Source organism: Onychomys torridus, chromosome 21, assembly GCF_903995425.1.
Source record: "Onychomys torridus chromosome 21, mOncTor1.1, whole genome shotgun sequence".
In the NCBI taxonomy this organism is placed as follows: domain Eukaryota; kingdom Metazoa; phylum Chordata; class Mammalia; order Rodentia; family Cricetidae; genus Onychomys; species Onychomys torridus.
In genome coordinates this window covers 8277293-8348226 of record NC_050463.1, presented here as the reverse complement: position 1 = coordinate 8348226, position 70934 = coordinate 8277293, and the positions used below count along the sequence as shown (strand labels likewise).

The following is a 70934-nucleotide window of genomic DNA, read 5'->3' as shown; positions in this document are numbered from 1 at the left end:
TCTAATTCTGTCATGGACTTTTTGGGTTTGGTGGTAGATAAGCACATAAAATATGTTCCATACTGAAAGTGTAAAATTTAATGTAAAGTTCTATACAGCTTCCATCCAAATGCCAATCCTAACGTTCATTGAGTTGTATGACTTTGGGTATGGATAATTTTAGTGTGTAATGTTTTTATTTATTTGCAAGGGTTTTGTTTTGTTTTAAAGATTTATTTATTATGAATACAGTGTTCTACCTGCATGTATGCCTGCAAGCCAGAAGAGGGCACCAGATTTCATTACAGATGGTTGTGAGCCATCATGTAGTTGCTGGAATTGACCTCAGGACCTCTGAAAGAGTAGCCAGTGCTCTTAACCACCGAGCCATCCCTCCAGCTCACAAGGTTATTTTTATAATAAAGTTTTATTTTCTAAAAAATTTTAATTCATGCATAGTGGCGCATGCCTTTACTCCCAGACACTGGAAAGAAAATACAGGTAGATCTCCGTAAGTTTGAGGCTAGCCTGGTCCACATAGTGAGTTCCAGAACAATCAGAACTACATATACTGTCTGGTGGGAGCTGAGGGTGGGGAAGAAGATTAAGAGGCAAATCCCTGAGGGCAATAAAGAAAGAACAATCAGTAATCCAAACAAACAGAAAAGCAATCAATTAAAAAAAAAAAAAAAAATCACAGGAATTACTAAACAAATGACCTTAATGTAAATGGGTTCAATTCTCCCAATAAATACATGCACACTTGGATTAAAAAAAAAAAAATTACAGACGCAAGGCTTGGAGAGTTGACTCACCAGTTAAAAGCACTTGCTTGCAAAAGATCAGGCTCCAGCTCCCAGTACCCATATGGCAACTAACAACCATCTGTATGTCCAGTTTCTGAAGATCCAATGCCATCTTCTGGCTTCTGAGGGCACTGGACACACAAGTGATATGCATACATACATACAGGCAAAACACTCATGCACATTAAAAATAAAGTTTTTAAAATTAGGAACTGAAGAGATGGCTTAACACTTAAGCGTGTGTACTGCTACTACAGAAGACCTAGTTAGTTCCCAGCACCCATGCCAGGTACTCATAACCAACTGTTCCTCCAGCTCCAGGAGTTCTGACTCCTTAGGCACCTGCCCACACATGAAGATACATACACACAAACACGTAATAAAAATAAATACTTTTTAAAAACAATAGTAAAAAGATCTGGGCTGGAGAGATAACTCAGTGGTTACAAGCACTTGCTGCTCTTCCAGAGGACCCAGGTTCAAATCCAAGAACACATATGGAAGGGTTAATGACCTAAAAGCCTAAGGTGGACCAAGAAGCTCCAGACAGGAAAGTTGACTTCACTTGTCAGAATCCAAGAAGCTTCACTCCATTGGTTATCTGCCATTTTGAGACTACGAGGAACTGACCTGCAGATGGAATCTTCCATCTCAAACTTTTTCCTCCTGATAACACCTCCAAGCACCCTGTGCCACATGAACACAGTCTCCACTCCTGCACAGAGATAGAGGCCTTTCAATTGTTTTGATTAAAAGAACAATTCTGGCCAGGCAGTGGTGGTGCATGCCTTTAATCCCAGCACTTGTGAGGCAGAGGCAGGTGGATCTCTGTGAGTTTGAGGTCAGCCTAGTCTACAGAGCAAGTTCCAGGACAGCCAAGGCTACACAGAGAAACTCTGTCTTGGTGGGGAGGGAGCAATTCTGCTCCTGGAGATGACTTTCTTTCTTTTAAAGATGTATTTATTATTATTTATTATGTATAAAGTGTTCTGCCTGCATGTACACCTGCATACCAGAAGAGGGCACCAGATCTCATTGTAGATGGTTGTGAGCCACCATGTGATTTTGGGGAATTGAACTCATTAGGATCTCTAGAAGAACAGCCAGTGCTTTTAACCTCTGAGCCATCTCTCTAACCCCCTTTCTTTTATTTTCATGTTGTACCTATCAATCTCAATCTAATACACACGGTGGCTCACAACTGTCTCTAACTCCAGTTCCAGGGGATTCTATGCCCTCTTCTGGGTCCATGGGCACCAGGCATACATGTGGTACACAGACATACATTCAGGCAAAACACCCACACACATATTTTTTGTTGTTGTTGTTTTGTTTTGTTTTGTTTTTCATGACAGGGTTTCACTGTGTTGTGTAGATCTTACTCTATAGACCAGGCTTGCCTTGAACTCATAGAGAACAGCCTGCCTCTGCCTCCTGAGTGCTGGGTGGGATTAAAGGTGTATGCCACCCCTCATTCTCCTCACCCTACTCCCTACACCCCCTATCCCCCCGGCAACATAGGTTTTTGGTTTTTTTTTGTTTTTTTTAAGAAGGTAGAGGGAGAGGTATGGGAGAAATGATTCAGTAGTTAAGAGCATTTGCTGCTCTTCTAGAGGACCTGGGTTCCATTCCCAGCATCTACATGGTGGTTAACAACACCCCCATTAACTGCAGTTCCAGGATATCTGAACCCTACTCTGACCTCTGTGGGTGCCAGGCAAGCATGTAGAGCACATACATATATGCAGACAAAATATTCATGCACATAAAATAAATCTTTTTAAAAAAAACTTAATAAAAAAAAATGTAGACCCAACTGTCTAACGTCTCTAGGAAACTACTTCATTGATAAAGACACCCAATGTCAGGGAGTAAAAAGATGGAAGTCAATCTATCCAGTGTATGAAAATGTAAATCAAGATGGCATATTTTGATAAAGTAGACATCAAAAACAAAATCAAAAGATATAAAAACTTCACTATACATTAGTAAAGGATATATTAAAACATAAAAATGTAAACATACATATACCAATTACTGAAGCTCCCAATTTTAAAAACAAATACTAATGGATATAGGTCAGCTATGTCTTAGTATAGTGAAATTCAGTAGCCCACTCTCATCCTTAGACCATTCAAACTAAAAATTTACAAATGTCCATAGCAGTAAAACTATACCACATATTAAATGGATGTAACTGATCTAAGAGATACAGAATGTATTCTTTTCAGCAGCCCATGGAACCTACTCTAAAGTAGACGATATTCAGGGATACAAAAAAATTGAAATAATGTATTATATCTTATCAAATAAATAAAACTAAAAATTAATATCACTGTAAACTTTAGAAAAATCATTAAGTATAAAATGAACAATACACTCTTGAGTATCCAGTAAGTCACTAAGAAAATCAGAATTAGAATAAAATGAATATAAAAAAGCAAAACTTGCCATGAACTTTGAGATATACCCATTGCAATATAAAAGCAAAGGTTATAGTTATGAGTGCTTATATTTTAAAAATAGCTGGGCAGTGGTGATGCATGCCTTTAATTCTAGCACTTGGGAGGCAGAGGCAGGCAGATCTCTGTGAGTTCAAGGACAGCCTGATCTACAGAGCAAGTTCTAAGACAGCAAAGGCTATACAGAGAGACCCTGTCTTGGAAAACAGACAGAGAGAGAGAGAGAGAGAGAGAGAGAGAGAGAGAGAGAGAGAGAGAAAGGGAGAGAGAGAGATTTTAAATAGCCTAATAATGCAAACATATGGCCTTGGAAAAAGAGAATAAGCCAAATCCAAAGGTACACAATAGAAATAGTAAAGATCAGGTAAGAAAGTATAAAATGGACACCAAAAGAATATAACAAATCAAACAGCTGGTTTATAGAAAAAAGATTTGCAAGCACCACCTAGCAAAATCAACAAAAAGAGAGGAAGAGAACAAATTAATAAAAAGAGATGAAATGAGAAGCTTATAAAAATTCCAGGAAAATGTAGAGGAACATCAGCTAACACTCTGATATATATATATCCCAGGAAAATACAGAAGAAATGAACAATTTCTTAGGCACAGATGACATACTAAATAGAATCAAGAAAATAACAATCTAAACACATCCACAAGTGCTGTGGGATGTTCTGTATGTTAAATGCGTTGCTCTGATTGCTTAATAAATAAAACACTGATTGGCCAGTAGCCAGGCAGGAAGTATAGGCGGGACAAGGAGAGAGGAGATTTCTGGGAAGTGGAAGGCTGAGGCAGAGAGAAGCTGCCAGCCACCACCATGACAAGTGAGATGTAAGGTATTGGTAAGCCACGAGCCACATGGCAACACACAGACTAATAAAAATGGGTTAATTTAAGATATAAGAACAGTTAGCAAGAAGCCTGCCATGGCCATACAGTTTGTAAGCAATATGTGTGTTTACTTGGTTGGGTCTGAGCAGCTGTGGGACTGGCGGGTGACAGAGATTTGTCCTGGGCCAGGCAGGACCAGGAAAATTCTAGCTATACACAAGCAACAATACTGGACAGTTATAACAATATGTCTGAGACAAAGAAAAGTCCAGTAACGTACAGAGAATCAAACTTATTCTATAAAGCCAGCATTACCTTGACTACCACTATATAGCCAGGAGTAAAAAGCAGCAACCACGACAGCCTGAATACTGCTATCGTGTCTTCAAATTTCTTCTACCACACAAACTGGTTAATACTTTTAAATTCAGCCCCCAGTCAATTTATCAGAACACAAGAACATAGCTACATTTTTTTAAAAACCATAGCCACATGAATCACCTCTGGCCCACTTTCTATTAGTAATAGAGTCCTTGTTCCTTCTGAGCTGGGTCTCTCAATGTCCTCATTTTTCTTGGCACTCTAGCATTCTAAACTCACACCAGATGGCCCATTAAATTCTTCTTGCAGCATTTTAGGGCTCCTCTGGCTAGCAGCAAATTCTTCAACATTTTTTGTGCAGCTATTTCCTATTTTTAAAAGTCCTTCCTGCAGAGAAAAAGGAAGTTTATAAGTTTCAAGAAGCTCCTAAAACTTACAAGACCCATACATAATACTCCTCCCCAAGGTCACCCCGTATGCAGAAACAATTACTGGGGAGCTGAGACACTCAACGAGCAAATCTCTGGATGTTCTTCAGGAATACAGCTTTCATGAGGCTAGGGTGGGCCTTTTGGTGTTTCTGCTGCTGTTGAGTTACCCATGCTCTTGTTGGTCAGCCCTTAGCCCTTACCCATACAAGTAACCCTTGTAAACTAACTAGTTCACCAAATTGTTCCACTTGGAATCATTTCCTTGGCCAGTACTCCATCTGCAGAAACTAGGCATTTGTTTACACAGTGCTGGAGGTGGAGGGTGGAGGGAACAACCAACAAAACATTCCTCCCAGGCTGGAGAGATGGCTCAGAGGTTAAGAGCACTGGCTGTTCTTCCAGAGGTCCTGAGTTAAATTCCCAGCAACCACATGGTGGCTTACAATCATCAATAATGAGATCTGGTGACCTCTTCTGGCCTGCAGGCATACTGTATACATAATAAATAAATCTTTAAAAAAACAAAAAAACATTCCCCCCGTAAACCAGCTCCAAAGCCTAAGAACCACATGGCCAAGTTTACTGTGGTATCTGAACACTTTCTAGTACCAGTCTTATTATTTTTCTCATCACTGTGACAAAATGGCTGGCAAAAGCAACTTAAAGAAGGTGCTGACAAGATGGCTCAGTGGGTAAAGACATTTTCTAACAAGGCTAATAACCTGAATATGATCCCCGAGTCCCATGTGGTAGAGGCACAGAACTGACTGATGCCTGCAAGTTGTTTGATCATCACAAGGGCACTATGGCACATAGTACATAATCTTTTTTAAATTTTTTAAAAGAAGGGTTTCTTTGGGCTTACAGTTAAAGAAGAGACTGGGTTTCATCGAGGGAAAAGCATGATAGCAGCAGCATGTGATGGGCCTCAGTACATCTACAGTCAGGAAACAGAGAGGGTCAGGAACCCAGGCCATGCTATAAACTGTCAAGGCCTGGCCATTGGACCCTAGTTTTCCCTCTCCACTCTGCTTCCTAAAGGGTCCAGAGCCTATAAACAGCATCACCTCCTGAAAACTAAGTGACCAAACACATGAGGCCATGGGGGAATATTATACCAATCAAACTAACAGATCAACTCAAGCAGAGGGGGCAGTTAATGACAGTTAGTGAGTGGCTTGGCCTTCAGTAATCCTGTGATTACTCACACACCTGCCTCCTGTCTGCGCACCTTTTAGGATTTCCCTGTCAGAATCTAAGAAAAAGGCCAACTTTTAAAACTGTACAGCAAGGCTGCAGATATGGCTCAGCTGGTAGAGTGCTTGCCTAGTATGTACAAAGCCCTGGGTTCCAGGTGTTGCCTAACGCCTGGCTTGTTGGTACACTCCCAGCACTTGGGAGGTGAAGGCAAGAAGATCAGAAGTTCCAGGATAGTATCCTACATACATCAGAACTTAACTGGAAAAACAAAAATACTCTAAACATTAAAATCAACTTTCAAAATAGTTTGTGTAGCAAATAGAAAATAAGCATGTCTTTCTTTCTGATTGGCCAACCCAGATTTTCTCAATGGTCAGAAATCACACTGCCCAGAGTTGGAGAGATTGCTTAGCAGTTATGAGTCCATATTGTCTTTCCAGGAGGCTCAAGTTCAGTTCCCAGCATGCACAAGAGCTACTGGCAACTGCCTGTAACTCCAGTTCCAGGAGATCCATACTCTCTTCTGGCCTCAGCAGGTCCCCCACACAGGCAGCAAACATTTATACAGCATACACTCACACATACATATTTATACACATACATTAAAAAATTTTATTTAAATTAATTTTTAAAATAACAACAAGAAAAATTACACTATCTACAAAGACTAACTACCAGAAGACAATAGGAAGGAACTGATGGTATTAATATTTTCCCCAAGAACTATAAATCTTGGTGGAGTTTTGCTTGGTTTTTGTTTGTTTAGGTTATATGAAACAGGGTCTCACTGTGTAGCCTTGGCTAGCCATGAACACTGAGATAGGCCTGTCTCCACCTCCACTGGGATTAAAGAAATACCTCCCACTCACTACATTTGGAGAAACAGCCTAGAGCTAGCTAAACAGCTAAACAACAAAAGTAAAATTATACACAGTAGGGGGAGAAATCCCAGCACTGGGGAGGATCTTAGTTTCAGGCTTGCTTGGTTTACAAAGCTAGTTCCAGACCAGCCAGAAACTCTGCATAAAAAAGAAGAAAAAGAATTACATAACCCCTCCCCTCCCTGGGCTTCTTTCAGCGCTATCAAAGTTGGAAAGGCTTTCCAAAACCTCACATTCTGCCTCAGAAATGATCAGCTTAACTGATCAGTACAAATAAATTAAATCTTGAAAGTAAATTTAAATTTCTCTCCTTTCTCCAACTTAGGGAATTTTGCCTGCACAGAGCCAAACACAGCTACACAAATCCAGCTGCATTTGCATAAAACAAACCCAGGACGAGGTACTTAAAAAGAAGAAGTTTAAAGAAAAAACAACTCTCCGGGGTGACCATAGTGTAAAACTAGTGCAAAACAGCGCACACCACCCACATGCCTTCACAGCAGTGTCTGTGCCTTCACAGCAGCGTCACCAACTCGCCAGAGCTGCAGAGTCTGCAGCGGCGCGGGTTCGCGGCGCAGACTCATCACAGGACTAGGGACTGGGAACGAAGCCGCTTCACAGGAAAGGGACAGGACTGGACTGGGCGTCAAACTCCCGACTGCCGGCTGCCTGCTTTGCCCACAATTCAAGTGTACTTGGAGATGAGGGCGCCAGTGTCAGACTCCACCTCAGACTCCGCTGCACTGCGCCAGGGGAACGTCAGGGAGCCGGCGCCACACTGCAACAAAGCCGCAGCAGTGTCACAAACCCGCCACCCACCACTCCAAGAGCCCGGGGCACACTCACCATTTCCTGCTTCTGATGCATCCAGGTGTCCCCCACAGGGAGCCGGCAGTCAGGAAGCCCTGCCACAACTCTCCTCCCTTCAGCTACCCGGAACTCAAATATGGCGGCAAGGGTGCCACCCTCCACTATCCGTGCTCCTCATTGGATAGCTCAAGGGAGTAACAGTGTCCCTGATTGGTGAATAACACCAAACCTAACTCCTTAGAACTGAGTTTACAAGTCCAGCAGCATTTACCCTCCAAATGGATCTGTAAATACAGATTGCAACAAACAGTCCCGTCTTGGCTTAGTCTTTTTCTCTGGAATAATCCTCGTTCATACTGGAGGGTTTATCACATTTAGCAACACATCCGAGGCCGGGCATGGTGATGCACACTTTTAATGCCAGCATTTGATAAGGGAAGGAATTCTGAAAATTCCACGCTAACTTTGTCTACATAGTGAGTTCCAAGCCAGCCAGAGCTATGTAGTGAGACTGTTCCCCCTCCCTACACGCACGTCCAGGACTTATGAAAGATTTGTTAATTTTTTTTTAACTTATGTTTCTGAGTGGATGGATCCGTATGTGTGCGTGAGTGTTCATGGAGGCCAGAAGAGGGCGTCAGATGTCCGTCCTCTCGCTTTTCCTTTGAGGCAGGGTTTTCTCACTCATCACTTTACCGCCCGCTCCTGTTTCCTTAGCTAAGTTGGAAGCCAGCTAGCCACAGTGATCCTCCTGTATTGTATTGGAACTCTAGCCCTTTCCTAAGGACCCAAGCATTAACTTTAATCTCTCTGCCTCTCAGTCACTGTGAGCTGAGCAGCTTGGCTCTTTCTTTGGGCTTCCCACTGTGATCCTCTGTGTTACCACAAACCTAAACCAATGAGCCCTGAGCCAAAATAAGCTCCTCCACCTTATAAACTATTTGTCCTGGGTATGTTAAAGCAACTGATTTCTGGCTAAAATGCATTCAATCTATTAATCTGGAGATATGTATCACATTTATCTTGACATATAACTCAAGTTCACTTTAAACTTATACTCATAATGCCTCAGCCCTCTATATGGGGTATTAACACACGTGTGCTGTGCCTGGCTTCTTTCTATCTTAGCAGGTTTATTTTAAGGACTTGGTCCATGTGGTTATTTGACAGACAAGTCCAAAATCTGTAGAGCCTCTGGCTCCAGGCACAAACTCAGACAAATGCTGAGTCTACAGGCACAGAACAGAATTTTGTCCTTACTGAGAAAGTCAGTTTTTGCTCTCTGGCCTTTCAACTAAAGAGTGAGACCCATTCACATTAACCAAGGCTATCATCACTTTTTGTAGTACCAGGGAAAGAATCCAGGGCCTCTTGGAAGCCAAGCATGAGCTCTACAACAAAGTACTTGAAAGCCACATATAGATGCATCTGATTAAATCATTGGGTGCTTTAGTCCATCTAAAATAATCTGCCACTATCACAACTTCTCAATGGGAGAGGTAACAGGTTGACACTATCAGGAAATGGGGGACAAATGGCCATGTCTTATAGACATTGTAGTCCCACATCTTAAGGGACTTCCATTCTCTCTATGGCCTGGAATGGTTGGTGGTATTCCAACTAGGTTTTGTCACCTGAGGGGTAGTAGCTCCCTACTTAGAAAAGATGTTCGGTCTTTTCCATCTGGAAGTGTGGAGAGGCAAGATCAGCTGATCATTCCTCTGTCACTCTTGGGATCTATCAGGTTTTTACCCCAATATCTGAATCCTGAGTTTTATTTAATAACAGAACAATATAAGTAATTGCTTGTGGAGGGGGGAGTTAAGAGAAGAGAGAGAGAAAAGACGAGGAAAGGAAGGGGAAACGGAAGGATAAAAGAACCAGTGAGGGGCTGGAGAGACGGCTCAGCAGTTAAGAGCACTGACTGCTCTTCCAGAGGACCAGGGTTCAATTCCCAGCACCCACATGGTGGCTCACAACCATCTGTAATGAGATCTGGCACCCTCTTCCGTATACATAATAAATAAATAAATAAATCTTTTTAAAAAAAAGAATAAATTACATATTTAAAAAAAATCAGTGAGTCACATGCATTCTTGGTCCCCAATGTTATTCATCTTCTCATTAAAAAAGAAAAATTCTCTTGTTCTTCTCCTTCCAGAACAGTTCACTAGGTCCTTTGCAACCCAAATTAGGGACATAGCACATGCCTAAGCTGGTGTTGCTCTCAACATGCTCTCAAGTGGATTTTTCTTGGTTGGTTGGTTGGTTGGTTGGTTGGTTGGTTGGTTGGTTTGGGTTTGTTTTGAGAGAAGGTCTCATTTTATGTAGCACTGTGTGTCCAGGAACTCACTATATAGACCAGGCTGGTCTCAAACGCATAGAGATCCACCTTCCTCTGCTTCCTGAGTGCTGAGATTAACGGATTGTGCCACTACACTGGGCTTATTTTGTTTTTGTTGTTGTTTAATGAAGTTTTGCTTTGTATGTAGTCCAGGCTGTTCTTGAAACTATGATTTTTCTTGTTGTTCAAATCTTAGATGGTTTTATAATAAAAAACCCAGAGCCAGATATTGGGGTGAAAGCTGAAAGATCAGAGAAGCAGAGCAAACCACAGCTACCACGTATTACCTCACCAACTCCATGAATCCTGACTGAAATCCTCTGAGTCTTTATCCAAAAGGGTCTCAACTGCCTTAGTTCCTGTTTCCTCATATAGTTCCTTATATACCTTGCTCTGCCCTGCCGTCACTTCCTGGAATTAAAGGGGTGTGTGCTTCCCAGTACTGGGATTAAAGGTGTGTGCCACCTCTGCCTGGCTCTGTTTTCAATGTGGCCTTGAACTCACAGAGATGGGATGGATCTTTGCCCCTCCCAGTGATAGGATTAAGGGTGTGTGCCACCACTGTCTGGCCTCTATGTCTAATCTAGTGGCTAGCTCTGTCCTCTGATCCTCAGGCAAGTTTATTAGGGTACACAATATATCACCACACTTCCTCATGGCTACAAAAGTCTTTTTCACTTCTAAATATTTAAAGGGCATCTAAAATATGTTACTTTCACCTGTGTCTTCATGTTTAATTACTTCTCTGTGTGGCTTAAGCAAGTGACTGCACCTCTCTGTTTCCTCTTCCTTCCTGATGACTTTCACCATCTGCTGGCTCTCCCCTGACAGATGGATCTGCCCCAGTGAGCAAAGAGGAGGATCTAGGGATCATGTATTCCCAAGATGCTGAGGCCTTCAAGACCTTCAAGATATAGCTAGACTGGGAGACAAGAAGAGGGAAAGAAGGTACCTCCTCAGTTTCCCATGGTCAGGCTCCCAAGTGAGGATGAGCATCATGAGGAGGGCACTAGAGTGAGAGAACTGAGACAGAGATTCTCCCTGCAATGGATAGAACGTTGGGGAAGCCAGGTGTCATGGTGCAGGCCTGGAATCTTCAGCACTCATGAGTCTCAAGAGAGAGAATCATGAGCTTGAGAACAACTATGGTTACATAGTGAGACCCTGTCTAAAAATCAAGAGGTTGGGGATGTAGGCATCTCCTCAACAATTCTTTCTATTTGCTGTGTGTGTGTGTGTGTGTGTGTGTGTGTGTGTGTGTGTGTGTGTGTGTACAGGTTGTGGAAGCTTGGATTTGATGTCAAGTGTCTTCATCCTCCATTGCCCTCCACCTTGTATGGTGAAGTAGGATTTCAAGTGAGCCCAGAGTCACAGATTCAGCTAGACTTGTTAGCTATCTTGCTGTGGAAATCCTGTTTCTGTCTTACATGCGATTATCGAAGAAGGAGGAAGCAGAGGAGGAGGAGACTACCTGCTGTGGGATGTTCTGTATGTCAAATGTGTTGCTCTGATTGGTTAAAATGAATAAAGTGCTGATTGGCCAGTAGCCAGGCAGGAAGAATAGGGTAGGCAGGACAAGGAGGAGGAGAACTGTAGGAAGTGGAAGACTGGATGGAGAAGCTGCCAACTGCCAGCTGCCAGCCACCATGACAAGGAAAATGTAAGGCACCAGTAAGCCACGAGCCACGTGGCAATTTATAGATTAATAGAAATGGGTTAACTTAAGATAGAAGAAGTAGATAACAAGAAGCCTGCCATGGACATACAGTTTCTAAGCAATATAAGTTTCTGTGTGTTTACTTGGTTGGATCTGAGCATCTATGGGCCTGTCGGGTGAGAGAGATTTGTCCTGACTGTGGGCCAGGGAGGAAAACTCTAACTACAACTACCATTCTAGCTTAGCATTCATGTAAGTGTTGGGAATCCAGACTTCATTCCTAAATTTGTACAGCAAGAGCTTTATGCACCAAGCCAATCCCCAGCCCTGTGTAGAAAAGGGATGTGGCTTCAGACAGATGAATTCTTCAGACGTGGGTCTGATGGGTGTCTTTGGGGTTGAGAGTTTCCTTCTGATGCTTCAGTTTGCCAATAATATACCATGGACCAAGTGAGAATTCAGATCAAAGACTGAGAATGTCCACAATCAACACACACATCTGAAATATATAAATAATTTCTGAAAATCAATAATAAAAGACATTTGTCCCAAGAGAAAAGAAGATAATCTAGGACAGCATTTCTCACCTTTCACAGGGTTGCCTGAGACAATCAGAAAACACATATATTTACATTACAATTCATAGCAGTAGCAAAATTACAGTTATAAAGTAGCAGTGAAAATAATTTTAATTTTTATGTTTGTGAGGTCATGACAACTTGAGGAACTGTATTAAAGGGTGGCAGCATCAGGAAGGTTGAAAACCACTGATCTAGGAAGTCACAAGATTCAAGCACAAGAGTTTTGTGCTTTGTTTTGTTTTGTTTTGTTTTGTTTTGTTTTAGACAAGGTCTTATTTACATGCTATGTAGACCAGGTTGACCTCAGACTCACAGATCACCTGCAACTGTCTCCTGACGGCTGAGACTAAAGGCATGTACCACCACACCCCACAAGCACAAGAGATTTAAGAAGGATTGTCAAAATGAGATTGTAATCCCAGGAGGCAGAGACAGAAGGGTAGTGAGTTCCAGGCTGGACTGGGCCACAGGGCTACTAGACTTTGTACAAAAAAAGACTCTGGAGGCACCATTAAAGTAGTGGGTAGCCAAACCAAGTAACCTGAATTTAATTTCCTACAAGTTATCCTCTGGCCTCTGCACATGTGATGTGGTACACAGAAACACAATCAATCAACAAAAAAAGGCATGGCGACCAGAGAATAGTTTCACTGGTAGAATGCTTGACTAGCATGCATGAAACCATGAAACCCAAACCTAGCATCTATAAACTATATGAGATCAAACTGCCTGTAATTCCAACAATTGCAAGGTGAAAACAGAACTGTAAACTGATATTTGATGCCTACATGAGATCATGTCTCAAAAAATCAAAAAGTCAGGGCTGGAGAGCTGGCTCTGTGCTTAAGAATTCTTCCTGCTCTTCTAGGAGACCTGAGAGTTTGGGTCCTAGACCTAGGTTTCAAAACTGTCTGTAACTCCATCACTGGGGGATCCAATACCATCTTCTGGCCTCAGTGGGCGTGTACGCAGCCTCCTCACATATATACATAAATAAAAATGAATTTTTAGAAGAAAAAATCAGAGGCTGGAGAGAAGGTTCAGTAGGTAAAAATACTCAATGCCCTTGCAGAGGACTGGTGTTTGGTTCCCAGAATCCTCATGGTAACCTCATAACTACCTGTAACTCCAGTTCCTGGGGATCCAGTTTCCTCCTCTGGCTTCTTCTGGCCCCTGTATGTACATGCTGTACATAAACTCATGCAGGTAAACATACATACACATTAAAAAATAAATCTTTAAAAACATTTAATGAGAGGAGATTAACTCAGTGGTAGAGTTCTTGCTTGAGGGCATGGGTTTAGTCTCTAGTACTTAAAAAATATATATCAGCAGCCTTTTTAAGACAAACCAAATTGGTTCCCGAAAAGCAAGAACCCAAGAAGAAGAAGAAGGAGAAGGAGGAGGAGAAGGAGGAGGAGGAGGAGGAGGAGGAGGAGGAGGAGGAGAGAAAAGAAAGAAGAAAAGAAAAGAAAAAGACATGGGACTAACTCCTTTATCGAGCATTTTGTTGTTGTTGTTGTTGTTGTTGTTGTTGTTTTTCTTGTTGAGTGCTGGGAACCACACTGCACAAGTCCTCTACTATTCAGCTAATTCTCCAGGGCAAATACTTTTTTCAAGTACGACAAAGAAGACTCCTTTTTAAATACATTTACTTTATTGCTTTTAGTAGGATCAGAGCTGAGGTGTGGTGTGTGGATGGATACTAGGGCATGCATGTGAAGGTCAGAGAACATCTTTTTTTTTTTTTTTTTAAGATTTATGTTTACAGTGTTCTGCCTGTATGTATGCCTACACGCCAGAAGAGGGCACTAGATCTCATTACAGTTGGTTGTGAGCTACCATGTGGTTTGCTGGGAATTGAACACAGGACCTCTGGAAAAGCAGTCAGTGCTCTTAACCTCTGAGCCATCTCCCCAGCCCAAGAGGACATCTTACAGCAGTCAATTCTCTCCTTCCACCACATGGGGCATAGTGGTCACACTCAGAATGTCAGGCTTCCAAAGGCTGTGTGCTAACACATGTTGAGTAAAGCTATAAGCAGGTTCTAAAACATATCCAAGGTAGAATTTTATTAGGTTTCATTGACTATATTTATTAATATAGAAAGAATTTATTTCTTTCTTTTGTTAGTGGTAGTGATGGTGGTGATTTTTCATTTTTGTTTTTCCCTTTTATTCAAGGCAAGGCTTCTCTGTGTAGCCCTGGCTGTCTTGGAACTCATTACCAAGCTGGTTTCAAACTCAAAGATCTGTCTCCCAGGTACTAGGATTAAGGACATGGGACACTACGCCTGACGAATTTGCAACTTCATAAAAATAGTCCTTCCACCCTGAAGTATGGGTAACACCTATTTATTCAAGTAAGTTTGTAAGCCCTTTACAAATGTCTGGTCTGCTCTTGTTGTCTCCTGTGTGATCTTCTTTTCTGACTCAAGGATTCATGTGGCCAAGGCTGACTTTAAACTCTGTATCTGAATTGACCTTTAATTCATAATCCTCCTACCTCTGTATCTTGAGTGATAAACACTATTGCTCTTGACTCATGGTATTCTTTTTAAACGCTTTCCTACGGAAATGTAAGAAAACGTTTAAGGATATCTTTTCAGAGGAATTCTTTTCTTTGAAATGTTTCTGAAAGTTGAAGATATAGCTCAGTTGGAAGTGTTGCCTAGCATGCATAAAGCTGTGGATTCAATTCTCAGCATAGTATACAACTGGGCCTGGTAGCACAGTCCTGTAATCTCGACACTCTGAAAGGGGAAGCAGGAGGATCGGAAACTGAAAGTCATCCTTGGCTAATAGCAAATTTGATGCCAGCTTGGGCTACATGAGACCTTGTGGTCCCCTCTCCCTCCCCCCTTTTTTTTCTCTAAAAGACCAGGCCAAATTATCTTCTAGTATTTTGTAACTTTTGTTCATTTAAGTATGATTTTTTTATGTTTATGTGTATGAGTATTTTGTCCATAAAAGGGGAATAGATATGATAGGATAATAAAGTAGCTTATTATATCTACTTATAAACTAAAAAAAGCTATCAGTCTTAGATAATTTGCATTGGTATTGATTCTTGTATATTGATACAAATGTAAAATTATTTTCCTCTTCCTGTTTAAGATAATTTGTATACTGATACAAATTTAAAAATTTTTTCTTATAGTATATGTATGTTTCTATTTCTATTTAAAATATTCTTGTATATTGATACAAATGTAAAGTCATTTTTGTCAGACTGTATATATGTTTCTATTTCTGTTTAGGATATTTTTCATATTGATGCAAATTAAGGATATTTTTGTCCTATTGCATTATATATTTCTACCTCTGATTAAGATATTTTGTATACTGTCAGAGCCTTGAGGTCATTGTCCTTATACTGTACATCTGTTTAAAGATAGTTTATTTTCATAATGTGAAGCTTTAGTCTATATAGATTGATAAGAATTGCAGGTTAATAGTCACCCATGTTTGTCAAATTTATAGTCAGGTTAGTTAGGTTTTCTAGATGCATGGAGATCTATATTCCACAAAGATAGGTAATCTTCAAACACTTCAAAGACCTAGAGAATATGGCATTTAATAATCTTTTAATAACTTAGAATTCTGTTGATGTGAGACACGACTGTTCCTGGTAGCATAGATCTACTCCTGAGAGGATTGGTGGGCACCAAAGATACTCCAATGGAATTTGTTTTCTTCTTGGCCAAAACTGGCCTATTGGGCAAAAAACTGCCCTTGCCTTTACTTCTGACAATAAGCATGCTGTCCAATCTGGACAAGCAGAACACAAGGAAAAGTGACTGCTGTACTTTGCTAAGACAGGGTAGGACAGTCCTTCAAATTTTCCTGCTTCTGAGAATGGTCTAGATATTCTAGGCATACAGCCAAAGTTGGATGCAAGGAAACATTGGGTGACTGTCCAGGCAGCCAGCTGTTTCTGTCATTTCATGCATTTTTCAGAAGTTGCTTGCTTGTACTTCTTACTCAGCTAATATTATTTGCCTTCTTAGGTCTTTGATGAGGTTAGAGACTAGATAGTTACAGTTACAATCCTCTCAAATCTTAGGTAGGGGCATATTAGGTACAAGACTTAGACTCTTCAGGATAGGACAGCTATTGGAGTAATCTCTGTAACTTGCCAATTATCTATGGTCTGGACATCTAGAATATCTTCCTTGCTTGATGTTGTTCTTATTGGTTGTAGTTCCCTTTTGTTTATGTTACTACCTTTTTTCCTCTGGACAATACTTGATCATTGTTCTTATTGTATATAATTTTATATTAGGATTATAACCTTCTTAATTAGACAAAAAGGGGGAAGTGTTGTGAAAATTCTGTCTGTCCGGCTAATGGTATTGGAGTGACTAGCCCTAGGGCATGGTCTTGTCTGGGTATGTGCCCAGATAAGAACTGGGGAGGAGGATTGAGAGCTCTCTCTCTCTCTCTCTCTCTCTCTCTCTCTCTCTCTCTCTCTCGGACATGGAAGTTTTCCTGATGCTATAGTTCAGTGAGCTGGTATGGAGCTTTTCCCATCCTTCCCTGTTGGATGAAGGGACAGTGGCATTGCCTCTTCTGTATTCTGTATTCACGAATGTGTAATTCCCATTTCATCCCTTAATACATTATTGACCAGACTTCCATTGGTTCTCACTTTATGCCTGGTATCTGAAGTGGCCAGAAGAAAACTTTAAATCTTCTAGAACTGGAGATATAGACTGTTGTAAGTCACAATGCGGGTGCTGGGAATCAAACTTGGGTCCTATGGAAGAGCAGCAGCACTGAGCCATCTTTCCAGCCCCTAATATAGAATCTTTGATTCAGCACCAGTCTGATAGCTCATGTCTGTAATCTCAACACTTGAGAAGTTGAAGGCAGCCTTGTTCATGTGAGACCATGTCTCAAAACAAGCAAGCAAAAGCAGTCTTTGATTCATTTGGTATGTTTGTTTGTGGAAAGGAGTAGAGGATACTGACTAATTCACTATGAATCCCTGGCTGTATATGTGGATCAGGCAGGCTTCAGGATCACAGAGTTCCTCCTTCCTCTACTTCCCCTGTGCTGGGGTTAAAGACATTTGGAATTAATGTAACGTGATCAAGGATCTGAGTGAGGTAGTAAGCCTTACCAGTAGTGAGGTTAAGTAGGGAGTTGGTTTTGCTCCTGCATAATTATGGGGGTGTGTTCCTTAGGGAAGACCTGGCCCAGCTGCCCTTCCTGACCAAGTGCATCAAGAAGAGTCTGAGGCTGCATCCCCCAGTCACAATGATCTCCCGCTGTATATGCTTCCGGATGCCCCCGCACCCCGTCATCCCCAAAGGTGCCTTACAGTGTCGGTAGGAGAAGGGTACTAGACAAGACAATGGTCATTAGTGGTAGAACTGACCTTGGACTCACTGAAACACCTGCCCAGTAGAGAATATCTGTTTAACAGCATCTTCAGGATTCATCACAGCCCTTCAGGCTGGCCAGAGCCTGAGGTGTATCCGCCTCCGCAATCTCTGGGATTTGGGAACCGGGCAAGGCCAGGACTAGGAGGAGACGAGGCCCTAACACGGACAACCTGACTCCAGTCTGCACACCTGTCTTTTCTGGCTTGGGGACTAGTTGGGTGTGCTGAGAAACCTGATCCATCTGTCTAGTCTTGCCCTCCCCCAGGTCTATGACCCCTTTCTCTTTGACCCAGAAAAGCCGGAGAAGAGGTCACCCTCTGGCTTTTATTTCCTTCTGATATAGGTGAAGCCAGACAGCTTGGGGTTGAGGCTGCAGGTGGTGGTTGGGATTCCGGATGCCCTTCCCGCCCTTCACTTAGATTATGTGCAAAGGTTTAGAGAGTCGGGATTGGAAGGTGAAGGGTGGCCGGATCTGAGTTCTGGCCTTTGCTTAGCACTATGGGATGAAGTCTGGGCTAGATTCAGTTTATGCAGATGTCAAAATGGAGTCCCAGCTAAGCCTGCGTTGGGGACCCAGTCAGGTTGGGTCCGAGGATGCCTGTCTGGGTCCCGCCGCAGTCACAGTCCCCACCCCGCCCTCCCGCAGGAACTGCATAGGACAGACTTTCGCCATGAACGAGATGAAGGTGGCCCTGGCGCTCACCCTGCTGCGCTTCCGCGTCCTGCCGGACCACAAGGAGCCGCGCCGGAAGCCGGAGCTGATCCTGCGCGCAGAGGGCGGGCTGTAGCTGCGGGTGGGCCGCTGAGCTGGGACACGAAGTGACCCAAAACCTGGCCTGGCCCCACCCCTTCACAGACAGGGTTTCTCTGTGTAGCTTCGCGCCTTTCCTGGAACTCGCTTTGGAGACCAGGCTGGCCTCGAACTCACAGAGATCCGCCTGGCTCTGCCTCCCGAGTGTTTATCTTGTTTTTCAAGACAAGGTTTCTCTGTGTAGCCCTGGCTGTCCTGGAACTCTCTCTGTGGAACTCATGTATTCCTGGGTGACTATTTTTTAATTACTTTAAATAAGAGTGTTTATTTTATTTTATTTATTAAATTACTTTTTATTTTATTTTGCTTGCATGTATGTAAGTGACAATGTAAGTGTGTGGTGCACATGAAGATCAGAAGAGGATGTTGACTCCCCTGGAACTGGAGTTACAGGTAGCTGTGAGCCACCATGTAGGTTCTGGGAAATGAATCCAGGTCCTCTGCTAGAGCTGCAACTGTTCTGAACCCTGAGCAACCTCTCCAGCCCTGTCCTCCTAGCTTCTTATTTTCAAATTGTTTCATTTCATTTGGTTATCTCTGTGTGTACCCGTGTGCACACACCTCTGCACTGCCAGTGGCCTTGTCAGGGAGCAGCAGGTAACCAGGTTAACCAACCATGTCTGTGCCGCGCGCCTGCGTGCGTGCGTGCGTGCGTGCATGCGTGCGTGTGGTTTTTGTTGTTTTGGATTTTTTTGTTTGTTTGTTTATGTTTTTTTGGTTTTTCAAGACAGGGTTTCTGTGTCATCCTGGCTGTCCTGGAACTCACTCTGTAGACCAGGCTGATCTTGAACTCAGAGATCTGCCTGCCTCTAACTCCCAAGAGCTGGGATTAAAGATGTGTGCTACCACTGTCCAGCCATGTCCAGTTTGATGTGATTCTGGAGGTTGAGTTCAAGTACTCTACTGAAGGGTCCAGGAATATAGAAATATAAACTTATAAATTTAAGGAATGGAAACTGACAGCCCTCAGCTTGGCTAACAAAAAAAGGATTAACCTTTAACTGGGCCTCTCCATGTTTTACGATGGGCAGCTCCGTCAACAACCCAAATGTTAGTTTTCTTTGACTAAAGATTGTCCTTTGCAGCCCTGGGCTTAGCTATTCTTCAATAACCCCCTAACATGCACTACTGAAACCAAAGTTCACTTTTAATGAGTTCTACATGACAACCTGCCTTGCATTGTTTCATATTCCTCCCCATGGGAACCCAGCTATGTTCGGAGAAGCTGCAGGTTTGAACAAACATCAATTAACTGAGTCAAGAAGGGCTGCAGGAATGTCCAAATATCGTTTAACCAAAATCCCCTAAAACATTGTTAATGGAAAAATTGTAAAAACCTAGAACAATTTGTCTCTAAAAGTTAAAAATTCCTTTGTCTATGTCTCATGCTTACCCCTTACTATAAAAAGAAGACTTAGCCCCCCTCAACGCCCCCTCCAGCTGCCACGGCCTCAGAATTACAACATTGGCTGTGGTCTCAGCTAGCTGATAAGCTTTTGTACCCCACAGGGGTTTTGTTTTGTTTTTGTTTTCTGGAATAAAGTCTGCTTGTGTTTAATACTTTGGTGGTCTGTGTTAGGATTCTGCTTCCACTCCAGCTGCATGCCCACACATGCGCAGTTCAGGGACTAAGCAAGGGGTCTTTTGTCTTACATCATCTGTGTGCCCGTGTGATTGCGCAAATGCGTGCAACAGAGTCATTCAGTCAGCACATTCGTGGGTAGCTCTATAAGCCCACCGGCACATGTGCACAGGAATCCTTAAAAAGCCGGACACAGACTCCTCCTCTCTCTTCTCTGTTCTCTCCTCCCCGACTCTCTCTCTCTCTCTCTCTCTCTCTCTCTCTCTCTCTCTCTCTCTTTCTGTTCTCTGCATGTGCTTCTTCCCTAGGCCTGGTCTCCCAGCCCCCAATAAAGCTCTGATACTGGCTTTTGTCATGTCTCATGACCTTTTCATCCAGTAACCAGTGTCCCTTATCATTTTTTAAAACAACAGTCTATCCCCATTATTTCGAGACCCCAGACCCAACACTACCAAATGAACTGTATCCCTAGCCCTAATTTTCTCTTTTTATTTGGTGACCTGTTCTACTTACTTTTAGCTGCTGTGATAAAACATTGCCCAAAACCAGCTTAGTGGGAGGAAGGATTTATTTGAGTTATATGTCCCAATCACAGCCTAACATTTAAGGATGTCAAGCAGGAACAGGGCTAGGAACAGTGGAGAAAATCTACTTACTGGATTACTCCATAGGCTACTTTTCTACTCCTTCCCACAAGGGGCTGGGCCCTACCACATCAGTCAACAGTCAAGAAGGTGCCACCCAGACATTGCCTACTTGATGAAGGCATCTCTGTGGTTCAGCTCCTCTTCTACCAGGTGACTCTATTTGTGTTGACAAACACTAGCCGGCACATTTCTGAAAGGCTCCTGTGTTGCATGCAGGCTTGGAAGTGCTATATGGAGGGGGGAACTGTCAGAGGTGGGGCCCAATCGGTTGTATTTAGGTTTTAGTGGTATGCCCCTGAGGGGGAGTGTTGTGTGCTCAGCTCTTGTTCTCCTTTGTCTCAGCCACCATGAGAAGTTTGCTATGTCGTGGTCCCCTACCATTATGCTCTGCTATGGACCCTAAACCAATAAGAGCAGTTCACTATGGCCTAAAGCTTCTGAAAGGGTGAGCCAAAATAAACATTTATCCCTATAAATTGTTCATTTCACATACTTTACTACAGTAACTACAGAAGGCTGACTATATTAGTTACTTTTCTCATGGTGACAAAAATTTGTTAAAAGAACTCAAGGAAAGAATGGCCTTGAGGGCAGGGCTGCAGGGGGCCAATGCAGTCCGGAACACATGTGGTTATTGATAGAGCACAGTCTCCTCAAGGACCCTGAGGCCTCAGACCCATGGAAACGGTGAGGCTCAGAGGAACAGCAAAGCCTATTAAACTGTAGCTAAAACCAGTGTGCGCGCACATGCGCGCGCGCGCGCGCGCGCGCGCGCACACACACACACACACACACACACACACACACACGGGAAAAAAACGTAATAAAGAAAATTAAATACAAACTACAAAACCCTCCCACAGCCGTACCTAGATGTCTTTTTCATGAAATAACTGGGTATTGTCATTCAACCAAGTTGAGACAGAAAACACGCAATCACTTTTCAGTGGGAGAGGAAGCATGGCTTGCCACCATAGTAGGAAGGCTGATTTTTACAAGGCATTTCCCAAGAGACCCTTCTTTTTTTTAAAAAAAAAAAAAACACTTTTTTTTATTGATTCTTTGGGAATTTCACATCATGCACCCCAATCTCACTCATTTCCCAGGCCTTCCATTTCCTTGTAACTTCCTGCCCAAAAGAAAGTAAATAACAAACAAACAAACAATAAATAACGACCAAACAAACATCTCGTGGACCTCCCGGGCACGACCTGCTCTCCATCACCTGCTGTCTTCCTTCCTTCACTCCTGTCAAGGCTGTCAAGTCTCCAGTTCCACTGTGCTTGGATCATTCTGCTTCTCTGTCTTGTTTGTTTGTTTGTTTGTTTTTGTTTTTTGTTTTGTTTTGTTTTGTTTTTCGAGACAGGGTTTCTCTGTAGCGTTGAAGGCTGTCCTGGAGCTCGCTTTGTAGACCAGGCTGGCCTCGAAATCACAGAGATCCGCCTGCCTCTGCCTCCCAAGTGCTGGGACTGCAGGCGTGCGCCACCACTGCCCAACAACCGCTTCTCTGTCTTTCCCGCCTCTCCACGATAGCCGAAGGATTTCCATGGTTCAGCACAACAGCGCGCTGTCTGAGAGAGGAGACTAGGCCAGGGTCCATTATTGGTGGTGTTGCAGAAGTGAGAGGTCTTCTTCTGAAAAGAAGAATGAAAGAGATCCGTTACTTGTTGAAATGAACATTTGCAAGTAAAGCTGTTTGGTCAGAAGAGTCTACTGCAGGACGCACCGCAGCTTCCAGCCACTACAATGAACGAGCGTGTGAAGGGACCTTCTTTAAGAGTTCCTTTGCGAGCTTGGGGTGATTGTTTGACAGGGTAAGTTTTTGTAAGTTATTATCATCCAATCTAAAGGAAGGAAGGGAGGGAGGAGGGAGGGAGGGAAGGAGGGAGGGAGGGAGGGAAGGAGGGAGGGAGGGAGGGGAGGAGGGAAGAAGGAGGGGAGAGAAAGGGCAGCAGGAAGAAGTAGAGGATTCAGGAAGAATGTGGCACATCCCCAATCCAATCACGCCCTCAATATTCCTTCAGGGTTCTGCATGGAGCCCCCCCCAACCTTTTTTTTTTGAGACAAGTTCTCCCACATATCTTGGTCTTGAAACTGTGATCCTTCTCGTGGCTACAAAAGTTGTCTGACCCCCAGTATTAGATGAGCATCTGACACCAATGCCCAGCTCTTCCCTCCACTGCCTGTACCTCCTCTGCTCATGGCTCCTCTTAGCCTGACCTCCACCCCATGCTTTTCCCTCAAACCTTGGACACCTCAGCCATCAAATGAGCTTCATCTATAGACTGTGACCCCGTTGGTTCCAGCAGAGACGCATTATTTGTTCCTGCTCTGGGAGTCTTCTGTCAACCCAGGACCTGCGGTGCAAGAAGGAAGAAATTGATCTCTGCCAGGCTGTGCAGCTAGTGGGCAGGAACATTTCAGAGCCTCCCAGTTCTCCACTGAGGAAGGTTTCATGCTGACCCCCAGCCTCTGTGCAAAGGAGTTAGGGAGATGCTCTGCAATGGGTCTGGCCTGACCCTGGCACCCTGGCACCCTGGCACCCTGGCACCCTGGCACCTGAACTCTCATGCTCATGGTTTTTTATCTGCCAGCCCTTGGCCTTGGGAGGGCAGGTGCAGTTGTAAACGTGGAGTCTCAAGACACCTCTGTCCCTGGTTCAGACAGAAGGTGTTGAATCCGGAGGATCCCAGGGTTGCCTGAACCTGTGACTCAGCCTATTCTAGTCTGATTAAGGCTGGGCCCGCCCCCACTCCTCTAGGCCATCTGCCAAGGCACAGAGGTTGCAGCTGGGCCTGCGAGGGATTGGCCAGCTCAGCCCAGTCCAATTCTCCACACAGCTTCCGGCAGGTCAGAAGCCAGGGACAGAGCCGTTTCATAGAAGACAGGAGGTCTTGGAGGACTCGCTGTTCCTGAGAGAAGGTGCCAGGCTGGGAGGCAGCAAGGGGGGTTCTCGCTCTGAACAGGGAGAACTCCGCCCAGGGCTGGGAGGGCTGCAAGTGTCTGCGGGCCTTAGAGACTTCTGCTTTCCTGGTAATTGCACCCAAGGGCCTATGCTTCAGGCTGAGCCGTTCTAGAATGCAAACAGTTCCTGTCTTCTGTCCCTTCCTCTCCCGTTGTTCCTCTTCTCTCTCATTGTGTAGTCCTTTCACTTCTTCGGGCTCTGCCCCCAAGTCACTCGGTCTATATGGCTATAACCCTATCCAGTAAACCTGGACGTCCCTATCCCTCTCGGGGACCTCAGAATCTCACCCTCTACCCATCTGCCCTGCAGGATGCTACAGCTGAGCCTGTCCTGGCTGGGACTGGGGCCTGTGGCTGCCTCCTCATGGCATCTCCTGTTGCTGAGTGGGGCCTCCTGGATTCTGGCCCGAATTCTAGCCTGGATCTATATCTTCTATGACAATTGCTGCCGCCTTCGTTGCTTCCCTCAGCCCCCTAAACTGAACTGGTTTTGGGGTCATTTGGCCATGGTGAGTGTGGCAGTAGGTGGTCTTGGAGTTTCAGCGTAGATGTGTTCCAAAGAGGTGAGGAAAGTTGCTCATGGAATGCGGGTCAGGAAAGGACAGTGGAGAAGTGAGGGAGGGTCGGAAGAGCGCGCCTCTCCTGAGGCCTTTCTCTTTCTCTCCCTTCCCTGCCCCAAGCCTGCTTCAGGTCACATTATGACCAGGATTCATAGTCTGATGTCTCTTCGCCTCATTTATGCAAATCTGACCTACACAGGTGCTCCCAGGGAGGGCAGTGCCAAGCATGGACACGCCTGGCCCATTTGCTTTCAGCTGATGGATTTGAGGCCTCACTGCAGCGTGCCAAGTCTGGCCCCTGCCTGGCCCATCCTCGTCCTTGGGCCAGTGTGTGTACCTCCCTGCACTGCCCTTTAGTGATGAGCTATGATCCCGTGTCCCTCTACAGGGACACTGAGGGGCAGAGGAGAGATGGGAGTAGTACATCTTCAGTTCCTCCGGCCCTATTCCTTCTTAGCTTACCCTCCCCTCTCAAGCTATATCAGTGTATCAATTCTACAACTTGAGCATTTTGATTTTGTTTGTGGTACTGGGATGAAGCAAGCTCTCTGCCACTGAGCCGCACCAAAGCCTGACTTTGTCCTTTTTCATTAGGGACCACTCTGGCCTCGCCCATAATAGCGACACTTCCTGGGAAGGGGTTCTTCCTCAGCACCGCCCCTCATTCCCAGCACTCTTTGCTCCATGCTGCACTGGCTCCCATTGCAGAGTCACACTTTACCTTTCTGTCATCTGTAAGGGCACCACCTCCAATGCCATTGATTCAAGTCCTGCTTTCTCTCCACGCAGCCCTTTTTTCCTTCCAAAATCCTTCACCCTTGTCATTCCTGATCAGACAGAGTCCTGTAGGAGAACAAAACCAGGAATATCTGTATACACACACACAAATATGATTTATTTGAGTGGCTTATAATCGACAAGGCCTGAATAGATCAACAATGGCCATCTGCACAATAAGGAGAACAGAGTAGTTGCACATCTATGAAACTGGATGCCTAACAGTCCCAGTCTGGTGCTCAAAGGTCTGGAAGTCTCATAGAAAATTTCTGGTCTTCAGTCCACAATGGAAGGCCAAAGAAGCAGAAGTTAATGTCATTAAAGATGGATGCACTCATGTGCAAGAGACAAAAGGCAGCAGGCAAGCAACACCTTTTCCTCAAACATTTTTTTAATATTTATTTTTATTTTATATGCATTGGTGTTTTACCTACATGTACATCTGTGTGAAGGTGTCAGTTTCCCTAGAACTGGAGTTACAAACAGTTGTGTGCCTCCATGTGGGTGCTGGGAATTGAACCCCAGTCCTCTGGAAGAGCAGTCAGTGCTCTTAACTACTGAGCCATCTCTCCAGCCCCTCCTCAAACATTTTTGCATCAGAAAGTGCCACCTACTCAAGATCTTCTCATATTCATATATATATATATATATTTTTATTTTTCTTTTTTTCCTGGAAACATCTTCACAGACTCACCTTGAGGTCTGCCTCTTAGCTCCAGATCTTGTCATATTTACAATCAAAATTAACTATCACAAGCCCACTCATTGTCAGCTTGACCGCAACTACATTTTCTCCTGTCATGGTTAATTTATCTAAATAAATACAATAATAAAATCATAATTCCACCTGACGTAACTAATCCTACACATGACCAATAATATGCTAATTCTTTGCCCTCCCTCAAGTAGATGGAAAAGGCTCTTGAGGAATACTTAACCTTTTAGTAGTCCTTAAGGTAAAAATGATAGTACAGGTTTACAACATTTAATTACTGATATTTCTTTTGGGGGTGGTTGTTTGTTTGTTTACATTTTTTTCAGACAGGGTTTCTCTTTGAAGTGCCCTGGCTGTCCTGGAACTTGCTCTGTAGACCAGGCTGTCTTCAAACTCACAGAGATCCGCCTGCCTCTGCCTCCTGAGTGCTGGGATTAAAGGTGTGCGCCACTACCACCCGGCTGATTTTTCAATTAGTAAGAGAGGAAAAATACAAATGTCTGCTTAATGTATGTGTATATATGCACAAACATATTCTTTAACAATTTTATTTTTTTTTTAAGGTTTTTCTTTATTTATAATGTATAGTGTTCTGTCTGCATGTAGGCCTGCAGGCCAGAAGAGGGCGCCAGATCTCATTACAGATGGTTGTGAACCACCATGTGGTTGCTGGGAATTGAACTCAGGACCTCCAGAAGAGCAGCCATTGCTCTTAACCTCTGAGCCATCTCTCCAACCCAACAATTTTATTATTTTTAACTGTGTGTGTGAGTGTGTGTTCCCACATGAGTGCAAGTGCCCTCAGGAGCCAGAGGCATCAGATCTCCTCCCATGGCTGGAGTTACAGTTGACTGGGAGCCACCTGGTGCAGGTGCTGGGAACTGAACTCTGGGCATCAGGAAGAATGTATTCTTAACTGCTGAGCCATCTCTCTGGCCCCTGCACAAATCTATTTTTGTTTTTGTTTCTGGGTTTTTTTTTTTTGTTTTTTTTTTTTTTTTTTGTTTTTTGTTTTTTGAGACAAGGTTTCTCTGTGTAGCCCTGGCTGTCCTGGAACTCACTCTGTAGACCAGGCTGGTCTTGAACTCACAGAGATCCACCTGCCTCTGTCTCCCGAGTGCTGAGATTAAAGGCATGTGCCACCACTACCTGGCTGCAAGTCTACTCTTAACAAAATAGGAAAGACCTGCTCATAACAATTGCAATCCTTGTTGTTTTTTTAACTTGTCACACAGCATTAGCTATTTTTTAAAAGATTTATTTTTTAATTGTATGTTGGAGGGAATATGCATGCATGCATGAGGTGCCTGCAGAGTCTAGCAGAGGGCATCAGTTCTCCTAGAGCTAGAGTTACAGAGGGGCGTGAGGAGCATAACATAGGTGTCTTATTAGGAGGAGGAAGACAAGATAAATACTGTGCCCCATTTCTTGAGCATATCTAACTTAAGTTCCCAGCAGGACTCATGGTCTGAAGTCTCCTGCCCATTAGATTTTTCTTATAGGTATTTAGAAATCTTTATCTTGAATAAACTCAGCCATCCATAGTTTTTCATGTCTTCTTAACTGGAGAATGTGGTAAAACTGGACACTCCCCTCCCTGCCCCACCTCCCTCCATCTGCTCGCTCTGCCATCTGCTTGTGCAAAGTCGCCTTCACTGGTTGCCTCCTATTCCCTCCCGCTTCTCATCATAATCACTCATGTGATTCCCAGGTCCCTGACCTGCAGCCCACATCATCTCTCTCCCCACAGCTTTCCACCGCAATGACTTCTCCACCCTTCCAGGAGTCTCTTTGCTTGGTTCTAAGGTGACACCCACACTGCTCTCCCCTGAGCTCTCTGTGGTCCCCTGTGTCTACTGCCGCCTCCTCCTTTCCCTGACATTTTTGTATCAATTTCACTGAAGCCCTAGCCTCTCCTCCCTCTTCTCACTTTCCCAAGGCTACCTCTTTGCCTGGGCGGGGGTCCAGCGCCTAAGTTGGCCATCAATTCCCTCCTGAAAGGAGGGTCTAAGTTCACATCCTTTCTGAGCTAGGGATCAGGATTGGAGCTGCCTCTGAGGTTTTTACTGCAGTTCAGGGAGGCTCCTGGCAGCAGGAGGGTGTGCTGGGGTTGAAGTGAATTAGCTGAGAGAACACTCTAAGTGGGAACGAGTGATAAGGTGTTGAATGGGGAGGAGAGATGAATGAGTATTGGAGTTGGGAAGAATTCAATAGGAACAAAACAAGAGATGTGCATATACACAGGGGAGAAGGAGCTAGAGAACAGACAGGTAGTAGAGCAATACATATGCAATTTTGAAAAATTAGATCACTAAGTATAATGTTTTAAATAACATTTTCATATATACTTCATTTTGGTTGATTATCCCCACTTCCCCACTATACCCTTTTACCTCCTCCACTTTGTCATATTTTCTTCCCCATCCCCCCTCCACTGAATCCTTTTATTCAGTCTCATAGGCCTCTTTCTGCTTTCCGGACCTTTACTCCCACCTAAGCACACGCATTTAATAGTTAGAGACTAGAATCCACAGAGAACATACTGTATTTGTCTGAGCCTAGGCTACTTCACTTAATTCAGTGTTTCTCAGTTCCACCCAGTTCCTGGCAGTTTATAGCTGAATAAAATTTGGTCATGTATATCCCACATTTTCATTAGCCAGTCTTCTGTTGGTGAAGATCTAAGCTGATTCCATTTCCTTGTTATTGTGAAAAAAAGATCAGAGATAAACATGGATGAGCATAGTTGGAGAGATGGCTCAGAGGTTAAGAGCAATGGCTGCTCTTCCAGAGGTCCTGAGTTCAATTTCCAGCAACCAAATGGTGGCTCACAATCATCTACAATGAGATCTGGTGCCCTCTTCTGGCCTGCAGGCAGACACGCAAACAGAACACTATATACACAATAAATAAAGATTTATTTAAGCATGCATGAGCAAGTATCTCTATAATAGAATATAGTGTTTTGGGGTATATGCCCAGGAATGATAGAGTTTTGCCACATGGCACTTCTATTTTTAGTTTCTTTGAGAAGCCCCCACATTGATTCACACAGTGGATATGTTAATTTATAATTGTGCCAGTGGATAAGGGTTCATATTCTCCTACATTCTCACCAGTATTCATTATCACAAGTTTTCTTATTTCTTTATGTGGATGGTGTTTTGTCTGTGCACCTCGCATGTGCAGTACCTCCAGAGGTCAGAACAGGGCATTGGATCCCCTGGAATTGGAATTGCAGGCATTTGTGAGCTGCCATGTGGGTGCTGGGACTTGAACCTGGTGCTTTGGGAGGGCAGCCAGTGCTCTAAACCACTGAGCCAGCTCTCCAACCCCAGTCACTTGTTTTCTTGGTGTTAGCCATTCTGACCAGATTGAGGCAGAATCTCAAAGTAGATTTAATTAGTTTTTCCTTGGTGAATAGAAACATTTAAAAAATACTTTAGAATATTTACTGGCAATTTGCATTTCTTATTTTGAGAAATGTCCAGTTTGTTGGCCCATTTATTAATTGGGAGTGTGTGAGATGTTGAATTTTTCTCAATTTATGTAGTCTAAATATTAATCCCTTGTCTCATATATAGCTGGCAAATGCTTTCTCTAGTTCTGTGCACCACCTGTCTTCTATGCTGATAGTTTCTTTTGCTCTACAAATTGTTTTAACCTTGTATAACCAAAATTTTCAGCTCCTGGGGATGTTTCTTGTGTTTCTGGGATTCCATTCTGAAATTTCTCACACCTACATTATCTAAAGTTCAGTTCTAGCTAATGTTTTTTCAGTCCTTTACTATTTACCTATCACATGTCCTTGTATCATCTATGTTATTCATCAAGTGTGTCACATCTATAAATCTTTTGTGTATGTTTTCCTGATGATTCATCAAACCACTGTTTGAGGTAAGAAACATAAAAGTGAAGAGAGTGAGATGTCAAAGAGAGGCTTGTAGGCTGAAAGTTGAATATAGGAAGAGACTCAGGGTGAACCTGGGGTGGCTCAGCCCAGGTGAACCATAGATTAATGCTGCAGGTCTGTGAGAGAGGTGGGGAGTGACTGGCAGAGAGTGGGAAGACACCTTTCCAGGACTAGCCTCAGACCTCTCATTTCCTAGATGAAGAGCAACGAGGAAGGCATGCAGCTTGCAGCACGATTGGGCCACATCTTCCGTGATGTCCACCTCTGTTGGTTTGGACCTGTCTACCCGGTCCTGCGGCTCATCCACCCAAAGTTCATTGCTCCCCTGCTCCAGGCCTCAGGTATCCCTCCCAGGATCTCAATGGCCTCTTCCCTGCTTCTTCTCCCAGTCCCTCTCATACTACACCTATATAGACCAAGCTGAGCAGGAGATGAAGTATTGGTGAAATTATTAAGACCACTCCACGTAGTTAAAAGGGAAGTTTATTTTGTGGGGTAACTTACAAATGAAGGGATAGGTTTCAGGGTCTGGGAAAGGTATGGCACAGTCCGATGGTGTTCTCTGGAGAACTCTGCTCGGTCTACCTCCAGCGTCCAGGGTCCCGGAACCAAGAGAAGCCTCTCCTCTGGGTCTTCAGCATCCTCCCTCAGCCCCGCCTTGTGGGCGTGACTATTACCGAAGCCTCAATGGGGGTTGGAACTTCCAGGCCAAGGCTGGGATGGCTACCCACTACAATGAATCCCTATGCAACAGAAGCCATGACTCGGTCACCAATCTTCAGAATGACCATGGACAAGGTCCTGGGTCTCCCGGACTGCTGAGGTCTGTCTAGAGTGAAACAATCTTATCCAACAAAGGGAATCTATTGTCTAGGAGTGTAGCTCAGAGGGAGAGCACTTACCTGCCATGTGCAAGTCCTTGGGGAAAGGAATCTGTTGTTATTGAGGTCAGGGAGGGAGGTCTTCAAGCACAATTGGACAAAGGTTGTAAACAACCACTCCAGGAACCTTCATTTCTTAGTTCTGTTTTTGTGATGGTTTCACAGATGACTCCTAGAAGCTCAGCATCCTCCAAAAAGTCCATATAGTACTGGAAAGTGTTTTAAGGTTCCTTTCCATTGATTTTGATGAGAGAACTGGCTACTTCCTCTAATCAACTTGATCGCTGAAGCTCTGGGTGGCATGGCCACCTTTCCAAATACTGGGATCGAGATTGGGGAAGGTGTGTGATAAGGTGCTTGATCCAAGAGAATAGAAACGTAGAGGCAGACACTCCGAGTCATCCATCCGTTACTGGAATACTGAAGCTATTTCTGTCCATCAGTGCTAATGACGATGGTGAGCAGACAGAAGTTGCATGTTTAAGTTGCGCTTTATTCAGACACCTGGTGACCTGAGAAGGCATCAATTTAACATGCTTTATTAGTTACTTTTCTATTGCTTGATAAAACACTATTACCAAGACAACTTATAGAAAGAAGGCTTTATTTTGAGCTTACGGTTCCAGAGGGATGAGTCTGTTACTACTATGGTGTGGAAGTACAGCAGCAGGCCAGTATGGTGACTGAAGCTGAAAGCTGAGAGCTCCCACATCACACCACTAACAGGAAGCAGAGAGAGAAAATTGGGCGTGGTGAGAGGCTTTTGAACCTCAAAGCCCACTCCCAGGGACTCACTTCCTCCAGCGAGGCCATCTAACCTAGCCTACCCCAAATAGTGTCAACAGCTGGGAACCAAGTATTCAAATGCCTGAGATATAAGAGACATCTCATTTAAACCACAACACTACAACACTGCCTTACTAAAACGCTGGGTGTGGTGCTATGCACTTGAATTCCCTGTACCGAGGAGATCAATTCTGGAGCTCACAGGCTAGCTACCCTTGTCAAATTTGTGAGCCCTAGGTCACAGTGAGAGACTTTGTCTCAAAAACAAAAACAAACAGAAAAACAAGGTAGATGCCTTCTGAAGAATAACTCCTGAGGTTGACTTTTAGCCTCCATGTGCACAGACACATGTATGCCATCCCCTTACCCCACACATACCTCTCTCAAGCAAGCAGCAAAAGTCAGTGAATATTTCCAGAGCTCAGGTTTGCCCCTTTGGCCTGGAGTTCAGGGCATTAAATGCTGTGTAGCTAGGCCATGACATTCCCATGGACACTGAGTCTTTTAGTGTCTGTGGGTCTGTCTTGCATCCTTTTTACTGTTGCCTGGGCTGAGAGCAGTTACCTCAGAATAAGCAAACCATTAACTGTGTGTATGTACAGATCTATTCACAATGTGTACATTTCTCTCCTCAATATGGAGTGAAAATATTTCCTTATAATATAAAATATAAAATCCCCTTAACCAACCCTTCCATCCATACCATTTTCCACCCTCCTGAAAGTACAGCCAGCATTTTTTTTCATTAGCTTGATATGGTACAAATTATTATCCTAATAGTGAAATGTTTCACTAAATCTTGCCCAGTGATGGGCAAAACCAAAACTTAACAAATCAATATCTTAAGAAACCTCATTGATTTATATTGTTTGATGTTGGGTCGTAGGTGCCGCAGTAGAGAGAGAAGCTTACAGAGGTGCTAAACCTTAATTTTCTGGAGGAGCAGAGGGGTTTTGCCTTCTTGGAAAAGACTGGGCCCGGCTAGCTCACTCCAGTTACTTTATTCAAACATATACAAGGTTAATAGGAGCTGGGAAAGGTTCCCATGACCTTGCTGCCCGTGAGAGCAGACAACTCTCACAAACCTCAGTCCCTTTTAATTATGACTACCCATAATCAAAAGTATGAACTCCAGGTCTATTAACAGTGTAACAGTCTCAAAACAATTTCTCAGCTTCTACTGATTCACCCAAACATAGCAAAGGCTTTGCTGAAACATTTCTCTCAAAGCCAGACACAAAGGCTTTACTCTACATTTTACTTAAAGCCAGATATTAAGGCTTTACTTACACATCGCTACAGATTTAACCAGAGAGCCAGACTTTAGTTTGACATTCATGTACTGAATTTTGACCTCAGGAATTTTAATAACCTTCAATCACCATATGTTACTATCACTAAAGAAGATTCTTTTCTACAACCCTTATGTGATTTGCTTGGATCTTCTATGATGTGTTTAGTACACATTTAATACACATTGTCATTTTGGAAAAATCCAGTCATTCTTATCTTAGGGCAAGACCTTATTTTACTGTGCCAAAAATCCATTCTTAAAAAAAAAATACTTTTAAAATTTTCTTACCAAAAATATGTATTTCTGTTATCTCTTACATTTCTCTCTCCCACTAAACTCTTTTGTTGTTGTTTTGGTTTTTTTGTTTGTTTGTTTGGTTGGTTGGTTTTTTTTTTTTTTTTTTTGCTTTATTTCTTTTCTTGATATTATGAGACCCAGAAACACAACAAACAAATGTATCCATGTCTTAAGAAAGTATTCAATCCACGTTACATTTATGACATATACTGTAGCAGATAAGATTACTCTCCCACATTTATTGAACTATAAAGTTCCTGCCTGTGCAAGACCTAAGCAGACTTCATTGCTGCTTAGATTTTTTTTTAAGTCTGTTTTACACATTTTTCCTTTGTCTGACTAATGTCTGAGAGTTCCAGAATCTTTCATTCCAGCAGAGGCTGGCAAGTTAACAAAGCGTTCAATGATCTTGGATGGGGAACTATATTGTATAAGCAAGAAGTCACAAGGGAGGGGGCCAAAAATCGTTATGCCAGCCCCGTAATTACAGTATAAGATACAAAAGGCATCTATTACCCTGAAAACTGTGGGAGAGAGCAAATATCAAGCTTTTTACTGAAGAAATAAAAGGCAGTGGGTGTTCAGTAGTGCAGACTGGGCAGGAGACTGGCTACTGGCTACCCACAAAAGGTTGAACTCAGAGAGTTTGTGTATTCGTTCTAAAATATAACATATAAAACAGGCTGTAAATCTGCCACTCATTCATAATCAGGATGTCTAAGGCCAGATTAAATTTTGTTATAACAGATACAGAATAAAAATGATAGATACAAAATGGCACATAAAAAGAATTACATTATGATTGGTGAGGTGGCTTGGTGACCAAAGGCACTTCTTGCACAATCCTAATGACCTAGTTTGATCCCTAACACCCACTAAGAATAAAATGACAGAATTGACTCTACAGATTTGTACTCTGACCTCCACATGATTGCCATGCATGCACACACCCACATATCACACGTCCCACACACACACTCACAATAACAATAAAGGAAATAGATTTTGAAAAGAATTCCATTAATTCAGAGTGCACTCTTAAATGGAATCAAGGTAGAAAATGTATATCTCTTGAACAGAACTTCCTGAAATGAAAGCAAAATACCGAGACTATTTGAAAGTAATAATTACTGTATATTATATAGTTATACAATAATAACTATAATGAGAATAATCTCATTGTGTGTATTTAAGGTACTATCTTTCCATAGATTTCTGATCATTGGCTAAACAACTATAATTGTAAGATATTATGAATAATTATAGAAACATCTAATGACCACCACCACCCCCAGAATGTAATACATACAGTGGCCAAAACTTTTACAATAATTTATCATTTTCTTTTTTTTTTATAAGATAATAAACTTAATCAGGCCAATTGTCTGGATGCCCCTCCCTAAGTGGTTGTCACCGGGAATGGAGTCTATGACACCCACTAAAGCAGACAGAATTGTGAAGTAGTTCAAATCAATAGAACAAAACGGAACCTTTAAACCAGATGCCTCATGTGCCATAACCTGAGGGAAGGAAACACTGCACTAGAGCACACCTTTAACCCAGAAGCCAAGCAAGCTGTAAGCCAGGCATAAACTGGAAGTGAAGGTGACAAGGAGTGGCAGGAGCTGGGACAGGGAAAGTCAAGTGGGCCTAGGAGCCCCAGTCCAGGCATTCATTGAGACTCCTTGGTAAGTCAGTGACTAACTGGAGAGTCATAAAGCCATCCAGGTAACCACACTAGGTAACCAGAATACTGAGGTTCATACTGCCTATCAACGTGAATGCCAATGATTGGAATTTATAATTTAATCTTTAAATTGTACTTTATTGGGAGAACCTCAAGCCAAGAAGGCAGAGAGTTCTAACATTCTAAAAACAACAACAAAAACTGCCTTGTGTCTCATCCTCAACCAGCATGTTATATAGCAGGGGTGAGGAGATGGTGGAGGAACAAAAGACTCATCCAGAGCTCAGCCTTTCTTCTCTGGCCACATGGTTAGCCTTATCCCTGTGGTTCACAGTGTCGATGCTGCTCCTCCTATCATGCCCTACATTTCTCCACTTCCAAGGATATGTCAAGTGCTTAGGGCCAAGGACTCCCCTATCCTCAAAGATACCGCAGGGAGCCCCCATATACCTACCACTTAGAGCTGCCACTGCCCCTCCAGCCACAGGGTCCATGCAGCACAGCTGGACTCATCTGGGCTATGGTGGAGCTTCCCCTGTAATGTTCTGTGCACCCTCTCCCTCCCAGATCACCCTCCAGCGTGGAGTCCCTTCCATCTAAACTGTTTGGGACAATGAGTCATGGAATCATGGGGAGTCCTTCATATGACATTGGCTTCCTTTAGACTCGGATTCCTACCTCAAGAATTGTGCATCTGGGGGTTGGAGAGATGGCTCAGCAGTTAAGAGCACTGGCTGCTCTTCCAGAGGACCAGGGTTCAATTCCCAGCACCCATATAGCACCTCACAACTGTCTGTAACTCCAGTTCCAGGGCTTTTAACACCCTCACACAGACATAGACGCAGGCAAAAGACCAATGCACCTAAAATAAATTTTTAAAAACAGGATTGTCCATCTTGCCAGAATGCTATTGAATGTGATAGGAGACAGAAATGTCTAGAATATATCTAAGTCATATTTGGGACATTAATAGGACTTTATTTAAATCTTGTTTGAGATGTATCTGGAGGGCACAATTTGATTAAGCCAGACTATTTTGTGCCATGTCAAGGAAGACCATGTATGTTGTGTCCATGACAAGTCATGACAAAAGTCATATGTCCAAGGATGTGTCAGTGAGATCAGACAGTGAGATCCTAGGTTTGTGGGCAGGCCTGGAGAGTGTTACGCTGTGATCAGATGTGGAAGATGTGTTAGACAAAGTAGGAGCCGCATGAAGGCACCATGGGGCATGTGTGCCAAGCTGACCTGACCTGTGTTCTGCCTGTTGCTACAGCTTGGTCTCGTCCCCTCCTGTGCCCCCCCCTTATCCCTGCTTTCTTTGCCTTTGTCCCCTTCTTGTCAAGCTGAGCTTAGAGGGGAAATGCACAGCCCTGGCTGAGTCCCTACCCCTTCTCAAATCCATTGTCTACCTTTTCAATGGTCCCTGATTGTCCTCTTCTGTGCCAGCTGCTGTGGCACCCAAAGACATGACTCTCTATGGTTTCCTGAGGCCCTGGCTTGGTGAGTATCTCAAGGTGAGGGTCAGGGGACTCCCTTGAGGGCTGGGGCTGGGGGATACCCTTGTCTATTGTCATGGCTGCCTACCAGGGGACGGACTCCTGCTGAGTGCTGGTAACAAGTGGAGCCACCACCGACACCTGCTGACACCTGCCTTCCACTTTGACATCCTGAAGCCCTATGTGAAGATTTTTAACAAGAGTGTGAATACCATGCATGTGAGTGTCTTGTCCCACTGGAGCCTTGTAGAGAGCAATGTGTTGATGTGGTTCCGGATGTAATCTGCTGGCATGGGTCTGCTAGATGCCTTTGGAACCACAGATTTCCCTCTCTAAACCTTAGCTTTCTTTTTCTTTCTTTTTTTCTTTTTTGGTTTTTTGAGACAAGGTTTCTCTGTGCAGCCTTGGCTGTCTTGGAACTCACTCTGTAGCCCTGGCTTTCCTAGAACTCAGAGATCCACCTGCCTCTGCCTCCTGAGTGCTGGGATTAAAGGCGTGTGCCGCCACCACCCAGCTAAAATAGGTTTCTTTGGAAAAAAAAAAAAAAGAAAGAAAGAAAGAAAGAAAGAAAGAAAGAAAAGAATAACAACTTCACTGGGCAATGGTGGCATAAGCCTTTAATCCCAGCACTAGGGAGGCAGAGCCAGGCGGATTTCTGTGAGTTCGAGCGAGGCCGGCCTGGGCTACCAAGTGAGTTCCAGGAAAGGCGCAAAGCTACGCAGAGAAACCCTGTCTCAAAAAACCAAAAAAAAAAAAAAACAAAAAACAAAAAAACAAAAAAAGAGAGAGAGAGAGAGAGAATAACAACTTCACTGGCCTTGTTGGGCCAGCTAGATCCATCTTGATATTCCTTAAGAAAGTCTGGGTTTTCTAGCATGGAGAGTCTAAAAGAAAGAAAAAGCAGAAAGGCTTAGCATTTCTCTAAGTGTAGCTTCAAAGATAGCAAATCATTTTTATAACATTCCTTAGATTGGAACAAATAAATCCCTATTTCAGCTCAGATTCAAGACATGGAGAAACAGGCTTACCCCACAATGGAAAGAGCTACAAGCGCTTGTTGCAAAGGCTGGGGTGGAGGAATTATGAAAAACTGGAGCCATTCTGAAGCTTCCTACCAATATGCTAGCAAGGATGGTAATGTCAGACATTTATTGATCACCAACTTCAAAAATACAGAAATATTATGACAGTGCCATGATCTAACTCACCTAATATAATTTCCATACTGCTCTAAGATAGAGGTGACTATGACTACTACATTATGGATGGTGAAACTGAGAACCAGAGAGGTCAGGGAGCATGTCAAAGTTCACCAGCAGTAATAGTATAAGCAGCGAAGCAGATATTTAAGTATGGTTTATGGGGCAAAAAAATCAGGTCAACTTAATTATTACTGAAGGTTTAAGAGGTGGGACTTTGTGCTGAGCAAAGGCACACAGAAGATGGACTTGAACTCAGGGCTCCTGTCTCCCAGACTTGCATGTTTGTCTCATATAGCAATATCTCTGTTCTCATCCAAGTCTGGCCTACCCTCAGATGGAATGCCTGGGGCAGAGGACCAGAAGAATGGTTCATAGCAGGGTAGGGGACTCTATTCCCATGTTTGGAGTTGTGTGGTAGCTCAAGAAGGCAAGATTCAGAGGAAGGGGTGGGGGGAGGAAAGACTCAGAGGAAGGGGTGGGGGAGGCAAGACTCAGTGCCATCTTGGGCCACTTCTCTGACCAGGCCAAATGGCAGCGCCTGACCGCCAAGGGCAGCGCCCGTCTGGACATGTTCGAACACATCAGCCTCATGACGTTGGACAGTCTGCAGAAATGTATCTTCAGCTTCGATAGCAACTGTCAGGAGTGAGTCACTGTCTTTGCCTGGGAGCCTGAGGAGCCATGGACCAAGGGAGGAGGCTGGAGAGGGTAGGACCGGCCAGGAGGAGAAAAGGTGGGCTGTAAGTGACATTAAGGACAGTGAAAGGCAACGAGTGGTCCTTTTAGAGAGATGGGGTTGTTTAGATACGGCAGGAAGTTATAGATGAGGACTGTATTAACAGGCAGTTTGAAACAAGACATCTGGAAATTAGGTTATGACACTGACCTGGGCAAATAGCTTAGAGGAGAGCAGATTGGTTTGAGCTCCTGGTGTCAGAGGTTCAGTCCTTCCTGGTCAGGAAGTGGGGGGGGGGGACAGAGCACCCCCATCACAATGGTGAAGAATAAAGAAGGAAGATCGGTTATGCTTGCAACCAACCTTTCTCCTCCTTCCCCTGTTGTCTACTACATGAGGCCCCAGCAATGGGATGTAGCTGTCCATGTGCTGAGCAGGATTTCCCAGGCGTCAGTCTTCTCAGAAATACCCTATAGACATGCACAGAAATATTCTTCACTAACTCCTCAGTGTGTCTTATGCCAAACAAGATGACAATCAAGGCGAACTGTTACTGATCCCAGTAAGAAGAGAGGAAGTGGGCACAAAGTCCCACCCCTAGCTAGGAAGCTGTTTCCATTGGTAGCTTCTGGGAAAAGGGAAAAATCAGTTTTCTTCAATGCAGTGACACTGGGTATGTCTACCACACTTCAAGACAGACCTCATGCTCAGCAGCAGCTGATTAGCACAAATCAGACACCTGTTTGTTTGTTTGTTTGTTTGTGTGTTTGTTTGTTTGTGGGGTGTGTGTGTGTGTGTGTCCTTTTGTTTCATTTTGGGGTGTTTTTTTTCTTTTAAGAGAGAGGAAAAAAACAAAGTTGGAATGGTGGGAAGATTGAAGAAGGAATTGGTAGAGGGGAAAGAATATGGTCAAAGGTTAAAAAAAAAGTATTTAAAAAAAGATTTAACTGTCACCAGGTGGGGGTAACCAACTCCTTTAATCCCAACACTCGAGTGACAGAGACAGGCAGATCTCTGAGTTCCAGGATGGCCAGGTCTACACAGAGAAACCCTGTCTTAAAAAAGCAAACAAAACAGATTAACTGTCATTGAGGATTAGATAGTGGAAAATTGCCTTCTTTTTTCTTCCCTTTTTTTTTCTTTTAATTTTAATTAAAGTTTGAGGTCAGGCTGAATTACGTAGAGAAACTTTTATTTGAAGAATATGAAACTTTTCATTTTTAGAAAGGGTCTTACTACATGACCCAGGTTGTCCTGGAGCCCACAATCCTCCTGCCTCTTTTTCTTGAGTGTTGAGTTTGCAGCATGAACACCAGGTCCAGTTGGCAACTAGATGTTAATGATGTTGAACAATCAGCCAGAAGGATGTGAACTTCATCATGCGTTTCTCAGGCAGCCATAGGTATTTAAGATGAGAGTTTAAGTCACAGCTGAATTTGGATACCAGCTCTTTAGAGGACAGTCAGGTAGATACACAATGTAGGATCTGGAGAGGGAAAGATCTGAGCATGGTGTGGACAGGACAGATCTGCTACAAATCAAGGAGGTTAGCAGAAGCAAGAAAGCTGAGAACAATGCCCATGTCCACCCTGGAATCCCGGGGACATGAGGGCCCATAAAGAGTAAGAGGCAGAGAGAAATATGGTTGGAAGGCACCTTTTTTAGGGGGGAGGGGGAAGGGAAGGATCTTAGTCCTGGGTCGCAGCCTTAGAGTGGGGGTGGTTGTGGGATTTCATGTGTCCTAAGAGTTTTCTTTCTTTCTGCCCCTGCCCTGCAGGTCTCCCAGCGAATACATTGCTGCCATTTTGGAGCTCAGCTCTCTCATAATAAAACGGCACCGCCAGCTCTTCCTGTATATGGACTTCCTGTACTACCTCACTGCTGATGGGCGGCGCTTCCGCAAGGCCTGTGACGTGGTGCACAACTTCACAGATGCTGTCATTAGGGAGAGACGCCGTATCCTCAATACCCAGGGTGTTGATGAATTCGTGAAGGCCAAAGCTAAGTCCAAGACTTTAGATTTCATCGATGTGCTCTTGTTGGCCAAGGTGGGCTTTTCTGGCATCTGATTTGCATGGATCTTGATGTTCAGTGTTAGCTAGAAGTTGAACTTAATCTACAAAGTGCTAGGGTGGCATAAACAGTGGTTGTAAAAAGGAGGAAAATATTGGAGATAAACTTTAGAGGTGACTGTTGATGCTATGTAGAAGAAGCAAAGAACAGTAAAAAGCCAAGGAGGAAATTGTGTGGAAGGCTCTCGAGATAATATAGGGGAATCCTGTGTGTACAGTGGGTGTCAGGGCTTGTGTCAAGACAGACTCAGGAATGCTCAGAGACTGTATGAGTTGCGGTCTTACTTTGTCTACAGGATGAACATGGAAAGGAGCTGCCAAATGAGGATATTCGGGCAGAGGCTGACACTTTCATGTTTGGAGGTGAGGGTCCCTGTGTAGAGTTACAGAAAGGGTAGGATCTGTTAGTCCAGGGTCATCTGTCAAGGGGTACTCAGGATCTCTCCATTCCTTCCTTCCATCCCTTCCTCATCCTTCCCGAAGACCTCACTGTTTAGACACTGTCCAGCCTGTGGTGTGGAAGCACCCAGAGACACAAGTCTTCCCATCTATCCTTCAGGCCATGACACCACAGCCAGTGGGCTCTCCTGGGTCCTGTACAACCTGGCGAGGCACCCGGAATACCAGGAACGCTGCCGGCAGGAGGTGCGGGAGCTGCTGAGGGGCCGAGAGCCTGAGGAGATTGAATGGTGAGCGCAGGTCCTTACAATCTGTTCCATAGCCCATCTCTTCGACTCTGCTCCCCAGATGGGGAAGAGAAGCTCTTTTTGTTGATTCTTCCATTATTGCTTAGTGTGCTTAGCTTAGCTCAGAGGGAGATACCCAGACTGGCTGGCGAGAGAAAGGCTGTATGCTTAGTGACAGACATCTCACTAACTTGCTAGTCAAAATTAGCAAAGGTTTACAAATCATCTGTATGCTCTGTAGACTGGGGAACCCTGCCCTACAGGGTTTCCTGGAGAATCAGTGGCAGTATGACGAGAGCAGATGCCACTAACACAGATTCAAAACTGCCCTCCCTCCTTTGCTTCTCTGATTAAACTTGCATTTCCTCCCTTGCATCTCCTTAGCTCCCCTTTATTTTTGCTCTTCTGTTTAATTTACAGCGTGCAGTCAATGCTAGGGATTGACAAGGATCTCAGAAGACAATAGGTATCTAGCTCTTTATTCATGAAATGAGTCCACAGTGCCTACCCTGTCATAACTCTGTTCTGGGCAACATAGGGAAACACTAACTCACAATTACAGGTTTTTTGAGGAAGGATATCTTTATGTAGCCTAGTGGGGTGATTTGAATAGGAATGCCCCCACCCCATGAATTCATGAGTTTGAATACTTGGTCCATGGGGAGTGGTACTATTAAGAGGTGTGGCCTTGTTGAAGTGGATATGGCTTTGTTGGAGGAAGTGTGTCATTAAGGGGTGGGCTTTGAGGCCTAGAAGCTCAAGCCAGTTCATTTCTCCAGCACCATGTCTGCCGGCACGCCACCATGCTTCTTGCCATGATGATGACGAATTGAACCTCTGAAACTGTAAGCCAGTCACAATGAAATGTCTTCCTTTATAAGAGTTGCCATGGTCATAGCATCTCTTCACAGCAACCCTAACTAAGACACTACAGTGGCCTCAAATCAATCCTCATGCCCCTTCTTGAGTGCTGGTATTATAAAACCATGTCAGCATGCCCATTCCTAGATACATTTTTAAGTTGGTCAGTTTGTGGTGGGATATTTGCCATGCTGCCCAGGCTGGTACCAAACTGGAGGACTCAAGCAATCACCCTGCGTCAGCCTACAGAAGGGCCAGTCTTAATAGCTGAACAAAGTCCAGTCAGGAAAAAAATGGAAGCCTGTCTGCACAGTGAATGAGGTGGTCACAAGTTCTTCAGGTCAAGAAGATGTCTCTGCTATACCAGGAAGGAACATGCATGAAGACAGTTTGTCATGCTTAGAGGTCAGGAAGAGTAATGTGGCTGGATGCTTGCAAATGCACATGTGAGGACCAGGCAAGCTGGTCCTCATGAGACTGGACCTGTGAATACAACATTTTGAAACTGTTAAGAATTTGAGCTTTGGCAGGTGGTGGTGGCACATACCTATAATCAATCCCAGCACTCAGGAGGCAGAGGCAGGCAGATCTCTGTGAGTTCCAGGCGAGCTTGCTCTACAGAGTGAGTTCTAGGACAGCCAGGACTACACACAGAGAAACTCTATTTCAATAAACAAACAAACAAACAAACAGCTTGACCTTTAACCAAAGATGTGTGAGTGGGAAAGCCAGGTGTGGCGATTCGGTCTATAATATCAGCACCAGGATGCTGCAGATTATAGTGGGCTCTATGCAGCCTAGGCTGTAAAGTAAGACCTTATCCCAAAATAAACACAAGAAAGGTGTGTGGTGTGCTGTCTTTAGGGCAACCAGACCCTGGGCAGATGTGGCAAGGCATGTGTGGGTCATGTGTTTCACTGTTGGCCTGAAGCTCCCTGGGGAGCATGGCTGAGGCTGAGGCTTCCCCATGCTTGATTTCCTCTTTTGTCTCCTGGGAGGTCTCTAGAGCCTTCAGTTATATGCTCTTCCAGGTCTTTCCTCGGCAGTACCTTCTGTTCACATGTGTGTATAGTGATTTATTCTTTTCCCTCAGTATCGTGTCCAGCTGCTCCTTCTTTTGGGTTCTGTGTGGCATTCCACACTTGTTCAGCTCAGAACTCCACTGGGGACATTTATGGAAATATTTTCAATGAGAAAACATATTGCTGAATTGCCTTTTAGCATCTCTATGCCGATTTACTGTCCAGTGTGTAATGGGACTAGTGGTTCCTATTTCTACCTTTAGACTAACTGCATAGTATTTTGTTAAGGGGATGTATCATGATTTATCAAAAATTCCTATCTTAATGGACATTTTCCTAGCTTCCAATTGTTTTCTCTTTTTTAAGTATCATATTTATTTATTTATTTATTTATTTATCTATTTATTTATTTATTTATCTATCTATCTATCTATTTATTTATTTATTGTGTGTTTGTGTGTTGAGCCATCTTGCTGGCCCTCCAGCTTTCTCCTCTAACAAACACAATCTAGGGAGTATCTGTGTACTTCAACCCTTTGTATCGTGTGTGAATACCTTGGACAAATTCCAAGACTACAGTTGCTGAAGTAAGACCTTTTGAATATATGCTGGTAAACTTATATTTTAAAATGCCTTTGGGATTGGAGAAGTGGCTCAGCAGTTAAGAGCACTTGCTATTTTTGCAGAGGACCAAATTTTGGTTCCTATTTACCCACATTGGGTGACTCACAACTGCCTGTAACTTCAACTCTAGGGAATCTGATACCTTCTCTGGCCTCTGCATATATAATTTTTTAAAACATCACTCATGAGTTCTATAACTAATGAGTTCTATAACTCAGTGGCTCTTGGAAAATCCACTTCCACATACAGACCTGGAGAGTGCTCAGTTCTTAGTGTATGTATTGATAGTGTTGATCATGATGTTCATCTTTTGATCAGCCTTGTATATATCTTTTTCTTTCTTTCTTTTTCTTTTTTTTTTCTTTTTTCTTTCTTTCTTTTTTTTTTTTTGAGCTGAGGATCGAACCCCGGGCCTTGCACTTGCTAGGCAAGTGCTCTACCACTGAGCTAAATCCCCAACCCTATATCTTTTTCTTTTACATGTCAAATTACTTTGTTTTCCTACCTTTGCAATTTCTGGTTTTTTTTTTCTTATTGACTTATAAGAACTCTCTTTTAAATGTTTTTAATTTTTGTTTTGAGACAGGGTCTTACTATGTAGCTTTGGCTGTCCTAGAAACTCACTTTTAGACCAGGCTGGCCTCTAACCCAGACAAATCTGCCTGCCTCTGTGTGAGATTAAAGGCACATACCAATACAACTAGCAATTATTTAACTTTCAATTTTTATATATTTTCATGTACATGTATGTGTGTGGCTGCATGAGTGTCTGCCATGTGTGTGGGAGTGTGTCACAGATGACAGAAAAGGGCATCAGATACCTCAGAACTTGAGTTATAGGCAGCTGTGAGCTGCTGCCCATGGATTCTGGAGAACAAATCGTGAACTGTTGAGCTATATCTTTCCAGCTTCAGAACTTTACAAACCATGTGTATGATGTGTGTAGAGAGGTGAGCATGGGTATATGGGTGTTTGTATGTGTGTGGACAAACGTGTATGCGTGTGTATGTGCATGAGGGTAGAGGCCCAATGTTGACATCAGATGTCTTGTTGTTTTTCCACTTCCTTTACTGGGTCAGGGTCTCTCACTGAACAGAGCTTACTGGTGGGTGCAGTAAGTCTGCCAGCTTGTCTAGTCATCTGTGACCTGGTGGAGATCTGAACTCTGCTCTTGTACTTACATGACAAGCATTATCTCCTGAGCCATTTTCCCAGACCTAAGAACTCATTACATATTAAAAGTCTCAGCCGGTGGTGGCACATGCCTTTAATCCCAGCACTCAGGAGGCAGAGCCAGGCAGATCTCTGTGAGTTCAAGGCCAGCCTGGGCTACCAAGTGAGTCCCAGGAAAAGGTGCAAAGCTACACAGAGAAACCCTGTCTCAGGGGAAAAAATGTCTCATCTTGGTTCTTCTTTTTCAGGAATGGAAAAATCATTTTGGTTTTAATTAACCATCTATGACCCTGAGAACATTGAATTTACTGCTTCTTCTTTTGGTGCTGGAATGCAACCCTGGGCCTTGGACACAGCAGGAAGTGGTGTCCTTGAGCTTCCAGCCCCAGCCCCAGCTTATAGTTACCCACCATGCAGACTCTCCAAGTGCCTTAGTGTTGGGTCCCTGGGCTAACCTCTGTTCACTACAGGTAGCCTCTGTACATGTCTGCATCCCCAGCATTAGTGCATGAGTCCCTCTCTGGCCTCACAACCGCACCCAGTCTCCATACCTGGTTAATTCTTGCCTGGAGTAAATGTGACATAACATCCCTCCCATTGCCAAAACTCTTGCATTTCTCTGATAATTTACGAGTGGTGTGTATTTCCTCTTCCCTCCTCCTTCCTTCCTTCCTTCCTTCCTTCCTTCCTTCCTTCCTTCCTTTTTCCTTTCTTTCTTGTTGTTGGTTGGTTGGTTGGTTGGTTGGTTGGTTGGTTGGTTGGTTGGTTGAGACAAGGTTTCTCTGAAGAGCCCTGGCTGTCCTGGACCTCGCTCTCTAGACCAGGCTGGCTTCAAACTCACAGAGATGTGCCTGCCTCTGCCTCCTGAGTGCTGGCATTCCCTATTTTCTTTAGTCACCCCCACCTCCTCTTCGTGACAAGTTGTTATTCCACTGAACTGTAAGTCATACAGCCTAGGCTGGTCTTGACCTCCTTCTGCCTCAGCATCTCGAGTCCTGCAATTATAGCTGACATAGCTGTGAGCCACCATGCATGGGATTTTCTTTTGATTTTGTTTTTGGTTTTTTTTTGGGGGGGGGCATTAAGACCCTATATTTCTACGTAGCCCTGGCTGTCCTGGTACTCATTATGTATACCAGAATTGCCTGGAACGCATAGAGATCCGCCTGCCTCTGCTCCCCAAATGCTGGGATTAAAAATGTATGCCACTAAGACAGTCTTCCTTTTGGTTTTTACAGAATTGTCTAGCTATGTAGCCCAGGCTGGCCTTGAATTTACCATCTTCCTCCTTTTGTCTCCAGGAATTATAGACCCAATTGGGACATCTCTTTTTAAATATCTCATCTTGCCCCCCTGTGAAGTCTTAGTTTATACCCTTTCTCTACTTTTCTCCTGGGTCAAGGGTTCTTTATTTGTTGATTTTCGAGATTTTCTGAGTGTGTGTGTGTGTGTGTGTGTGTGTGTCCTCTTTACTTTACCAGATATTAACTTCTCATGTATTTATGAGCATATCTGGAGTCTACTAATATTCCTTTCATCCCAGCACTTAGGAAGTAGAAGCAAGAGGATCAAGGTTAAAGGTCATCCTTAATTGTATAGCTAGTTAACACCAACATGAGAACTGAAAAACCAAAGCAAAGGGGCTACAGAGATGACTCAACAGTTAAGAGCACTTACTGTTTTTCCAGATAACTCTAGTTTAGATCCCAACACTAACATCAGGCAGCTCACAACCACCTATGATTCCACCTCCAGGAAATCTGACACCCTCTTTTGTCCTCCACAGACATATGTGCCACACGTACAGACACATGCACACTCATAACTTTAAAATATTAATATTTTTTAAAACAAACAATAGTTTTGGTACACAACTATGGATCAGTCTCACAGAGTGGCAGAGGGACTGGGCAGGGCTCTGGTATTGCTCCTGGATAATTGTGTGGTGGTTCCGTAGGGATGACCTGGCCCAGCTGCCCTTCCTGACCATGTGCATCAAGGAGAGTCTGCGGTTGCATCCCCCAGTCACAATGATCTCCCGCTGCTGCACCCAGGACGTTGTGCTCCCAGATGGCCGGGTCATCCCGAAAGGTGCCTCAATATCAGTAGAAGGAGGGACCTGGGTAGGATGGGGGTCCCCAGAAACAACATGGACCTTGTCCTGATTTTCTCCTTACTCAACAGGGAATGTCTGTGTCATCAGCATCTTTGGAGTTCACCACAACCCTTCAGTCTGGCCAGACCCTGAGGTGGGAACCTGTCCTTTCCCCAGATCTGGGACCTGAGGAGGAGGCACAGGCCTTCCTGGGAAACCAGAACTATCCTTCTTTCTCATTGTCTGTCTTTACTGCGGCCGGCTCAATGTGGGAAGGGACACAACAGGTTAGCATAGTCTTGTCTGGCTTGCAGGTCTACAACCCCTTCAGATTTGACCCAGAAACCCCACAGAAGAGGTCTCCTCTGGCTTTTATTCCCTTCTCAGCAGGGCCCAGGTGAGGCTGGTGGTCTTGGGGTAAAGGGGAGGGATATGGGTCTGACGGTGGGGACAGGGGACAAATGGGTGGGTCGGTATTCTGGGTCTCCTTCCCGATCTGTGTTTGGGTTATGTGCAAAGGTCTGCAGAACCCAGGGTTGCAAGGTCAAAGGCTCTGTACTCTGAGCCCTGCCCTGGTTGGAGTTGGGCGCTGAGGCTACTGCAGGTCCCAGTAATGCCGACGGCCATGCAGCGCCCTCCTGCCCCTCAGACTGACCAGGTCCCCACCCTGTCCTCCCGCAGGAACTGCATAGGACAGACTTTCGCCATGAACGAGATGAAGGTGGCGCTGGCGCTCACCCTGCTGCGCTTCCGCGTCCTGCCGGACCACAAGGAGCCGCGCCGGAAGCCGGAGCTGATCCTGCGCGCAGAGGGCGGGCTGTGGCTGCGGGTGGAGCCGCTGAGCACGGATGCACAGTGATCCCCCTAGATCTGGCCTGGGACCACACCCACCCGCCCGCCCACCACAGGGCCTGGAGTTCAAGCCTAGACTTTATCCTGTGAGATCCACCATAGGTGTTTTGAGTAGGAGAGGGGAGCAAGCTTTCCAGTAGAACTGAGTCTTTGTGGTCATTGAGGCAAACCTTGAGATTCACTTCATTTCCACCTTTATTCTCTGTGGTCAGACTTAGAGTGATCCTCCTGCTTCTGCCCTCCTTGGCTAGTTGAAACAATTTTCAAGCCAGTCTGGGATACACTTACCGGAGCAGACCACTTCACTAGACCTGGCCTGTTACATATGAAGGGATAGGTGTAGAATCCAGAGTTCCTCAAGCGTGGGGAATCTTGGAACCCTGAGGATGGTGTTAAGTAACTTTCAGGGCTTGTGGTGGCTAAAGCAGCTAAAATTTACATGAACTTGTACTGACAGGCTCCCCAGCTTTCTCTCGCCTTTTCCGCAGCAGTGCAGTTGTCCACTGAGTGCTCCGGAAGCTCTCACAAACTTACCCTATCGAATCATTTCCCGGCTCTGACTTTTCTTTTCCCATCACAAGATTGCTAAAACTGAGTTTCAAGGGCCGGAGAGATGGCTCAGAGGTTAAGAGCACTGGCTGCTCGTCCAGAGGTCCTGAGTTCAATTCCCAGCAACTACATGGTAGCTCACAACCATCTGTAATGAGATCTGGTGCCCCCTTCTGGCCTGCAGGCAAGCATGGAGACACAACACTGTATACATAATAAATAAAATAAATCTTAGGGGAAAAAAATCAAGTCTTGGCTTTTGCACTAGGCTAACTGACATGCTTAGTTTAAAACAAAACAAAACTGACTTTGAATTGGTCATAGTGGCACATGCCTCTCCTCTCAGAGGCTGAAGTAGAGCGGTGACTCCACTCTTTGGTGTGTTGGGGTGAGAGTTATCTTTGATTTTATACTTTGCAGAGCACAGTCACTTGATTCGGAACCTGAGGGAAGCATCGCACAACAGGAAAGATCTTAGATGTTAGAGACTAATGGTTGAAGTCAGCCTGAGCCACACAGTGAAATAGTCTTAAAGGGGGACAGAGGTCTGTTGATAAATTGGAAGCCCTAGGTTCCATTCCCAGCATCCCAGAATCTGGACATGGTGTTACAAACCTAAAATTTAGCACTTGGGAGTTGGAGGCAGGAAGATCAGAAAGTCAAGGTCATCCTTGGCTACACAGCAAGTTCCAAGACAGTCTGGGATACATGAGGCATTGCCTAAAAAAAAAAAAACAAAAAACCCACTATTTAAAATAAATAGTTTTATCGAGCAGAGGTGGCACACACCCTTAATCCCAGCACTTGAGAGACAGAGGCAGGTGGATCTCTGTGACTTCAAGGCCAGCCTGGTGTACAAAGCCAGTTCCAGGACAGCCAGGACTGTTACACAGAGACACCCTGTTTAAAAAAAAAAAAAACTAAATAAATAAACAATAAGTTAATTAATTAAAATTTTAAGTCCATTTTATTTTTAGTTTTCTGCCCTCATCTAAATTGATTTTGTTTGTTTGTTTGTTTGTTGTTTTGTTTTGCTTTTAGGGGGCAGTGCTGGGTTTGTCGCAGGGCCTACCACATTCTCCCTACTGAGCTCCACTCCCAGCTGACTCTGTACTTTATTGCCTTTTCATGTCATTTATTCACTTAAAGAATTGGAAAAGTATTCAGGTGTGAGAGTTGCAAACAGCCAGAAACATAACCCAAATGACTTAGCTTACCATGATTGAAACAAGTCTCATGGGATGTTATCTATTTGTTTGTTTACAGTTACTTGAGAAAGGATCTCACTGTGTAACCCTGGCTGGCCTGGTACTTGCTATGGAGACCAGGCTGGCCTCAAACTCACAGAGAGCCACGTGTCTATGAGTCTCTGAGTCTCTGGTGCTGGGATTAAGTTGTGTGTCATCACTCAAAGCAGTTATTACATAAACTACATTGACTTACTCATTTTGTATGGGGGGAATGCACATGCCACAATGTGTAAGTGGAGGTTAGAGGACAACATGAAGGAATGAGAGTCACCGCCTAGACTCCTGGATTGAATTCAAGCCAGCTTGGAGCAGGCTGCCTTCCCTGCTGAGCCACCCCACAGCCCATCAAGTGAGATCCGAAGTGGTCTTCCTACACTGGTGACTCCACTCTTTGGTGTGTTGGGGTGAGAGTTATCTTTGATTTTATACTTTGCAGAGCACAGTCACTTGATTCAGAACCTGAGGGAAGCATCGCACAACAGGAAAGATCTTAGACCTTGAGCAAACAAAGGGGACAGGTGAACTCTGAGTTAGATTCCCTTGGGAATGTTGTTGTGTGTCCTTTGTTTGGGAGGAGACTAGAAAATGAGTATTTTTGTAAGTTGCTGGGTGGACTGTTTCAGTGACTACACCTGCTAGCTTTTGGCCACCATACTTATTATTCCCATGACATCTATTTATCTATTTATTTATTTATTTATTCAAGCTTATAATGTAGTTATAATGTTTTCCCCTTTCCTTTCTTCTTTCCAAACCCTCTCCTATATACCTCCCCACCCTCCTTCAAATTCCTCCTTCAAATGGCCTCTTTTTTCACTGTTACTGTGTGCATGTATGAATATATAATCCTAAATATAGCCTGCTTAGTCTGGATAGTTACTTATGTGAATGTTTTCAAGGATGACCATTTGTTTATAACAGGTGAGGTGGTGCAAGCCTTTAATCTTAGCACTCAGGTAATTGAGGCAAGTAAAGTTTGTGAATTCAAGGCTAGCCTGGCCTACACAGCAAGTTCCAGGACAGCTGGGACTATATAGAGGGCTCCTGTCTCAAAGAAAAAAATATTTCTTTTTTTTCTGCATGCACAAGTATAGATGCCCACAAAGTCCAGAAAAGAGCTTTGGATCTCCAGAACTGGTTACAGGCCATTGTAAGCTGCCATGGTGGTCCTGAGAATAGGATCCTGTGCAATCTTAATTAGTCTTAACAATAAAAACCCAGAGCCAGATGTCAAGGATGAAAGCTGAAAGATCAGAGAAGCAGAGCAGCCAGCCACCAGAGACTTCTTACCTCTCCAAATCCTCAGACCAAATAGGAGGGGAAGGGGTTCTGTCTCTAAGAACCCTCAGACTGAAGCAGGGAGATCCTGTCTCTACCTGCCTATTAGTGCTGGGATTAAAGGCATGATCCCAAGTGCTGGGATCAAAGGTCTGAGCCATCAATACCCAGCTCCATTTCTCTTTTAGAGAAGTTCAATTTCATGTAGCCCAGAGTGGTCTTGAACTCCTGATCTTCCTGCTTCCTCCTCCTAAGTGCTGGGATTAAAGGCATATGCCACCATGCCTAGCCTCTATGGTTAACTAATGGCTAGTTCCACCCTCTGATCTTCAGGCAAACCTTACTTGTCAGAACACAAACAAAATATACAACAACCCTGATCTTCTGCCATAGCAGCAAGTGCTCTTAACTTCTGAGCTGTCTTTCCAGCCGGGTGAGTCTCATAACTGTATAGCATGTTTCGAAGGGAGTAATAGGGATTTTTCAATTATATTTTTATTTTCAAATAAATTTTTGCAATTCTGTGCCCTTTGGGTATTCACATAAATTTCATAATTACCTGAACATGGTAGCACGTACTTTTGATCCTAGCACTCAGGAGGCAGAGGTAGGTAGATCTAGGGAGTTCCAGGACACTTTGACCTACATGGTGAGACCCTGTCTCAAAATTAATTAATTTCAAAATCAGTGTGTCTACTTCCACAAAGAGTGCTGCTGGGAATTTGTTTAAGACTTCTTTAAATCAATAGGTCAATTTGAACAGAACCAGCATTTTAACATTGTTAAGTTATCCTATCCATTAACGTTGTATGTCTCTCCATTTATTTGGATCGCCTTGAATTTCTCTCATCAGTGCCTTGAGGTTTTCATCATAGATGTCTTGCACATATTTGTACAACTGAGTAAGTACATTTTTATGGTGCCCATCAGTTTTAAAAAGTGATTCATTTCATCAGGAAATGTTCCATTCTTTGCTTTATGATGGAGCCAATGGTTTTGTAATCTATTTGCTATGTTGTTTCATTTCCTGCTTTGATAGGCTTTGAAGATTCTGCCTAGCATCACAATGTTCATGAAGAGTTGGGGGATGGGGGTTTGTGGGGACCTGAAACTGCTACAGATGCCTGTGTAATTCTTCGAATATTCTAGTGCCTGCTTCTACCAGGCTAGCGTGAGTCCTGTTTGTCTCCTGACCTGGGAGAATGCTCTCTCTATAGGACAGTTTGAGAACAGCAGGCACAAGTTTTCATGGGTTCAATGTGTTTGTCCAGGACTGCCTTGGGATTCTGGGAAGATCACATACCACCCTTCTGAGTGCTCTAGAAACAGACTTCTGATGCTCTTGCTGACTGAACTGAGGTGGCAATGAGGCAGGTAGAGGGAGGTGAGGAGCCCTCACACACACATACACACACACACACACACACACACACACACACACACAATACACACCTCGTCCCCTTCCCTCATAGCAGTTCTGCTAGGGATATGACTCTTTAAGCACTTGCTCTCTGGGACTAATCACAGAGTAAGTCTGGACAGAATTCAGGGTGGTTCAAGGGGAATCATGTGATCTGGACTAGGGGCTTGTCCTCCTGAGCAGCAGTTAGTTCTGTAGATGTAACCATCTTGTTAAATAAGAAACACAGAGCCAGTTGCAGAATTAAAAACCAAGAAGTCAGAGCAATAGCTGAGAGCCTTACCCTTCTCTGCTTCTGCTGTCTTTCCTCTCCGCAAGAAAACTACTTCTGTGTGTCTTTTCTTCTTATTGACTTTCTGTTCTGCTTTCTCATTGGTTGTAAACCCAACCACATGACCTCCTTATCACTGCCTGTCTGTACAGACCTCTAGGTCTTCTATGGTTGGTATTGAGATTAAAGGCGTGTGTCGCCAAGCTGGCTGTATCCTTGAACACACAGAGATCTGCCTAGCTCTGCCTCCCAAGTGCTGGGATTAAAGGCTTTGGCTTGCTCTGACCCCAAGGCAGCTTTATTAACATACAAATAAAACCACATTTCAGTACAAATAAAATATCACTATATAGCTCTTCTATTAAATGAACATCCTTTCTTCTCTGGATGTCATCACTTGTGTCTCCCCCTGTGACATCCAGGACTCTGGCCCAGACTGCTGAGGAGTGCATTGTAGGAAAACTTGAGGTTGCCTGCATGCAAGAATAGACACTTTATACCACCATGGTCATCACAGTCCTTTAGAGGAACAGAGCCAATACAGCGAAAATACATTGCTAAGGGGTACATTAGCATGTCTTACACAGTTCTGGCAGAGTTTGTATGGTAGAGAGGTTAAGATGTCTATATGGTGAAGTTAAGAAGTTCAGTCCATGAAGCTGGATGCTTCAGCCGTTCAAAACCTGGAGGGTACCTGAAGAACCATCGGTCTTCAGTTTACATTGGAAGAATGACGAATCTAGATTCCAGTGTCTGCAAACAGTGGCAGATTCAGAGTAGATCCACTCACCAGCAAGGAGCAAAGGTGGACAGGAAAAAGGAACCCTGTTTTTCCTTCAGATCTCTCTGTATCTGGGCTGCAATTGGCAGGTGTTGCCTTCTAGGGGAGGGTCTTCCTTTCCAGTTAATCTTTCCAGGAAATAGCCTCATAAGCTTGTCTGGAGGAATTCCTCTTAGTTAATTCCAGATCCAGACACCCAAGAACAAGCACTACAGCCACTTGGTGTACAGCAAGCAAGTTTTATGGAAAAGATGCTGCACAATGTCGTTCTTTCCTGTACTGGCTGGTTTTGTGTGTCAGCTCGACACATAAAGAGTCATCATCAGAGGAAGGAGTCTCAGGTGAGAAAATGCCTCCATGAGATCTAGCTGTAAGGCGTTTTCTCAATTAGTGATCAGTGCGGGAGGGTCCAGCACATTATGGGTAGTGCCATTTCTGGGCCGTGGTCCTGAGTTCTATAAGAAAGCAGGCTGAGCAAGCTATGGGAAGTGAGACAGTAAGCAGCACCTTCCACGGCCTCTGCATATAGCTCCTGCCTCCAGGATCCTGCCCTGTGTGCGCTCCTGTCCTGACTTCCTTCAATAATGAAGAGCAATTGGAAGTGTAAGCCAAATAAACGCTTTTTCCCCAAACTTGCTTTCTGGTCATTGTTTCATTGCAGCAAGAGAAACGCCAAGTAAGACATTTCCCTACAGCGCCTCACTCCATGACAGTGCTTGCTCACCAGCGGCTCCAGTAGTAATTACTCCCCTCCCTTCTTCTGTTGGCACTTCTTTCTCGTCCTCAGAGATTCTATGGACAGCTCCCACCCCAGCTATAAGAACTACAATCAAGAGAGCTGGCCATGCCCACAGCCAGAGAAAGATGGGGCAGAAAGAGGATCACTCAGTGTTCCTTTGTTCTGCCCTCGTCTGTATGGACCCCATCTCCTCAGAACCGTTTTCAGCCCCACCCCACATGTACTCTAGACCCTGTACCCCTAGCCCCGCAGCTCAACCCAGCCCCAGCAACGTTCTGGCAGCTGGGCTCATTATCTTTGCAATCTGACCTGGGTAATCTCCAACAGGGCTGGATTCTTTATAACTGATCCTTTCCACCTGGGCCCTGGTCTGCTTACATGCTAAGCCTCGGGAGAAGAACATGAATTTTCCCAGGCTGTGAGACTGCCAGGCAGGAGCATCACAGAACCTTAGTTTCACACCAAAAAATGTTGTGCACCATCCTTCCACTTTGCAAGCTTCTCTGGGGCTGGGATTACCTGATCCTGGTCTCCTGGCCTCTGATTCTGTTCTTTTGCCTAATGTATCCTGTCCTTACAAGGACATGGGTGCTGGCCATGTGGTAACTCAGAATTATCATTGCCCGCACTCCATTCTTGCCCCTCATCCCAGAAGGGAGTGCCCAAGTTCTAAGGATCAAGTGCTTTACAAGCCTGGTCGCCTTACCTTTAAACAAGGCCAGCCCTACCCCCACATCGTGGCCACCTTCCCAGGAGCAAGCATCTGGGTCTGGAAGTGATTGGCTGGTCTAGTCTAACCCAGCTCCTTATAAACTCCTCCAGGTCAGGAGCCAAAGGCAAATATGTCCCAAAAGAGAGAAGAGGAGTCTGTGGGGAATACATGAGAAGATACCACGCTGCTGCTGGTAGGGCTACAGGGTCCTGGCTCAGGATGGGGTGTGAACATGCTAAAAGGAATGTAGCAGCAGGGGCCAGGTGGCCCAGGAGATAAGGTTTTTTTTTTTTTGGTTTTTTTTTGTTTGTTTGTTTTTGTTTTTTTTTTTGGTTTTTCGAGACAGGGTTTCTCTGTGTAGCTTTGCGCCTTTCCTGGGACTCACTTGGTAGCCCAGGCTGGCCTCGAACTCACAGAGATCCACCTGGCTCTGCCTCCCGAGTGCTGGGATTAAAGGCATGCACCACCACTGCCCATCCAATTTCTTATCTTGAGTCACACGTAATGCCCATATGATTTAGACAGGTGGGAACTTTAATCAGTCTCTCTTTTCCATGTCTTCACAGTCTAATCTCCCTCTCTTCCTCTTCCTCTTCCTCCTCCTCATTATCTCTGTTCCCCTGTCATCCCTTCCCATACATTTCCATGAGTAGCCCTCTTCCTCTCTGCTCGTCCCTATAGCCTAAGCAGTACCTGATCCTGTCCCACTCTTCCTGGAAGTCCTTGTTCCTCTCCTGAGCTTAATATAAATCAGAAGGCTGGGGTTGGAGAGTGCTTGCCTAGCATAGAAGATGCCCTGGGAAGGGGAAGGGAGGAAATATCAGTGATTAAGAACACTGACTACTCTTCCAGAGGAAATGGGTTCAATTTCCAGTACCCACATGGCAGCTCACAGCTGTCTGTAACTCCAGTTACAGAGCTTCTGACATCCTCACACAGACATACATGAAGGCAAAACACCAAGGAATATAAATTAAAAATAAGTTAAAAAACAAAAACAAACAAACAAAACAACAACAACAAAAAAACAAAACCAGAGGGTCCTAAGTTTGGTCTCCAATTCTGCATAAGCCAAGAATTCTAGAGCACACCTGTAATTCCAGCCCTCAGGGCTGAAATTAGGAGGTTTAAAAACTTAAGTCATCTTTAGCTACACAGCATAAACACTGCCTCAAAACAACAAAATGCACAAATTATGATCATACAGAAGAATGAATATTAACTAAAATGTTACTTAGACTCCATTTTAGAAAAGGAAGGGGGTGGGCTGGGTGTGGTGGTGTGTATCTTTAATCCCAACACTCAGGAAGCAGAGGCAAGTGGATCTCTGAGTTTGAGGCCAGCCTGATCTATAGAACAAGTTCCAGGACAGCCAGGGCTACACAGAAACTCTCTCTCAAAAAAAAAAAAAATCAGAAAGAAAGAAAAAGGGAGAAGGAAGGGAAGGAAATAAGGGAGGAAGAAAGGAAGGGAAGAGAAAGAGAAATTAAGAAAAAAAAAAGGAAGAAGAAAGTGAAGGGAACTAGAGAGAGCTCAGCAGTTAAGAATGTTCCTGTTCTTCCAGAGGACCAGTTCCTAGCACCCATGTCTGGTGGCTCACAACCACCTGTAACTCCAGCTATAGAAGAGAAGATGTCTTCTTCTGGCTTCCGCAGCCACACACACACACACACACACACACACACACACACACACACACACACACCTTCCCCTGGATCCCATCTGTTCAAGGTCTCTCTCACCTGCACAAGACTGTGCACTTCCCAGCTCTAACCATCCCAGTCTCAACTATATTCTCGATCCCTGGTTTGGGGCCTGGAAACCCCATTTGGGGTTCATTCTTTGTTCCTGCTCTGAAAAATCTTGTTTCTGCTGGGAAGGCAGAACTTGAACGCCCAGGCTGAGTAGCTGGTGGGCCGACTCTTCAGACCCACAACCTTCTCATATTGTACTGGCAAACTGTGCCTGCCATCCCACAGCCCATTGGACAGGAGCTCAGCAAGTGATCAGGCACCATGCTGGCCAGATTCTGATCTCTCAGCTTTTGGATTTCCAAGTTCACCCTTCTCTTAGTGTACCATGTCCATGGAAGAGCGGGGATGTTGGAAATATGTAACTCAGCATCAACCTTGTCCCACAGTAGTCCTAAGATTCAGGTGTCCATGTTTTGCCAGCTTACGATGATTCCTCTCTGCACCAGGCTGATTCTACCCCCATCTTGGCCACTTTCCCAGGCAAGGAGGTGGCATCCAGGCTTGGCAGGGATTGGCAGGCTTAGAAAGGCCCAGCCTCCCAGCATCCAGAAGCCAGGGACAAAAGAGTCCCAGAAGAGGAGAGGCAAGGTATGGTAGATTCCTGTTCCTGAGAGGAAGTGCCAGGCTGGGGGTGGTGATAGTGTAGGGACCTAGTCTGGGATAGGGAAGATACAACCCGAGGCCAGGGCAGGGCAGAAAGCCAGCTGGCTAAGCATGGATGCCACAAGGAGCCAGCTGGCCTTGGGGACAGTAGTTTCTGAATAACTGAACCCCTGGTTAGTTTTGCATAATTTAGGGAGGTCTTGACTCCAGATCAATCTCTCTCCTCTTCTATGTTTTGCTAGCCCTGGTCCTCCCGCTCCTTCCCGTGCCCCTCCTTCCCTTCCTCATTTTCCTCTCTACTCTTATAGACCCTTCCCCTGCATTTCTCTGCACCTCGCCCCTCTTTCCTGCTCTGTCCTCTGTCCAGTGTCTCTGGAGATGCCTGCCCTTCCCTAGCCCTCGGTTATTCACTGCTCATTTATCCACCCCGCAGGATGTCACAGCTGAGCCTGTCCTGCCTGGGACTGGGACCTGAGGTGGTCTCCCCATGGCAGCTCCTACTGCTGGCTGGGGCCCTCTGGCTCCTGGCCCGAATTCTGACCCAGAGCTATGCTGCTTATGGGAACTACCGTTGCCTCCATGGTTTCCCTCAGCCCCCCAAACAGAACTGGCTTATGGGCCATGTGGGCATGGTAAGTGTGGTGTCAGGATGGGTGGGGGTGTCAGAATGGATGGTCTTTTAGGGTCCAGGAACGGGGCTCACACTGCTGGGGTGGGTTAGCTGATGGTCTTGGGTATGCCTTCCCTTCTCACCTCCCTGTGCTCCCACCCCAGTCTGCTCTGGCATTTCCAACTGTCTTCCTCACACTGGAGGATACTGAGTTCTCAGGGTAGGAGACACAGAGTGAAGACCCCGACATTTCCTCAATGTCTGCTTGTTGGATTTGAGGCCTCCCGGGGACTGTAGCAGTTTCTCTGTGTGAGCCCATCTCTGTCCTATAGTTCTCTAGTATTGATCTTTGATCTCTGTCCCTAGCTGCACACAGGCAGGGCACAGCTGGCTACAGCAGAGCTGCAGGCTGACTCCCCACCTCCCTTCCTGGACCACTTCCTCCTTATCATGCTTTTCTTCCTTAAGATAAATGAGTGGGCCCTGTTGTGTTACCTGGATAAAAACTGTCCACTCCCCGCCCCCCCCTGGACCTTCCTTGACCCCACCCTTTGCCCACACTTTGGACTTTGAATCCCATCTGATCTCCCATTTAGGTGCTTCACTTGCAAATGGCTCAGTGTGGGCTATGTACACAGGTTTCAGATGTTCTGAGGCTGGTGGGCATCTGGTGTTGGTGGGTGGGAGCTGCTTTCCTAATGGAGACTTGGAGGTCACTCCTGCTCCCCTGGAACCTGCTAAGGCTGGAGGTCCCTGGTATGTAGCCCTTTGCCCAGGGGAAGAACTGGAGACCTTGTGGACTAGCCAGGACATGAAAGGTCCATAACCTCACTTGTCCACTGGGCCTGGAATGGACACTTGGGTCTTGGGCATGGCTCTGGGAGGAACAAAACAGAGAGAGGCAAGGGTTCCCTTTATCCCTGCAAAATCAAGACACAGGTTCACTTACAACAGAAGCTGTGTCATTTCCAGAGGCTGCAGAAGGGACCTCTAATGCTCCTGGGAACGTGACTTAGTTACAGTTTTCTGGAGAAGTGGAACAAATAGTATACACACACACACACACACACACACACACACACACACACACACAGAGAGAGAGAGAGAGAGAGAGAGAGAGAGAGAGAGAGAGAGAGAGAGAGAGAGAGATGGAGAAGTGACAAGGACATTCTGAGAAATTTGTCCAAAAGTGGTATTGTCATTGTGCTGGCCTCAGAGTCTACTGACACAAATCTACTAGATGTAGCTCACTGTACACCTAGACTATATAGTACCAATCATTGGAATATAAAAATCTGTACATCATAGTGCTATCCTCAATATTGTAGGTGATTTGTTATATCATGGTATTTATACAGCTGAGTGTATCTAAACATAGTAATGTATAGAAAAAATAATAGGCAATTGAGATTTTTTAGCTTCATTGCAGCCATAACAGATAAGTCTGTGCAGTCTGTCTTTGATAAAGACTTCATTATGCAGCACATGATCATGCATATACAGTTATGTATACATACATACATATCTACACATATATGTAAAGTAAGGTAGAAGAGAGAGGGGGTACATTGCACTATGGAAATTGGCTTATGTCTTTATGGAGATGGAGGAGTACCTCTGTATGCCATCTGCAAACAGGAATCTGGGCTGTGAGCAACTCAGTCTTAGAACAACAGTGTGAGAATCCAGGGGTGTGTAGGGGCTCAAGTGTAAATACTGGAGAGTTGTGGAATAATCTTTTTGTACACTGTGAAGATGTATCACTTAGATTGGTTTAATAAAAAGCTGAATGGCCACCAGGCGGTGGTGGCACACACCTTTAATCCCAGCACTCGGGAGGCAGAGGCAGATGCATCTCTATGAATTCAAGGACAGCCTGGTCTACCACATGAGTTCCAGGACAGCCAGAGCTTCAACACAGAGAAACCCTGTCTCAAAAAAACAAAAACAAACAAACAAAAAAGTTGAATAGTCAATAGTTAGACAGGATTTTGGATGCAGAGAGGACACTGGGAAGAAAGAGGAGATGCCAGGGGGTGCAGAGCAAGGCAGATAGGCACTATGAAGATGAGAAAATAAAGCCATGAGGCAGAAAGTAAATTAATAGAAATGGGTTAAGTTAAGTTATAAGAGCTAGTTAGAAAGAAGCCTAAGCTACTGGCCAAGCTTTCATAATTAATAATAAGTCTCTGTGTCATGATTTGGGAGCTTGTGGGTAGGACAGAGAAATACTCACAACCACAGGAGCTCAACATCTCAAAGACCAGAATTTTGATAGCTGATGACAGCAGAAGATGGGTGCCCCAGCTCTGGAAAAGGGATTAAATTTTCCCCTTCTCTGCCTAATCTCTCTAGATCTTCAGTGGGTTCAATGGTATTGTCTACACTGTCTATTGATGCAAATAATAATTCTTTTTGAAACACCATCACAAACACACCCAGAGGTCATGTGCATCCCTATCTGGGCATTTCTTAACCGTGACTGTCCCCATATTGCTTGCAGGTAACTCCTACAGAGCAGGGCATGAAGACATTGGCTCAGTTGGTAGTCACCTACCCCCAGGGCTTTATGATGTGGATGGGTCCCATCCTCCCCATCATCACTCTGTGCCACTCTGACACCGTCCGGTCTGTCCTCAATGCCTCAGGTACCCATGGGAGCTGGTGGCAGTGGGACTCTAAGGGCTTCCACTCCCTAACCACATACTTCTGTATGGCTCCTGCAGTGGTCCAGTCCCTCCTCTCTTCCCTGTCAGCCTCTCTCTTCTCTTCATGGTTTCACCAGCTCCCATGTGACTCTATTGTCTGAACTCACCTGGATCTTGGTGTTCTGGATTTTTATGGGTCTCCAGGTGTCTTCAACCCAAGGTCCTGTCCTAGAGGGAGTCAGTTATTGAGATAGAATTTGACAGGGACATCCCTAACCTTGTGTTGGCAAAGGGAGAGGGGCCCTGGCAGCTAAGTGGAGAGATGTGGTCTCTGCTAGAATTATGTGCAGAGGCTTCCTGGAGGAGGAGTTGTTCAAGCTATATCTGTGGGCACAAGTAGGAATGTTGAAGGCAGGGCCAGGTGGCTGTAAGAGAATCTGGTCTCTCATTTCCAAACCACCCAACTCTGCTAAGTTGGTCTTTCCACCTGTCCATTTGGTTGATCACCTTATGTTGATTGGTATCTTGTGAAGACCCAGAAATCTCCCTAGGACACCCATCTCAGCCTAGCCCCCTTCTGCATTCTCATCTTCCCATATTGGGACATACCAGTGTAGTTAGAGTTTTCCTGCCTGGCCCAGTCAGGACAAATCTCTCTTACCCGCCAGCCCCACAGTCGCTCAGACCCAACCAATAAAGCACACAGAAACTTATATTACTTACAAACTGTATGGCCGTGGCAGGCTGCTTGTTATCTACCTTTTCTATCTTAAATTAACCCATTTTTGTTAGTCTATACTTTGCCACATGGCTTGTGGCTTACCAGTGTATTTATATGTTGCTTCTCATGGCGGCGGCTGGCGGTGTCTCTCCCCAGCTTTCTACATCCCAGAATTCTCTTCTCTCTTGTCCCGCCTATACTTCCTGCCTGACCACTAGCCAATCAGAACTTTATTTACACAGAGCGATATCCACAGCATACCAGGTTAAGAAGGGAAAGAGAAGAGTCACCACAGCTCTGTCCCTTGCCGGGCACGAGCCTAACACCCACTGGCTGCCAAATTATTTCAATTATGTCCTGGAACTTGAGCATCTAAACCAACTACTCCACTTTACTCTTTAAAATACTTGTGGGAGGGCATGTTTGTGGATGTGAGTGCAGGCATGTGTATGCATGGCACACGTGTGGAAGTTAGAGGGTACCTTGGATGTTGATCCTTGCCCTCCACCTTGTTTGAGACAGGGTCTCTCATTGTTTACTCAAGTATATGCACACAAGTTGGGTAGACCTCAGCTTAAGGGGCAGGTGGAGAACCCTCTTGTATCTGGCTCCTATTTTACCGTAAGAACACAGGGATTACACACGTGCTGCCAAATCTGGTTTGGGGGATTCATACTCTGGTCCTCAGGCTTGTGAGGCAAGTGGTTGTATCCACTGAGTCATTTCCCTGGTCTAGACCACCCCACTTTCATGGAACCCATGCTCCTTACTCCATGTGGCCACTATACTGGCTCCAGCTTGCCCATAACTGAGGTTTCTGTGATGCCTCTAGCTGATAATGTATCAGTGTTTCAGGCAGGCAGACTGGACTGTGGCCCTGATGCTCCCACATCTTTCTTACCTGGACACACCCTGTCTTATGTCTGATCATGTTGCTTATTTTGTGAACATATTATGTGATGTCATCTGTGTGGTCACAGCTGTTGCAAGTTTACATTACATTTCCATCTCCTTTCTTTTGCATTTGTGTTTGTTGCAACTGGGATGCATGATAGTGTTCATGTCTGGGCTTAACTTCAGATCAGAATATTTGAAGCATGGCAGGTTCTGAGAAGCTATCGGAGATGGCCTTCTTATCTTGTTTTTCATCTCTGGGCCCTCTTTGGGGCAATCTGAGGTCTGGGATCCAGGGTCCTTCTGAGAAATGATGAATACTTTATCCGTGTTGTATCTAAGGCAAGGCTTTAAGAACCTTTAGGTGAGATCAGTGGGTCACAATCTGGGTCACATCTGGTATATTAATGGAGCTTTTGCTTTTTTGCAGACACTGTTTTGCTGCTCAGTCCAGGCTAGCCTCAAACTCTGGATTTTTGTGCTTTAACCTCTTGAGTGTTGGAAATGACAAGAACCACAATGCCTTAGTAACTTTTCTGTTGCTGTAATAAAATGCCATGACCAAGGGAACTCATAGAGGGAGAGTTTATTTTAGGTTATGGTTTTGGAGGGAGAGTCTACCATGGTTATGGTGACAACAGTTGAAACTAAGGATCACATAGTCAACTATAAATGCAAAGAAGAAAGAGCAGTCCAGGAGTAGCTAGCGTCTATGAACTCTCAAACACCCGATGCAAGTGAGGCATTTCATCCAGCAAAGCAACAGCTGTTAAACCTCCCTAAACAGTGCTTCCAGCTGGGGACAAATATTCACGTACACGACCCTCTAGGAGACACTCTCATCCAAACCACCATACGTAACCGTCCTCAAATCTTGTCAGCAGCTTGTCTGAGGTATACACAGAGGTCTGTCAAATGATCTCTGGTCTAGGTATAGCATGAGGGGTCAAGATGTCAGGGTAGTTATGTGTCAGGTTAACCCTTATGTGTCCATGTGATGTGTCCCATATCTGTTCAGGAAATGTCAGATACCTAGGGTGCCTAGATGACAGGGACCTAGGTTCCAATAAATGTCATGGAGTGTTGTGATGGGATCAGGTACGGAAGGCATGCTAGACTATGTAGAAGCCATGTGAAGTGGTGCTGCAGCATAATGTAGCATGTCAGGCTGCACCTTCGTATTACCTGCTGCTACTGCTGCTGCCTGGTCTTGTCTTCTCTCATTTTCAACTTCATTTTGCTTCCTCTGTCCTTGGTTCTCTTCATGGCATGTGGACTTTGGAGGGGAAGGACAGACTCCTGGGAGGGATTCCCACCCACCTTCTGCCCTCACCCACTCTCTGACTCCCAACTGTCCTTGTTCATGTCAGCTGCAGTTGCTCTCAAGGATGTGATATTCTACAGCTTTCTGAAACCTTGGCTGGGTGAGTATCTGCAGGTGAGGGGCAAAGGACCCCCTTAGGGGTCAGGGAAAGGTCTACTCTTGCCTAATACTATGGCTGCTCCATCAGGGGACGGGCTCCTGCTGAGTGCTGGTGACAAGTGGAGCCGCCACCGTCGCATGCTGACACCTGCCTTCCATTTCAACATCCTAAAGCCCTATATGAAGATTTTCAATGACAGCACCAACATCATGCATGTGAGTCCCTGGAACCCTCGTTCCCACACCCTGGCTATTTCTGGTTTTGTGTGGTTGGAGCATAAGATGAAGAGGCTGGTTCTGGGTCAGGGGTTTTGATTAGGCAGGGTCTCAAGGAGCCAAGGTCTAATCCCAGTCCTCTCTCCTTCTGCCAGGCCAAATGGCAGCACATGATCTCCAAAGGCAGCACCCATCTGGACATGTTTGAGCATGTCAGCCTCATGACTCTGGACAGTCTGCAGAAATGCGTCTTCAGTTTTAACAGCAACTGTCAGGAGTGAGTCCTTGTTCTGGGCCTCAGAACCTGGGTCATGAACCAAAAAGAGGGAGGACTGGCCAGGAGGACTAGAGTGGCCTCACTAGAGGAGATGATTCAGAACCACACTGAAAGACCTGAGAAAGGAGAAAGTGATTCTTCCTCCCAGGAAGTAGGATTGTGTCAGTAAAGCCACAGAGATGAGGACAAGCAGAACTGGTGGGATAGGAAATGGGGAGGCACCTTAGAAATAAAATTCAAGGGATCATACGGCCAGTGTAAGGCAGGAAAAAATGTACTTTAAGCCTGTGTTCCAGGGAAACTATGAAGGTGTTCGTGCTTGTGCTAGTCATATTTCCAACAGTGTGGCAAAGTACTTGAGAGAGCTTGAAATGAGGGCAGGCTGATTCTGGCCTGTGGTTTCAGAAGCCTTAGTCAATGGTCGGTCAGCACTTCACAGCCAGGAGCGCCTGTTAAAAGAGTCTGACGCCTCATAGCATCCAGAAACAGACAGAAAAACAAAGACATGGACAGACAGACTATCCATCAAGAATGTACCTAATGTCCTAAATTCCTCCCAAGCCCCCACATCTTGAAGTTCTATGGCCTTGAGTATTCTACAGCAGAGCTGGAGAGCTGACACTTGCAGTGACCCGAGTTTGATTCCCAGCCCCCACATGGAAGTTTACAACTATCTGTAACTCCTGTTCTAGGTGACTCAACACATTCTTCTACCCTTCAAGGGCACCAGTGTACATACGTACATCAGGCAAAACACATAAAATAAAAATAAATAAATACTTTTTTGAGACAAGGTCTCACTATGTAGCCCTAGCTGACCTGAGACTCACAATATAGACCAGGCTGACCTCAAACTCAGAGAGATCTACCTGCCTCTGCCTCCAAGGTGCTGGGGTTAAAGTCATGTGCCACCATGCCCAACAAAATAAATAAATAATACAGCAATATTTAAATAAATAAAAAATTTTAAATAAATATGTACTATATAAATAAAGTTCTAGAATACACACACACACACACACACACACACACACACACACACACAAACACAAACACACACAAACACACACAAACACACCCCTTAGGGAGTTAATTCGAAATTACAGCAGAGCTGATGATACCTCCTTCCTTAAACTGTTCATCTAGTTTGGACCTCAGTCTTTTCCAAAAGAGCCCAGGGTTCAGCTCACCTATCAGTATCAATGTTGCCACTGTTGACTCATCTAGTGTCCTTATGACAAGTCAGTATTGGCAGCTGTCCACACTGTGGTTTGGGAACTTAGGGTGTGGAGGCAGCTCACAGAGATGTGATGAGTTTGTTGAGAGCTGAATCTCAGGGCTCATTCCACTCTTCTTCTGTGGCCAGTTGTTCCTGGCCACTACATCCCCAATGGCTCCTGGCTGCTGCTAAGAAGCACACGATTCATGTATTTTAAATTGCTGTCTCCTTTGTCCAAATCCTGAAGGAAGTCTAGTGAATATATTGCTGCCATCTTGGAGCTCAGTGCCCTAGTGGCCAAAAGGCACCAACAGCCTCTGCTGTACATTGACCTGCTGTACCATCTCACCCGTGATGGGATGCGCTTCCGTAAGGCCTGCAACTTGGTGCATGAATTCACTGATGCTGTCATCCAGAAGCGTCGCTGCACCCTCCCAGATCAGGGTTTGGATGATTTCCTTAAGTCCAAGGCTGAGAACAAGACTTTGGATTTCATTGATGTGCTGCTGTTGATCAAGGTGGGCTTATCAAGAAGCAGGATGAATATCGATGCCAAATGTCAAGTCAAATAACATGAGCTTAGGCACTGTGAATTCATGCAGGGGGGTGGGGTTGGGAGAGACATGGCATGCATAGGCATATTTTAGAGATGATCCTGGAATACACACTTTATGAGACTGCCAAGGCTGAAACTTTAAAGAGCCTAAGCACTTTACAGGTTAGTACATCACTGTATGGCATTTATGTCTGCACACACACACATGCTTACTACTGCCTCAAATAAATAATCACAGCAGCCCTTAATTAGTCATGGCAACAGGCACAGCCAGAATAGCATGTAGCAATGGCTTTTCCATTTTTTTCCCTTTCCGCATAGACTGACATTTTGTTTTATTGTGAAGACGAAGTGTTTAGCTGTATATGCCGAAGGGTTTACATCACAAAGAAAGGGCAGTGCATTATCATCTGTGATTCATGTAAAATAACAAGTACACCTGAATCTAGTTACCCTCGAGGTGGTAAATAGTGAACCTCAAGTGGTAAAGAGGGAGGGAGGGAGGGAGGGAGGGAGGGAGGGAGGGAGGGAGGGAAGTGGGGGGAAGAAAACTTTGTTCTGGAGTTAAACAGGTTCTCTCCAGGGCAAAGTCTGTAGATTTGCAAACCATGTTGCAACAGGTAAGATAAGGTTTCCTGGATCTAGCATTTTTGAATATGGATAGAAGTCTTTGGAGTAAAGATTTACTTCTGATTCCCAAGGCAAGTTGCCATACAGTCATCCTACATAGCAAGTCACTGTTGGTTTCTCATAAATTTCTCATCAAGCAGAAACATGGTGACATTTATGTATGGGTTGTTGGATCTTCCAACTGTGAGCAACACAGAGATAGGATAACCAGCAGAAAACCTGGGATGTCCTGATTATACCAATAGTAATAGCCAAGAGAAATGCAGTGGTGAATGGCCTTTGGTTTCTGGCTAAACAGATCTTTTGAAAAAATGTCATAGTTTAAACAGAAATTTTCAGAACTTCTGAGATTTCGTGGGTCTTGCTTTGTCTTCAGGATGAAGATGGAAAGGAGCTGTCAGATGAGGACATCCGGGCAGAGGCTGACACCTTCATGTTTGAGGGTGAGGGTCCCACTGTGGGACTAGGGAGGAGGTAGGAGTTTCTCCATCTTGAGACTTGTTGGGAGGACCTGGAATTCTACCCTTTCCCTTTCCCATCCTTTCCTGGACATCATAACATGGGTGCTGTCCACTCAGTAGTGCTGAAGCAGTGCAGAGACACGTGTTTGTCTGTCCCTCAGGCCATGACACCACGGCCAGTGGGCTCTCCTGGGTCCTGTACAACCTGGCGAGGCACCCAGAATACCAGGAGCGCTGCCGGCAGGAGGTGTGGAAGCTGCTGAGGGGCCGAGAGCCTGAGGCGATTGAATGGTGAGCGCAGGTCTCTCTGGACATTCCTCTCTTCTTGGCTCTCCTCCTCAAGCAGGAGTTGAGTCACTCTTTTTGATGACTTTCCTATGTTTGTTCTTGGGCACAGAATGTGAGCCCAGAGGAGAGACCTGCTACCAAGGCTGGCTAGCAAGGAAGCAGTTGTTGGCTTTGAAACAGAAAAAATTGTGTTGCTGAGAGAACAGAGATAAGGAAAACTTAGTGATATTTTGCATGTGTTCAGTGAAAGTACTTCCCCTAGTCTCTTTTCTTACCAACAGATGTCTTCTTCTATGAATCTTCTCCTGTACCCTAGATCTTACTGTAGTGCTATGTTCAGGAACTCATAGATGATATTTGGGCATTAAAGTGTGCTGGAGCTAGAGACATGGCTTAGCTATTAAGAGTACTTCCTGCTCTTGAAAAGTTTGGCTACCAGAATCCACATCTGGTAGCTCATAACCACCAGAAACTCAATTCTAGTGGATCTGAAGCCCTGACCTACACTCATACACACACACACACACACACACACACACACACACACACACACATACACTTACAAATAAAATGGCACACACTTTTAATCCCAGCACTCGGGAGACAGACAGGAGGCCCTCTGGGTTCCTGGTCAGCCTGGTCTACATGGCAAATTCCAAGGTAGCCAAGGCTGTGTGGAGAGTCTCTGTCTCAATAAAATAAAACAATATGGCAGTCCATGTGCTGCCCGGGGCCCCTGGGTCATTTGTTCATTCAATCTTCCCTAGGAAAGCCCTCCTATGGTAGCTTTCCCACCTGTTTTGTGTTCAGCTCCACTGTAGTTCCAGAGACCAGGGAGGGACCAGGCTAAGGACTAGTCAGAAGGCTCCAGCTTGGCAGGAAATCAGTCCCAATTTAGAGCATTTCCTAATTCTCTACACTGTTCCAGTTACCACATATTTGGTCCACCTTTGTGAGAAAACATTTCACTGATCCGCATGGGCTTCCAGTCTCTCTCTTGCTCCTTAAGTAATAGTTCAAAGGGGGGGGGGGGATTAGCTCAGTGGTAGAGTGCTTGCCTAGCAAGCACAAGGCCCTGGGTTCGATCCTCAGCTCTAAAAACAAAAACAAAACAAAACAAAACAAAAAAATAGTTCAAAGGGTTTCCGTAGGGACGACCTGAACCAGCTGCCCTTCCTGACCATGTGCATCAAGGAGAGTCTGCGGCTGCATCCCCCGGTCCCTGTCATCTCCCGATGCTGCACCCAGGATGTTGTGCTTCCAGATGGCCGTGTCATCCCTAAAGGTGCACATGGGACAGAGAAGGAAGGTCCAGGGTAGACAGCACAAGCTTGTCGGTACAACCCCCTCTTCTCCCTCAGGTGTCGTCTGTCTCATCAGCATCTTTGGGATTCATCACAACCCATCTGTGTGGCCGGACCCTGAGGTGCTGCCTGTCTTACCTCCTATTTTCCCACATCCACATCGTGTGGTAGGGGAAGAGGTGTGGCTTTGATCTGGGAAATCAGACCTCACCTCCCCGAGAGCACTCCGGACTCCATCCCTGGTTGTACAGTAAGGTTACTCATCTACCTTGGCTCAATGTCTCCTGCAGGTCTATGACCCCTTCCGCTTTGACCCTGAAAACATCAAAGAGAGGTCACCTCTGGCCTTTATTCCCTTCTCAGCGGGGCCCAGGTGAGGGCAGCGGGCTTGGGTTAATGGAGTGGGGTCTGGGGCTGACAGTGGAAATAGTGAGGAGTTGGGACGGTCTGGTTCTGGGTCTCCTTCCTGCCCTCTACTCATGTTATTTGCTGAGGTCTGGAGAGTAGGGGTTGGAAGGTGAAGGGCTGCTGTTCTGTGCTCAGTGACCTGCCCTGGTCTGAATTGGGCGATGGGGCTGCTGCAAGAGCTTCGGGAAAAGCATATACCCAAGCGCTGTCCCATGCGCATCACGGTCCCTTGTGGCCCTCTGGCTGATCAGGCGCGGCAGGGACCGGGTCAGATTGGGTCCTTCGGTGCCTTGCTGGGTCCCGGCGCAGTCACAGTCCCCACCCCGCCCTCCCGCAGGAACTGCATAGGACAGACTTTCGCCATGAACGAGATGAAGGTGGCGCTGGCGCTCACCCTGCTGCGCTTCCGCGTCCTGCCGGACCACAAGGAGCCGCGCCGGAAGCCGGAGCTGATCCTGCGCGCAGAGGGCGGGCTGTGGCTGCGGGTGGAGCCGCTGAGCCGGGGCACGAAGTAACCCTACACCTGGCCTGGGACCACCCTACGCACCCAACTACCTCTGCGGATTCCAGAATAAACAGAGCGGTCACCCATACCCAAACCTTACTGAACGCCAGCAGGGGTCGCTACGGATCCAGTGCGTGGGTGAGGGAGGTCGGCTGGTGTCTGAGCTAAAGACCCTTTCTCTAATTGACCACAGGTCTTTATAGAGAAGGTGCATTCTCCTTCAGCCAAGCTGGACTGCTCTCTGGATGTAGGAAGCGAAGGGGAGGTTAAATTTCAGCTCCATTTCCACTACTTTGACCCCCATTTTAATCTCCTGATAGACTTGTCTCTCACCTCAGAATTATTTTTTCTGGAGGGGTGAGAATAAATTACTGTGTTTATTCAGTCTAAAGCCTGGCATTTTTTAATTGCACCCCCCCCCCCAAGTTAGGGTCTTATTATGTCACCATGAGCAGTCTCAAACTCCTGGTCTTAAAGTAAGCTCTGCGTCGGCCTTACAAACTGACACTACAAGTCTGTGGGTCACTGTGTTAGGCTCTTCTGGGGTGTTATGCAGTGATGTCTTCAGGTTTTTCCCTAGTAAGAAAGAAAGCGAAGGATTGCGGGTAATTAATGGGTATGGGGGTGTTGGAATCCACTCCTATTGCACTATGGACGAGGGCTGTATCTGGAGATGTCCCTCACAGTGGGGTAAGCTTAATGATAAAGCCCTTGCTGAACATGTGGGAAGCCCTGTGTTCCATCTCTTCACCCTAATGCTCCTGCATTTAATACAAAAGAACACAACGAAACAAATAAAATGTAACATAAAGGCTGGGCTGCAGCAGTGGTGCACACCTTTAATCCGGGAGGCAGAGGCAGGCAGATCTCTGTGAGTTCGAGGCCAGCCTGGTCTATAGAGGGAGTTCCAGGACAGCCAGGACTGTTACACAGAGAAACCCTTCTTCAAAATAAATAAATTAAATAATAATAATAATAATAATAATAATAATAATAAAAGTGAGTGAGATGTAAGGACTGGGAAGATGGCTCAGTGACAAAGAGTACTTACTACACTTTCAGAGGATCCAAGTTTGGTTCTCAGCACCTACCTCAGGTTTAACTCCAGTTCTAGGGGATCTGATGATCTGATGCCCTCTGATGGCTTCAGTGAGCAACTGTGTTCACATGTGTGTGGGTGTGGGTGCGGGGGTGCGGGTGTGCGCGCACACGCTCACACACACACGCACACACAAACTCCCAACAACCTCCACACATATAGAGACACACATACACATAATTTTTTTTTTAAAGATTTGTTTATTTGTTATGTATCCAGTGCTCTGCCTGCATGTATCCCTGCAGGCCAAAAGAGGGCACCAGATCTCACTACAGATGGTTGTGAGCCACCATGTGGTTGCTGGGAATTGAACTCAGGACCTTTGAAGAGCTGCAAGTGCTCTTAACTTGTGAGCCATCTCTCCAGCCCATATTTTTTTTTGTTTTGTTTTGTTTTTTGTTTTTTTGACACAGGGCTTCCCTGTGTAGCTTTGCACCTTTCCTGGAACTCACTTGGTAGCCCAGGCTGGCCTCAAACTCACAGGGATCCACCTGGCTCTGCTTCCGGAGTGCTGGGATTAAAGGCATGCGCCACCACCGACCGGCACATACACATAATTTAAAATAAAAATATAAATACAACTTTTAAATGAGATGCAGATGGTCTCCTTGAGGGCTTGGGACTGACACAAAGGGTGAAGAACCAATAGTGACAGAGGCCAAAGCTAAGTTGGTTTATCCTGAGTCCCTGAATGAAATCTGTATGGAGGGGAGTCCCAGGAGGAAGTTGCAGCTGTCTGGATCCTGCCTAGGGTTTTAAAAAGGATGTTGTAAAGTGAAAGTGACTTTAGGGGATGCAGTCATGAGCTGCCAATTAGCATGCTCTCCATTGTCCACTTAGCAAAGGGAATAGGGGACCCAAGAGGAAACAGACCTGAACTGCCAAGAGCAATTGGCTAACTATGTGAGGTTTTTTGATTGTTTGGATGGTTGGTTGGTTAGTTGGTT

The 70934-nt window shown here is 44.9% G+C and overlaps 3 protein-coding genes across 5 annotated transcripts in view; 2 read left to right on the top strand and 1 right to left on the bottom strand.

Moving 5' to 3' along the window:
• The window catches only part of LOC118571539 (zinc finger protein 709-like), a 16711-nt gene extending 8845 nt beyond the window's left edge, over positions 1-7866 (bottom strand). For 2 of the 3 annotated variants that reach the window (XM_036170566.1, XM_036170568.1), the window contains exon 1: positions 7761-7866. In XM_036170566.1, coding sequence (XP_036026459.1) covers positions 7761-7781 — 21 coding nt within the window. In that variant the 5' untranslated portion in view covers positions 7782-7866. Of the gene's footprint in view, positions 1-4681; positions 4790-7760 lie in introns of all 3 variants that reach the window. The other variant, XM_036170565.1, reaches the window with a different exon arrangement.
• A 15730-nt stretch (positions 7867-23596) lies between these two features.
• Positions 23597-48016, top strand: LOC118571701 (cytochrome P450 4F6). The gene is made up of 13 exons (XM_036170924.1): positions 23597-23657; positions 24010-24208; positions 29861-30005; positions 36059-36112; positions 36200-36327; positions 37834-37955; positions 39764-40034; positions 40355-40421; positions 40618-40747; positions 46382-46515; positions 46609-46673; positions 46834-46916; positions 47201-48016. Exons 2-13 carry the CDS (start codon positions 24011-24013, stop codon positions 47376-47378), a joined length of 1575 nt encoding a protein of 524 aa, XP_036026817.1. The 5' UTR covers positions 23597-23657; position 24010; the 3' UTR covers positions 47379-48016.
• Positions 48017-56677: 8661 nt separating this feature from the next.
• Positions 56678-69196, top strand: LOC118571682 (leukotriene-B4 omega-hydroxylase 3). Its single transcript, XM_036170894.1, has 13 exons — positions 56678-56713; positions 57162-57360; positions 59842-59986; positions 62972-63025; positions 63113-63240; positions 63396-63517; positions 64984-65254; positions 66299-66365; positions 66545-66674; positions 67823-67956; positions 68033-68097; positions 68266-68348; positions 68721-69196. Exons 2-13 carry the CDS (start codon positions 57163-57165, stop codon positions 68896-68898), a joined length of 1575 nt encoding a protein of 524 aa, XP_036026787.1. The 5' UTR covers positions 56678-56713; position 57162; the 3' UTR covers positions 68899-69196.
• The last annotated feature ends 1738 nt before the right edge of the window (positions 69197-70934 follow it).

Bases quoted from the DNA above. Each gene is read 5' to 3' on its own strand.
- LOC118571682 (XM_036170894.1), top strand. From the start codon at position 57,163: ATGTCACAGCTGAGCCTGTCCTGCCTGGGACTGGGACCTGAGGTGGTC. The intron at 57,361-59,841 runs GTAAGTGTGGTG...TATTGCTTGCAG, and splicing joins TTATGGGCCATGTGGGCATG to GTAACTCCTACAGAGCAGGG. The intron at 67,957-68,032 runs GTGCACATGGGA...CTTCTCCCTCAG, and splicing joins TGGCCGTGTCATCCCTAAAG to GTGTCGTCTGTCTCATCAGC.
- LOC118571701 (XM_036170924.1), top strand. From the start codon at position 24,011: ATGCTACAGCTGAGCCTGTCCTGGCTGGGACTGGGGCCTGTGGCTGCC. The intron at 30,006-36,058 runs GTATCCCTCCCA...CTTCTGTGCCAG, and splicing joins TCCCCTGCTCCAGGCCTCAG to CTGCTGTGGCACCCAAAGAC. The intron at 37,956-39,763 runs GTGAGTCACTGT...CCTGCCCTGCAG, and splicing joins TTCGATAGCAACTGTCAGGA to GTCTCCCAGCGAATACATTG.